General features: G+C 43.2%; 1 protein-coding gene across 5 annotated transcripts; it reads right to left on the reverse strand.

The window, feature by feature from the left end:
• Positions 1-9,649: 9,649 nt before the first annotated feature.
• Positions 9,650-52,221, reverse strand: MFAP3L (microfibril associated protein 3 like). 5 transcript variants are annotated; one of them, XM_008249776.4, is made up of 4 exons: positions 51,965-52,105; positions 27,582-27,619; positions 27,189-27,500; positions 9,650-15,294 (listed from the first exon to the last, which is right to left on the reverse strand). In XM_008249776.4, the coding sequence occupies exons 1-4, from the start codon at positions 52,009-52,011 to the stop codon at positions 14,363-14,365; spliced, it is 1,329 nt and encodes a 442-aa protein (XP_008247998.3). In that variant the 5' UTR covers positions 52,012-52,105; the 3' UTR covers positions 9,650-14,362. The 5 variants fall into 5 exon arrangements, with proteins under 5 accessions (XP_008247998.3, XP_051698527.2, XP_051698526.2 ...); XM_051842567.2 differs by lacking the exon at positions 51,965-52,105 and adding an exon at positions 28,234-28,826; XM_051842566.2 differs by lacking the exon at positions 51,965-52,105 and adding an exon at positions 27,955-28,826.
• Between the last annotated feature and the right edge of the window lie 19,868 nt (positions 52,222-72,089).

The following is a 72,089-nucleotide window of genomic DNA, read 5'->3' on the forward strand; positions in this document are numbered from 1 at the left end:
AAATAATACCTAGAGTCCAGCTTCTCGTGACTGTGCAAATGCTGTGGGGCAGGCTGATGTTACATAAGAGAGTAGCACTGGCAACTCTGCTGGATACCGGGTTGGAGAACAGCCCTGGGATCTAAGACCCTTCTCAGACTAATATAGCAGCAATTATAAGATTTGGCCATTAAGGAGAGTGTGACAGAGTGGCCTTAAATGGACTCCAGCAGAAATAAGTTGGGACTCTGTCTCGGTGTTCCATCCTCTCTTCCACCTCTAGAATGGGAAGGTCAAGTTAGAACCAAGACACAGATCCACTGTTTCTGTGGTGAGGGCATTTCTGTCTTCAGCGTGTGGTTACAGATATGGTTCCTGCTCTTGTAAGATAGGCTTTCTTGATTCTCCACACTCACTGTGGGAATGATCACGATGCATTACAACCCTGTTACTACTTCCTCCTTCTGCTGGCCTGTTCCTGGTGGCCAGTGGAGTGCTGGGTTGTGTGTAAGGTGTGTGAGTGTGAACATATGTGCACACATAAACTCCTGTGCAGGTGTGATGCAAAATAGGACACGTGGGTGCGTAAGAAGTTTGTCATAGGGGCAGGCATTTCACAAAACAGGTAAGATGTTGCTTGGGATGCCTATATCCCTTATCGGAGTGTCTGCTCCTCAGGTTTTAATCCAGCTTCCTACTGATGTGTACCCTGGGAGACATCAGGTGATGGCTGAGGTCCTTGAGTCCCTGTCACCCATGTGGGACATCTCAATGGAGTTCTATGTTCCTAGCTTCAGCCTAGTGCTTCCCCAGCTCTTGTGGGCATGTGGAGTGTGAACCAGTAGGTGGAAGATCTCTCTCTATTTGACTTTCAAATGAAGTAAAGATGAATAAATAAAAATTTGCAAGAGCAGTTGTCCCATAGGGATAGGGTTTGGTGCCCAAGAGCTCAAAGTCTCGAAGATGAATTTGTTCACTCTGAAGAACAAGGGCAAAGACTGGAGGTGGTGACAGTGCAGGGTGCAGGTCAGTGGAGGGTGGGCTCCAAAAGGGAGGATGAAATGAGCTTGTGAGGTGCAGAGTTTGGGACAGTGAGGAGAAGTCAGATTACTGGAGGTAAATAATTTTGAGAAAAAGAAACATAGCGCCAAGCCAGAGCACTCTGGACAGTTAATATGTTAACCTATAACTGGGCTGCATTTACCGTCCCTGCCTATTATCCGCCGTGCAGAAAAGGAGGTGATTTGTTCCTCTCAATTCTCCGGTGACTATAAAGTGCTTGCAGAGGACATGACACATCATGACATGGAAATCATTGCAGTGTCACAATTTATTCCTTCTGAATTCACCATGGATATCTAATTGTAGCAAATTGTCTCTGCATGACAGAATCAGAGTGGACAAAACCCTTTTCAACCACCCTTTCAAATATTGCATTAAAGTGGCAAGAAAATAAAATGGAAAAAAGTTTTAAGTAATTTTTGTTCTGGGGAAAAAAATCACCCAGAAAAACCACTGTCTTAGTCTGTTAGGGTGCCTATAACATAAATACCGTAAACCGAGTGGCTCATCCAGAACTTTATTTCTGCTGTGCTGGAGTCTTGGAAGTCCATGATGAAGGTGCTGTGCTGGCAGATAAGGTATCAGGAGAAGGCCTGCTTTCTCAGACAGCACCTTCCTGCTTTGTCTTTGTGTGGTGGACAGGGTGAACATGCTACCTTGGGGTCTCCTCTATGAGAAAACAGATTCCATGCATGCAGGCTTCATCCTCATGGCCTGATTACCTCCTAATGGCCACCCCTCTTAATACTCTCCCTTTGGGGTTTGGATCTTGACCTGTGCATTTGAGACTGGGGGAGAGGGGAGGGTGGGTTTTAAACATCCAGACCACAGCCACCACCCTGGGAAAGGGGGTGTGTGCCAGGATGGCTTAGGTTCAAAGTGATCCTCCAAGTATACCTTTTTACCCTTAGCTGGGCCCTAAGAATAAATGCATTTAATCCACCTCTGCTAAATCTTTATTAGCTGGGTGATATACCGCTTTCATTTATTCAAGCAAAGTTTCTTGAGAGCATTGTGGAGATAGAGATGCGATTCCTGTCTTTGTAGAACTCACAGTCTAACAGTGGCAAAATCTCTTCTGCACTTGCTATTGTGGTCTTGGGGTAATTACTTAACTTTTTTTTAAATAAAGATTTATTTATTTATTTGAAAGAGAAAGAGAGAGAGAGAGAAAACCATTCCCCAAATGGCTGCAATTTCCGGAGCTGGGCAGGTCAGGAGCCAGGAGCCAGGAGCCAGGAGCCAGGAGCCAGTAGCCAGGAGCCAGGAACTTCTCCCAGATCCCACACATTGGTGCAGGGGCCCAAGCATTTGGGCCATCTTCTGCTACTTTCCCAGATGCATTAGCAGGGAGCTGGATTGTAAGTAGAGCTGCCAGGATTTGAACTGTTGCCCATATGGGATGCTGGCATGACAGGTGGAGGCTTTACCCACTATGCCACAGTGCCAGACCCAACGTTTTTGTTTTTTAGAGCCTAGAAGCTTATGTTACTTGAACTAACCTGTGTGTAAGACAGGGAAGAAAAAAAGGGCAAGTAGTGCAATGAAGGGGAAGAGAATTAAAGGTTTATCTGGCTTTATCTAAATGTTCTTTGATACCAAAAAAGGAGGACAGAAAATATCAAAGCCCACTGTTGAAAAATGAGTATAAACAATTTTGAAAGTCTGAAATATATCACATGCAGAGCAAATACAGCAAAGCTTAGATTCAAAACAGAATAAAATTGAACGTCATAGTTGGGGTCTGGTAGATAGATTTTTGGGCATACTCCTGAATTTTGAGTGAAAATATAGAATAGCAATGCCGTGTGGCAATAATAATATTTTTGAGCCCAGTGGAAATAAAGTATCCTAATTAATCATATTCAAAAAAGAACAAGTATTTGAAAGATGATTTAATTTTGTTACTTGACTAAAATCTTCCCTCCACAATCAATGGAATTACTTTTTGGAAATGATTTGAAAACTTAATTTTTATAACAAGATACCAAGAACTTATGCCAAAACGGTTAAGCATTGAGGTTCCAGTGATTGAGGAGACAAGCACAATTTAGACTGAAGGGATTTCTTGGCTAGAAATTGGGCAGTGAATATCATCTTCTCTGATTTTAATGATCAGTTTACACAAGTTGATTCATATACTCTATGCTGTGTTTAAAAACTCATTGCTGGGGGCTGGCGCTGTGGTGTAGCAGGTAGGTACCGGCATCCCATATGGGCGCCGATTCAACTCCCAGCTGCTCCACTTCCGATCCAGCTCTCTATATGGACTGGGAAAGCTGTAGAAGATGGCCCAAGTCCTTGGATCCTTGCACCTGCGGGGGAGACCCGGAAGAATCTCCTGGCTTCGGGTCAGCACAGTTCCGGCCGTTGCAGCCAATTGGGGAGTGAACCAGTGGATGGAAGACCTCTCTCTCTCTCTCTTTTTCTCTCTCTCTCTGCCTCTCCTTCTCTTTGTGTAACTCTGACTTTCAAATAAATAAATCTTTATTTAAAAAAATAAATAATATATTAAAAAAAAAGTCATTGCTGTCTGGGCATGGCTGGTCCTGGGTAGCAGCATGAAGTCAAAGTTGCTTTTCACTTTTTTCATGCTTCCCTTTGGCAACTCTTATCTTAGGCTTCAAGAGACCAGCATTTCTTTTTTTTTTTTTTTTAAGGTATTTATTAATTAATTTTTTTTGACAGGCAGAGTGGACAGTGAGAGAGAGAGACAGAGAGAAAGGTCTTCCTTTTGCCGTTGGTTCACCCTCCAATGGCCACCTCGGCCGGCGCGCTGTGGCCGGCGCACCGCGCTGATCTGATGGCAGGAGCCAGGTGCTTCTCCTGGTCTCCCATGGGGTGCAGGGCCCAAGGCCATCCTCCACTGCACTACCTGGCCACAGCAGAGAGCTGGCCTGGAAGAGGGGCAACCGGGACAGAATCCGGCGCCCCGACTGGGACTAGAACCCGGTGTGCTGGCGCCGCAAGGCAGAGGATTAGCCTAGTGAGCCATGATGCTGGCTGGAGATCAGCATTTCTTATGCTTTCTGAGTACTCTAGACTTCCACATCCAAGGGCAGCTCTGCTGAAGTTTCCTTGGAGTCAATATCACTCTTGTTTGCTATTCTCTTCAACACTCTTTTTCTTTTTTCAGATTTATTTATTTTTATTTGAAAGGCAGAGTTCCAGAGAGGCAGAGGCAGAAAAAGGGAGAGAGAAGTTCCATTTGAGGGTTCACTCTGCAAATGGCCACAATGGCTGGAGCTGGGCCAATCCAAAGCCAGGAGCTAGGAGCTTCTTCTAGGTCTCCCACAGTGGTCAGGGGCCCAAGGACTTGGGCCATCTTCCATTGCTTTCCCAGGCTATCGCAGAGAGCTGGATCAGAAGTGGAACAGCTGGTGCCCATAAGGGATGAGCTTTGCAGGCAGTGGCTTTACCCTCTATGCCACAGCACTGGCCTCCAACACTCTTATCTCCTCAGTCACTCAGATTTTAGGGGATGAAGTTGCATGATAGGATTAAACCAATTCATACTATGGCTTAATAATTCCTTACAGGGAAATTATTTCTAGATATTTCTAGGTCTAGGGCTCTTGTGTAGTAAGAAAAATGTAACTTTAAAGGAATGGCTCTTTCCTGGTAGTGTTTCAGTTGCTATGAACAAGAACGTGGCAGAGTTACCAGGTTCAGTCGTCTACTTTCTGCATCTTCCTTTGAGCTGGTCTCAACATTGTGACAATGTTGTCACATTCCAATACTTGAGATGGTATTAGATTTTAACCAAGGCCCTTATATATTTTTAAAATAAAATCAGAATTGATAGATATTTCATTATCACCAAGGTACTGGACATTTAATACTAAATCCTGCCTTGTCCAAGGGAGGAAAATGCAAAGATAACAGACCACCAATGTTATGGAGGTTGTTTGAGACTTTACCCATGATTTTTTTTTTAAAGATTTATTTATTTATTTGAAAGTCAGAGTTACACAGAGAGAGGAAAGGAAGAGAGAGAGGGAGGGAGAGAGAGAGGTCTTCCATCCAATGGTTCACTCCCCAAATGGCCACAATGGCCCCTACCCATGATTTTCTACCTACAACTCTGGAGCCGTAGCATTGGGACTTGTGAATTTCAGACATTTTATGTACTAGAATACTCTTTCTTTCCTTACTTTCTTTCTTTTTCTTTTCCTCTCTTTTTCTTTTTCTTTTGACAGGCAGAGTTATACAGTGAGAGAGAGAGAGACAGAGAGAAAGGTCTTCCTTCCGTTGGTTCACACCTCCCCCCCCCAATGGCTGCGCTGATCCGAAGCCAGGAGCCAGGTGCTTCTTCCTGGTCTCCTATGCGGGCACAGGGCCCAAGCACTTGGGCCATCCTCCACTGCCCTTCCTGGCCACAGCAGTTTCTTACAACGACATGTGAAACCACAATAATCTCAAAACAAAAAGGCTAATTAAAAAATGTGTTCTATGTCCAAAGCTCAGGGAATTCAGAAAGATAAAACTCAACACAGGCAATACATAAGTGAACCTGCTCATTCACAATGGTAGTCAGGGCTTAGATGGTCACAATGAGTGTATATACAGTTTTGCAAGCAATTGGATGACCATTTTTGTTTTGGTAATAAGCTGGCTAAATCAGATATCATAAGAATAACCACCTTCCTTAGACCTTACACAAATGGGAAAACTATTACTATGTTAGCATTTTATATGCTGATTAGTATAAATGTTTAATGACAAAGGAAAATAGCCTGAAGGTTCATAATTTTGTGTGTATTGATGTTTATTTTTAGTTGTTTTAAAAAAATCTCGAATAATTTAAAAAGGCAAACCAAATCTATATATAAGGACTTGAAGGAAGGACATTGAATGTTTTATATATTCTTGAACTGTTTTCCACTCTACACCCTCTATGTAAGCATAGTATAATAACAATGTCTCATTTGTGTTATAGCAGAAAGCCTTCCCTTTTTAGCACCAGATAAACATTATAGATCATCCAGCTGCTGTGCTTTTATAATCCTACTGTAAATCTCTCATTGATTCAGAAGGATTGGGAGTGGAATATTTAATAAAGTAGCCTGTGAGTTTGTAAGCTTGCATGAAACACAGCAATTACCAATTTCAAAGGATTTACAGAAAGTAAAATGCGGTTAATTTAGTCACCCCCAATCTATTTTAGAATGAGAGAAGGTAACTTAAAATAGTCAACATGAAACAAGAATACAAAATACAAGTAGTTTAAATCTGGATTTTTTTCAGGTTCTGGAATTGTTCAGATATATCATTAATGCATTTTGGTTATTATTGTGAAGATAATTTAGGCTGATTTGATATTCTGCCTTTTAAAAAATATTGGTCATAGGTTCCCCTTATTAGTTGTCACTTTTCTCCTTCACATAGAATGGAGACCATGTAGTTAAATTTTCTGAGGTTTTAATGCTTTAAAATTTTTTTATTAGATGAATATATTTCTACATACATACTTCCAGGTCCTGGTTTTTATAGTGTTTCAAATAGTTGCAGACATAGCCAGCATTAAATTTGAGCTCTTTTATGTTGAACTTATGAGGTATCTATTACATGCAGATGAGCTTTCTGATAGAATACATTCCATAACTAAACATTTTAGCCCATGCATAATAACTTAATGTGCGCGCTGGACAGCTGATGCAATACCAGCAAGGAAGAGAATGGAAACACTGTAACAGTGAGGGTTATCTGGAATGCTGTTGCAGAATAATTTTACCTTCTTCAGACAAACTTGTTTTGTTTTTGCCCACGTTGTGGACAAACCTAGGCAGTTAGAATAATTTATCCTCTTAAAGGTCTGGGACTTTACTTATTTGGTAATCCTTCTGCAAACCAGAGGCAGTGATCACTCAAGGGTGCACCCAAGTCAGGAAGATTTTCAGGAAATAGATGCTGTACACTGAACAAGATAAAATTCTCCTATTTCTCTTGGAGTTCTGTGCCTAGGTGATTTTTCACATGGCTCATTGGTCTTCCCATTTCATGATGAACATTTAAAACATGAGCCAATGGTTAAACAGTCCCCTGTGTTCAGTTAGCTGCCTGCAAGTGCTCACCAAAATAATTTACTTTTTCAATGCACATTGGGCCAGAGGCTGAAAATATAGGGGTAGTAAGAAATTTGTTTGAAAAAATGTATATTGCATTATTAATTTCATTCTTTTTAAACTTATTTAATATTTGCTGATATCTGTCTTAAGAAAATTGTGATTTTACCCTTCATAAAGTTTGTAAAAATATGGAATTAAAAGATGCTTATTTTGGTTCAGACAACTTTTGTAATCCATGCTAGTATATTAATGCAATTCCTAGGAACTTTTTGAAGTACCATCAAATATACTTCTTTCAGGAGGTCAATTCTAGTATTCCTTCAGAAGCACTAATCTGCTGAGGCAACGAATCTGCTGGTTCCATTTTTTTTTCTAGTTTTGAGCAACACTTTATTTAATGAGTTTTAGTCTTAGGGTATCTCAAGGGATGGAGAGAGTACTTGATTTTGCTTTAACATACATGTTGATAGAAAATTTTCACTTGGAAGGATGTTTACCATGTGGCATAATTAATATAGTAGAACCCAGGGTACTTGTGCTTTTGTTGTAATCCTCTTTTTTATGAATATATTTATATATTTAGTTCTGAGTGCTGTGTTGACAGTAAAGGTGACAATTTTTAAAAAGTTTTTAAAACTTATTTAAAAGGCAGTAACTGAGAGAGAGGGCAAGGGAGTAAGAGAGCGAGAGAATCTTCCATTTGCTGGTTCATTCCCCGGATGGCTACAATGACCAGGACTGGGCCAGGCTGAAGCCAAGATCCAGGAGCCAGAAACTCCATCAGGGTCTCCCATGTGAGTCGAAGGGGCCCAAGTACTAGGACCATCATTTGCTGCTTTTCCAAGTGCATTAGCAGGCAGCTAGATTAGAAGTGGAGCAGCCAGGCTTGAATTAGCACTCAGATATGGGCTGCCAGTGTTATAGGCTTCACCACAACACTGGGTCCAAGAAGGCAATTTTATAGTGGCAGGGCTGACCCATGCTTCCAGGCACAGATGGCTCAAGAACCAGGAATATGACTTTTCAGATCTTTGACTCAGCAGTTAAAACCTATCAGTGACAGGGTATGACCATCAGCTCCCCAGTTACTAGAGGTTTGGAAACAGAGCTGAGCCATTTATTCATTGGTGACATTGTGGGGAAAAAATCAGGTAGCCTCACACCGATTTTCCAACTCGGTGAGTATGGTATACTTCTTTGAAAATCACTCATTAATACTAAACCTTACCTGTATCCTTTGCTTTAACCCCAAGCAGAACATGGCATCCCCAAACCTGCAAAAGTAGTTAGCAGCTGTTTGTTCTGGGTCTTGAAAATATTCACTAAAATTTCTCAGAACAAAATTTTCCTATTTTCTCTGCTATGGTAATGCTACTGTTAACTTTTTCATTAATGCCAGCATATTTTAAACATTTTTAAAATTTCATTTTATTTGAAAGAGATTTTCCACCTGCTGTTTCATGCCTCAGATGCCTGCCACAGCCAGGGTTGGGTGGGGCTGAAGCCAGGTGCCTGGAACTCTTAATATCAATATGGCTGGCAGGGGCCCAAGGTCTGGGCCATCATCTGCTGCCTCCCAGGATACGCATTATCAGGAAGCTGCATGGGAAGCAGAAAAGCTGGGGCTCACACTGGCCACTCTGATGTGGATTGTGGGCATTTCAAGGAGTGACTTAACCACTGTGCCAAATGCCTGCCCCCAAGCATATTTTTATTAAATTTTTTGAAGTTTGATTCTGAGTGGCTATATATACAGCTTGATAACTGAGTAAATTTTTTTTTTATTTGATAAGGAGAGAGACAGAGACTGAGAGCACTCCCGTTCACTGGTTCACTCTCCAAATACCTGCAGTCCCCAGCACTGGGTCAGGCTGAGGCAGGGAACTCAATCCAGGTGACCTAAGTGGGTGTCAGGGACCTAATTGCATGAACCATCACCTTCTGCCTCCCAGGGTGCACATTAGCAGGAAGCTAGAGTGGGGAAAGGAGCTGGGATTCAAATCCCAGTCATTCTGATGTGGAATATTTCATCTTAAAATACTGTCTTAACTGCAAGGCCAAACATCTACTCCTCTTCTTGGTTCTCTTACACATCCTGCAACTCACCTCATCTGAGAGGAGTTTAGCTTCTGGAGCTTACTGATTGTTACAGAATGTAGTGTGTTCTTGGCTTTGGCCTGGATTTTGTGTTGTCTAGGTGTTTTGTGGCAGTTTTGCCCTTAGGGCCTTCTCTCTGTGGAATTTCTGGGGATATGCTTGTCCTGGTCTTTTTGAATTCTGTATAGCAAAGCTTGATGTTAAGTGCTAAAAATTACTTCTTGATATAGATAAAAATAAATTGCTATAAAACTTGGATGTAGTTAAGTCTTCTGAATTTGGATAAGGTTTTGCATAATAATTATTTCATTTTTTACTTTTCCTGAGAAATGCTGCAGATGCAAAAGGTAGGGACAAGAACTGATGACAGGTTTCACATAATTGGAAATAGTAAATCAGGCCACAATTACATGCCCTTCAGGCAGGATACGACACACATTCCATAGACCTGTGCAAACCCTTTATTAAAGCAAAAATCAAATACAGAATGGGTAACATGGTTGTTTTTGCTACTGTAATATCAACCTATATATTAGTCATTTGTTTATCTCTTTAAAAATGTGAACATTTTATAGTTCACAAAATCACCAGATTAACATTTCTGCCCAGATAACATTTATTTTCTTTTCCCACTTAACCAACGACATCCAGAACTACTGTAATACAGCAAACCAAACACAAGTGCAGACATCTTTGATCCTAACTCAACTACAGCAGTTCTATGGTGTCTGAAAGATATATTCGGGGGCTTTTATTGTCAGTTAAAAATAATTTGTCAGAATATTCTTAGAACTTTCTATGTGTATATCTTCTTGCTTCAGTTATGATGCTGGTAGTGTTAGTACTAGCCCCTTTAGGAATTCCATCTCTAAAAAAATCTGAGTTAAAGATCATTAGCATCCTCGTATGATATTTTCTTGGATAATAGATAAATACTCAGTCCTTTGAAAAATACAATAAGCAAGGCTGTTTTATTTTTTCCACCCCTCACCCCCTCTACCGCACACTCTACAAATTGATTGGCTTAACCTAAACTCAGTTAATCACTGAAGAAACCCTAAAAAATCATTAGGAAAATTAACTTGGTTATCAACTGGAGGATTTTTAAGTGAATAGGTGAATATCAATATCTTGAAGATAACAGGTACTCAAAATATGTATGTGAATATAATGAAATTTCGTAGATCTTTAAAGAGTACCAATAAGTTAGTTTAAAAAGCAATAAGGGAAACGGGAATTAAAGGACTACCGAAGGACATGTGAAGGTGGGTAGAGGATGGCACTTTAACTGCACTGAGAAATTTGAGGCTCTGAAATACAAGCTTAACTGCTCCATTTTCAGACCAAATGAAAATCAGAAAGGAAATCCCAAGTTGACAGAACCACAGGGACTGCCACTCAAGGATTTCAGCAGAGCTACAACACCATATTTGGAATGGTATAACAAAAGGAGTCTGGTTTTTCAAAATATTTCTTTCAGGGGCTGGGATTGGTCAAGCTGATTTGTGTTGGCTGCACTGTTTCAAGTGTGCCTGTTCAAAACATGCAAATATTCTTTGCGCCTCACATTTTCTTCACATGCTAAATAGTCAAGCAGATCTTGGATCACTGGTAAATAACACCCCAAGCATTAGATTTGAAACATGTTATCTGTCTATTGAAAAATCATTTACACAGCCATAGTTAAATTCATTCATTCTTTTCCATTAAGTTGCTTTCTTGAGTTCTCACATTTGCTCTTCAAAAGGAAATGACAATGACTTATGCATTTAAAAATAAGACATACAATAAGAAAGAGAGGGAAGGGGATTCTAGAATCCATTGTAAGAGATATGTCAAGCCTTTGAGCCTTAATTGCAAAAAAGATATACAGATCCAAGACAAATCATTCTAGATCCAGTGACACAAGAATGCTTGGGATGGATGAGAACATTCAGATAGTTTTAGAGCCATTTCTACACATTATATAATCACACATATCACATTTGGTTCCTAGAGATTTTAGTCAAGTATTAGTATTTCTTTTTGCCAAGTATGATGTACAAAAAGATGAGAATAGTAGATGTGCCCTAAAGATATGAAAATATAATATATAAAACAAAACCATTATAAATTACATAGATTTTCCATATAAAATTCTATTTTCCCCATTTAGAATAAATACCATCCAAGTTTACAGATCATCTAAAGGAATTAAATATGCACACAGGTGTGAATCATTTTCAGAATGTCAAGAAAATTACTGCAAGATAGGTATGTGATCTGGATGACTCAAACCAGAAATGTTTGATTTTCAGAATGCCTACATAAGACGCTAAGGACAGGGCTCAGGACGTAGTGTTAAATCTTTAAAACTGCCCCAGTGCATCCAATGTGCATGAGAGTGCATGTGCACACATATTCATGCGCTCCTGTGAATTTTTATGAAGCTGAACAGCTCATTTGATCTTTGAAAAATCAGCAGGAAGTCATGAGGTCTGCATTTCATATTCTAGCAGGAGGTCTCTCTTCATAAAGAAGCTGTAAGATGGAGAGGAAGAATGTAGAATTTCTGGCAGGAGAAATTCTCATTATAAACCAACCTCCCTTTACAGTGGCTACTATTATTTGAAGAGCATGTTGATGCCTTAAAGAGGGAGAAAGTTTCGAAAATCTCTGAATCAACTGCGGACTAAAGAAGCAGAAACCAATCTGGAAAGATTCTTTGGTCACACATTTCTGCTCTTGCTTCATTAACAAATCTGCCCTATTGTAGCTTATTTTCCCTAGATGGAATAGATGCCTTCTCCTGTAGTTTCCATGTGAAAATCTTCACATGGGTTTAGAAGGAATGAGAACCGAACATAAGGGGGAAAATTTCACACAATATTAGAAAATGAGCTTCTCATATTGTTGTTGCTCTGAGGGTACAAAATCCATGGTAAGAATGTAACTTCACTAACAACTGGAAAAGTTTTATATTCTAAGAGCTGGAAATACAATATTTCTATAATCCAAACACACAAAAGCTTAGTTCAGGGGACCCAAACAGGAGTCATCATTTCTCTTGATTGCTTACGACTAATGTGGCCACTTCAGACACTTCTAACAAGATGTCAATAGTTCACTGCTTGAAAGAGATGTCTGATCAAACTCCATGTCTTGTCAGATTGCCTTCCATACCAGTGATTTATAAATAAACCCATTTAAGCTGCTGCTTCTGTAACTGCCCTGAGTTACAGAGCTGAGTTATGTTTGCTATAAAGTTTGATCAGCAAAAGGATCCAGTCTCAGGCATTTCATTTTTGCTCCAGTTTTGCTTATCCTGTGAAATGGAGCCTATCACAGATCACACATTTTCCTTAAAACTGTGTTGGAGCTGAAAGCAATTTTGTGGATCAAGTGCTGCTTACATAATTTATAGATGAGAACTAAACCACAGAGAGGAAGACTGCTGCCTATGGTCACTTCCCCAGGTGGTGACAGAATGAGGACTAAACATCTAGACATGCTCTCTCATGGCCAGTGTGGCCCATGGAACCTCCAACATCATAATCCTGTCACTTGACATGGTCATGGCCTTGTAACTGCTTGAAGGTTACTGCCTCCCTTACCTCTAAGTGATAACACTCATTCTCAACAGGATTAAATCTAAATTGTACAAGTGGTCCTAATGATTTGGGGGCTGGGGGAGACAATTCACAATTTGTTTAATATGCTATAATGTTTTAAAACCGATCCTCCTTCTTTAAGTAATGCAGCACAAAAAAGTTAGATGGACCCAGAGAAGAGGCAAAAACCCTTAAAGGAATTGTGGAAGAGAGCAAGGATGCTAACATATGTTTGGTTCTGTTAGAGTGAGACCACTGAAATGGTGCTCAGGGTTCGTCTGTTCTGCTCGCTCTTACAGATATGGAAACTGAGTCCCAGACTTTGCAAAGCAGGCAGCTGGTCATGGGCACAGTCAGGTATTGTACTTTTCAATGGCTAGTTTTGTCTTCTTTCCATAACATGATGCACCCTCATATGTAACTGCTTTCTTGTGTGACTGAACAATAATTGAACAATCTCTACAAGAAAGTTTATGCCATTATGCTAACTTTTCACTCCCTTGACCATCAACAAGTCAGCTATACATTTAAGAAAAGTAGATCTGGTTACACTAGTTCACAAATGTCAGATCAAGTGTTTGAATCAACCTATGGCATATGGTCCCTGAAAAGCCCTCCTGGAAAGCCAACCTACAGGAATTCAGCAAATGTATCTGTCTTTGTAAGTAACAGGTTTTCCAGGTAAAGAATCAGTCTTTGGAGGCTGATGTTGCTTAAGCATAAACAGAGGTGTCCATGGGTAATAAGGGTGTATTTAACCTGTTACAATTTCCCTCCAGTTGAGCTCACCAAAAGGCTCTCAGAATTGGATAAGTAAATACATTTTTATTTGACTATTAAAGTGCTATTCTGGGGGCAAAGTTTTTCTCAGTTTCATAACAGCAGCTTCACTGGAAACAAACAAAAAAAGCAATGCATGAAAATAGGCTTGGGGAACGAAAAAAAAAAAAAAAAGAGCCTAGAAAGCTAGTTTGAAACATTACAAATGACCTGTAGATATCAGCCCTGGTACTGATGACAGACACTGAAGCCTGTGAGGTAAACGTACGAGGGAAAAATAAGGACAAAAGTGGCAAAGAGGACTAACTACTCCATTATAAAGGAACAGGGAGAGTAAGTAAGTAAAACTGAGAAGAAAGTGCAACAAACCCAAGTACGTGCATTTGCTAGTGTAGCAGACCTATAATTTTTAAAAGGAAAAGCAATGCAGTATGCATTGGACAGGGCTCTTAACTCAGGATATCTTACAGTAGTGTACTCTTTGCCAAAAGGGCAACACCAATTAAAGGATTCGGCAGAGAATGGCCTCTGAAATTCACATCGTGTGGACAGACACCTTCTGTCCAACATGATCAGTTTGCACCCTGATGTTGCTTGCATCCTTTCCTACTGGGGAGATTCCAGTCGCATACACTGCACACGGGTGTTTCCCCTTTTAAAACGGCATCACTCCTACCTAAGGGATGAGAGTCTCCTGGTAAGGCTTGGCGGCAAGTGCGTACTACATCTGTATTACAAGGAGCAGCCCCTGATTTTCTTGATATGCATAGCTTTTCGGAGTTGATATTAGACATGGCTTTCGTAAATAATGCAGGTGTTTTTGTCATGTGTCACTGCTGGCTCTGCAGTCTCCGGGTGAGGTGGTGGCAGCCCTCGACCTGATACCTCAACAGGGGTCGGCTCTTCAGACGTTAGTTCCGTGGATGTTATATCTGTAGAAGGCTCTGCAGTGTCTGGGGAACGTTCGCCCGATGGTTCTGTCTCCTCTTCATCTTTGACTTCAGACTGTGCACCCTCTTGCTCGTCCACGTGATCCTTTTTGGACTGTGGGTGAATGGACACCTTGATGGCAATCTGCTGAGGCTGTTCGTGCAGGGACGAGGCATCTGAGTCGGCGGTGGGAGAGTCACTTCGCTTCAGAGAGTTGGGGATCGTGTAGACCTCGTCCCTGTCTGCAGCCTCCTGGCCTTCGGGAGTATGCCTCACAAAGTTCTGCCCCTGCTCCTCCAGCCCCACCACTTCCATGATCTCCTCCATAATCGTCCTGCAGTTCATGATGAGAGGAGGCAGAGGCACGCTCCTGGCAAGCTCTTCAATATAGCGGGCAAACTCCATGGTTTTGAACTGGGTGACTTTGGCAAGCTCTAGAGTTTTGGCTGAGGTGATGATGGGGATCCGCTTGGCGATCTCAAATGCCTTCTGCAGCTTCTCTGCACCTTCTGTCCTAAAGAACTCGTTGATGGCTTTCTCAGTCTTCTTCAGGTGGCTGCTCATCATGCACAGGCGGGTGATGTTGAGGACCATGACGATGGTGAAGGCCACGAGGCAGACAACCATGTAGTAGACGCCCATGTCCCCAGAGGTAAAGATGACTCTCAGGGTCACCGTGTTGTTCACACTGCCATAGATGTTGGAAGCCACACACGTGTATCTACCTCGGTCTGAGAAAGACACCTTGGTGATGTTCAGGAGGCCACTGTCATGCATTTGCCATTTTCCTGTTGGAGGGGAGAGAAGAGAATTCAACCAAGAACAGAATTCAGTGCAGTTCCCATGAAGACACACTGACACATTTCTAGAAACATCTCCTGCTACTCACAGTGATGAACTTGGCATGCTTACTGTGTGCTGGTGATACGCATTTACTCATTTAATCTTCACAACTCTATGAGGTGTGTACTAATACTGGCCCCACTCTACAAGAGGAGGAAACTGAGGCACAGGCAGATTAAACAGCCTTCCCAAGGTCATCAGTTTGGGAACAGAACTAGAAGATGAGGGGCCGGCGCCGTGGCACAGTAGGTTAATCCTCTGCCTGTAGTGCCAGCATCCCATATGGGTGCTAGTTCTAGTCCCAGCTGCTCCTCTTCCAACCCAGCTCTCTGCTGTGGCCTGGGAAAGCAGTAGAAGATGGCCCAAGCACTTGGGCCCCTGCACCCGCATGGGATACCGGGAAGAAGCACCTGGCTCCTGGCTTCGGATCAGCACAGCTCCAGCTGTTGTAGCCATTTGGAGAGCAAACCAAGGGACGGAAGACCTTTCTCTCTGTCTCTCCCTCTCACTGTCTGTAACTCTACCTCTCAAATAAATAAAAAAAAAAAAATCTTAAAAAAAAAAAAAAACTAGAAGATGAATTGAACTCAAATGGCTATACATTTAATCACCAAACTCCATGTTATATAACTCCACATCCTAGTGAAAAATGAGAGAAATAAGCAATCTGGAGAATACTGTATTCTTATTCAAGAACTCCTATCTGTAGCATCTGGTTTTCTAACCTGCTCAGTCAGCATGGCTGTACTGAATCTATGTTCACTGGGAAGTTTAATGCCTCTCAGAATACAAAGTGGTTGAGATTCAACAAAAGATCTGCAGTAAATCAATTAAATTATACTGTTTTCCTGGGTTTCTCTTAAGATTGGAGTTATCCCTATATGACCTCAGTTAATTAAACATAAATTATGACATGAATTTTGAGGATCTGTAATGAATTGTTTCTATGCTTAAAGTTACAAGCTAACTGTGAAGATTGAGAGACAGGGTATGCACTAATATCAATTTCCTTTGGCCTTGTAAAAAAAAAATTACAGACCCATCAAGTTGAAAATAACCCTGACTCAGAGGAGAGCAGGTGCTGAGCAACGCAACTCCTCATCCCCCTCCCTGGAAAGGACAGCCCTGGGATTGGAGTTCTGCGTCCCGTGCAACTCTGCAGTTTGGATGAATTCTTAGCCCACACACCCGCTGCTCAGAGGACCACTGTGAAACATGATACTGGGTTTGGCCTCAGGGTCTAGGGTCCAAGCCCTTCTGAAATACCACCCTCCCTGACTTGCCCATTAAACAATCAGGTTGCAGGCAAGGCCTCTGGGAATTCTAAGGAGCAGGCAGAATTTCTCCATGAAAGCACTTTAGTTCCTGAAGCCAACCAGAGAAACCTCTCCAGAGAGCTGGGACAATTTACCATGGAGTTTCCTTTCAAGTATCTATTATCACATTATGTATTACTTGTTTCTTCCCTTTAGAGCAGTGACTTTTACTTCTAATTAAAAGCCTGATGTTTTCCAAAAGGAATATGCTGGTTTTTTATTCAATCTCATAAACACAGAAGTACCCAGGGGCTGGATGGACCGTGGAAGGAGGCAACAGAGGGCCTGTTGTATGACAGTGTCCTCTCCTCCAAAAACATTCGTAAGCCAGATGGAGCAAGGAGGTACCTCGTGGGGGCCCCCAGTTCCTCCCTGTTGCCAGCCTTGGTGAATCTGGCTGGAGGCTCTCTATAGATGCTGTCACATTGCTTTGCTTTCTGAAAAGAACATCTGTGAAGAGCAGTTCCTGGCGTCCCTGTGTAACCCTCTTCTGACAATTCAGCCAGTGTATATCCCCTAAGAGTAGCAACACTGGCTTGGAAAACCTAGTGAAGTTTCAGTTTCTTATGAATGTGCATCAACTGACAAACCTGGCACCCCGTCTGTGAAATTCTCACTCATTCAGATGGGGCATGAACAAGGTTTCCATCCTTTCATTCCCTGAACATGAATTTTTATTCTTCAGCAGCAAATTCATCCAAATATATAATGACCTGAGGCCAAGGAAATTACTTTAGCAGTTCATTCTTATAATTTGCATATTTCATAAAAGTAAACCACTGTCAACAAAGGGAAAAAACTCCAGCCTATTGCGGAAAGCTATGGATGGTATTGGACTACCTTCTCTTGTTGGAAAATATAGCAGAAAAAAGGGTGGGGAGGGTAAGAAGGGGAATGCTTAGGATCCACTTGTTTATCTCCTCCTCCTACCTGTGCCCCTTTTGTGGGGAAATTATCTGTATCTGACAGAGTAGTTCAAATTTGGATGTAAAGGAAGAAAAGCAGGAGAGAATACCAAACTAGGAGGATAAGCATCTGGTGGTATTATAGTTTTCTCCCCACACTGAAATAGCCATTTTACTGATGATTGATTCTGGTCATTCTAGAAAAATAAAGTGTAGAAATATATACCAGTGATAACATGCAAATACTTTTCTCTAGTGAATAGTTTTAAATGTTCCTGAACTTGAACTTGATAGCTATTTTCAGTGCTTATAATTGTCTACTGACATGTACTTATCTAACCTGGAACCAAGTAATTAAATTCAGACAACTGGTAGATACTTCAAAGGTTTCTTGTCACTTTGTTAAAAAGGCATAGTTTGGAATGAAATACAATCCAATTAGGTGATACATGTGGTTCATATTGGGGCAAAGTGTGAGATATCTAGCAGATAAATTATTACTTAGGAGTGTCTTCTGATTTTCAGCCCATGACAGTGGGTCCTTAGAGTACCCTCTTTTATATACTTTACCCAGCGTTTAATCTTATCTGCTCTTAGTTTGAGAAGCTCAGCCAAGTATGTGTAAAGTTATTGTTTTGCCTTAACTACAACCTATGACTAATATGAATACATATATTAAGATCCTAAAACAGTTATCACTAACACCTAGGTAAATAAGATTTCCTACTTCCAATCTAGGACAGAGACACTGAAACATCTCTTGAGTTTTCAGTTCTTTACTGCACGCCTCTTGAAAAAAACATTTATTTTATGGATTAAGGTGATATTAATGCCACTTGGGATTCTGCTCAGGTGTGATTTGGTAAAATGAATATGTGACCTGGATTAAACACTCTTATTACCAGACCACAAAGCAAGTTCAAGTGTACTGAAGCCTAAACATACACACAACACACACACATGCACTTCCAAGGACTGTAACGTCAGGAGAACTAAAGCTCTGACCTCAAAGGTTACATATGTCTCTTTCTCTTTCTCCTTTTTAAAGCCTGATACATTCATTTTTTTCCTGAGAACTATGATCCCGAATATCTCCTCTAAGCCTCTTCTCCTTTAATTAACTGAAAAATAGGTTTCTGCATAGTTTAGTATTACCTACAGCTCTGAAAACTATGAAGATGGCACAAATTGTGTTTTAGGGGTCTTCCCACATCAGCTGGGTCCAGGATCAAGAAGAATCTCATGTGGCCAGTCGGGAACATCTTGAGAGCAGTCTCTGTGCTGCACATTACCATTCAGCCTGCTCTACTGACGCCTTGCCCTGCAACTCATTCTGGAAAGGGTCCTAACATTCACTGCCAGGAGTTAAAAAAAAAAAAAATCCCCTCAATGACCATCACAAGAAATCTCCCATGCTACAGGCATGAAGCAGGTACACATGGTATTGTCGCATGTGTATTTTAAACCAAGTGGAAAAGCCAAACTAATGCGCTGAATTCTCATGAAGCTGCTTCACTTCAGCACAAATAAAAACCTAAAATGTCAGCAATGGATGCCAAGTCAGTCAGTTCTCCATGCAATGGTTCTGGAGGAAATAAAAGAGAGCAGATGTTTTAACATTCCATTCTGAAAATAATACAAAAAGTCATGCATAAAGTGTTTCCTTAACACCCTTCACGCTGGTTCCCTCGTTCCTTTTCTGTGTTTTGCTCAGCTTGTGGCTCCCCCCGGGAAATCCCTCTCTCCATCCTCTCTTCTCACTGCTGTCCTATCGGGTGGTATATACATGTGAGGCTTTCGTCTGAAATAATAACACGCGCAGGAGAAGGGCTGCTGCAGGTCTGCTGGAGACAGGAGTGCCCAGAAACCTGCCGCTGTCTTCCCCAGGAAGCTCCAGACACGAGAATCCTAAGTGAAAACCTTCATGTGAGGCCGAGGACGGTAGTGATAGAACAACTGTCGTTTCTTAGCTGTACTGCAGCGCGTGTGCTGCGCTGCACAACAAAGCTGACATTTTTAGAAGGGCAGGGACCTTTTTGATCTTGTTCACTCATTCAGTGAACAAATACCCTTGAACAAACTGTCTTTGCACCAGGTGCCATGCTAGACGATGAGAATACAAAGATGAGTACGGCAGGAAGCTGACTGCAAAAAAACATCCAGTCCCGACAGAGGGACAGACTGTCAGACAGCTACAGTGTCCTGTGGCAAGTGTGACGGCACGTGGTGCGGGTGGGGAGACAGCAAGGAAGGGTTTCCTAGAGAAGCAGGGTACAAAACCAGGTCAGTTTGTCTGTTATGGAAGGGCCTCAACATTCACAAAAGCTTCCTGTACATCCCATGGGAGGCTGAGAGGCCCCTCCTCGCTCAGAATCTCATTTTGCATGACAGACTTGCCTTACTTCACTTCTTACGCCACAGGACCTCTCCCTATGCTTCCCCTCTGTCTGGAAGGCCTTCCTTCCTCCCCACTCAGCACTTCCTTAGCCCACTTCAGACACCAGCCTTCCATCCCACTCATGGACCCCTGATTAAATCAGCAGAACTGAGCGTAGGGGTTTTAAAAATGAGGAAGACAGCATTTCACATCAGTGGTGGGGAAAGACTCCTGGGATAATTGATTAGATACCTGATGGAGAATAAAGTAATATCCTACTTTATATAATACATAGAAATAAATTCCAAGTACTCTGAAGATCTAAATGTAAAAGTATAAAATTAATAGAGGCTACAAAAATATTTTTATAATCTTGAAAGAGGAAAGCCTTTTAAAAACATTTCAAGAATCTGAAAGGCTGTGAAGGAGTGTAGTTGTTCCGTGTAGCAGTTAAGACACCTCTAGGGACATCTGCATCCCATATTAGATGCCTGAGTTCATGTCCCAGCTCTGGTACTTATTCCAGCTTTCTGCTAATGCATACCCTGGGAGGCAGCAAGTGATGGCACAAGTACTTGAGCTCTGCCACTCACATGGGAGACTGAACTGAGTTCTGGGGAGTGAGCCAGTAGATGGGAGATCTCTTTGTCTCTCAGGTCTTTAAATAAAATGAAAATAAAAATATTTGAAGAATTAGGGTTCCCCCAAGAAATACTATACATCAAGCAAGTCAAGACAAGCAACCCAAAAGAAAAAATGGATAAAAGAGAGGCTGGTATTGTGGTATAGAGGGTTAAGCTGCTGCCTGCAATGCTGGCATCCCATATGGGCATCCATTTGAATCCCACTCTGCTCCACTTCTGATCAAACTCCCTGCTAATGTGCCTGGGAAAGCAGCAGAAGATGGCTCCAATGCTTGGGCCCCTTCACTCATGAGACCAGGAAGAAGCTCCTGGCTTTGGCTCGGCCCCACTCCAGCCATCTGAGGAATGAACCAGCAGATGGAAGATCTCTTTCTCTCTGTAACTCTGACTTCCAAATAAAGAAATAAATAAACATTTTTTAAAAATGGAAAAAGGATGCGACTAGGTGATTCATAGAAATGAATAAAAAATATAAAAGAAATCAGGATTAAATTACAATTTGATGTAAGGAGACTGAATTAATTTTTAGGGATGTAGCATTTTCACCTTTCAGACAGGCAAAATACATGGAGGGGAGGGTGGAGTACTGAGTATATGTTATATTGCTGAGAAGGTGGGGAAAAGGAAACTCCCCCACATTCCACGTGGGAGTTGGGTTGAGACCAACTTAAATAAAATATTCAGGTGGTAGAGTCCCAACAAATGTTGATTCAGACACCAATGAAGTACAACATTCACTTGAATGAGTATCACATTGAATTGGGACTTTAGAAATAAGCATAAAATTGTGTGTGTGTGTGTGTGTGTGTGTGTATGTGTGTGTGTATGAATGTAGTGCAGATTTTCTACTATTTGAAATATAGGCTACTAGAGAGAAAGGATCCATGCCTTTTTACAATACAAAATTGAAAACAAATTTAGCACTGCAAGGTGCACCTGTTAGGAGGCCTCTGCAGTAGAGATGGGTCCCTGAAGCTATTGCAAAGAGTCAGTTTATCCTCATAGAATGTCAGATGTCCTAAATAGCACTCTGGCCTCAGAATCAGCCCTTAAAGCATTTGGATCTGGCTGAAGAGCCCATGAGAGTATTTTAGGCATGGAAAACCAAGACACCCTGGAAAGAAAAAAAAAAAAAAAAGAAGACCTAAATGGAATAAATGGAAGATCTCTGTGAGTGAGATCCCAGTGGAAAGAATGGGACCATCAAAGAAGGAGGTACCTTTCTCTGAAGGGAGGAGAGAACTTCCACTTTGACTATGACCCTGTTGGAATAAGATCGAAGTTGGCAAACTCAAAAGGCTTCCATAGCCTTGGCAACTCATGACTAGAGCCTAGGGAGATTACTGACACCATACACAAGAGTGTCAAATTATTAAGTCAACAACAGGAGTCACTATGTACTTACTTCTCATGTGGGATCTGTCCTTAGTGTGTTGTCCAATGTGAAGCAATGCTATAACTAATACTGAAACAGTATTTTACACTTTGTGTTTCTGTGTGGGTGCAAACTGATGAAATCTTTACTTAATATACACTGAATTGATCTTTTGTATATAAAGATAATTGAAAATGAATCTTGATGTGAATGGAAAGGGAGAGGGAGCGGGAAATGGGAGGGGTACGAGTGGGAGGGAAATTATGGGGGGGGGGAAGCCATGTAATCCATTAACTGTACTTTGAAAATTTATATTTACTAAATAAAAAATTAAAAAAAAGAGGCAGTTTATCAGCACCACAAGCCGCAAGCGCTCCTGTGCTGCCCCTCACCCTCTAAGCCTCCCAAGAGACCTCCTTCAGTGATTATAAGGGCAGCTTTAACAAGTTATTTCCTACACCATGTGGAGCAAAGGTGGCCTGGGATAACACAGGCTCAGCTCAGCTTTCAGCTCAGGAAGGTAGAGGTGGACAGAATTTGTTGTTCAGAATCTGCAGTTCTGTTTCAAGGTATTCATATCTGAAGGGAACCCACTGTCTTTTTATATCCCAGAAAAAGAAACATCTCATCCTCTGGCTGGTAATCTTCATTAAAAAACAAAAACAAAAACAAAAACAAAAAACACAAGCAAGTAATTCCATGCAGGCTACCAACAGTCATGCTGAGTGGCTAGGTCTTCTAAAACAAGAGCCCCCTATATGCAGATCCTACAAGGAACTTCCATTTTGGGAATCCCAGTGTCATCCTTATCTGAGACAGATCTGCAGGGGTCTTTTCACCAGTAAGACTAAAGTTATCTGGGTTCATATCCCACTGGTGCACCAAACTCACTAAAGAAACAAACAAATGGTGATTACCAGGGTGGCCCATGATACAGCTCAGTGGTGAACCTAAGTACCATAAATCAAACCCCTTTTATGGGAAAATGCATCATGTGTTCAAATACCTGACTCAGGAATGATCTTCAGTTGGCCATAGAACAGAGCTTCTCAGATTTGGCACTACAGACATTTGGGATGGACAGTTCTTTGTGATAGGACCTGTTTTGTGCACTATTTAGCTATTTAGCATCCTCTACTCACTAGATGCCAACAGCATAACTCCCTCCTCTCTCACCCACACTCCCTCCCCCTGTCCTGTTATCACAATTGAAGATCCCTTCCCCATGCCCTGTTATCACAATGGAAAAGGTCTCCAGACTTTGCCACATGTTCTCTAGGAAGAAAATGGCCCCCGCTTGAGACTCACTGGGTTAGGCAAATGTGCAGTTCATCCTGTGCATAATGTATTTTGTGATTTCTGCATGCATTGCTTTTTCAGAGGTAGAATCACACTGGGCATCAAAGATCCCTTTGTACACAAAAGTGATACTTTTGAGAAAGGTAGACCTTTGATGGAGGGCAGAATTCCAAACTGCAATCATAGCAGTCATATGAGTATTTTGAAATTTCAAACAACATTTAAGGGATATAAGCTTTTCTGTATTTACTGAATTTTTTAAAGGTTGAGAAACTGGAATAGAGAATTACAAATCATTCTGAAACCATTTCCTTCTGTTCAATAACACACTACCTAAAGAAACAGGGATTTAAGCATTTGGAATCTATTGCTGTGAGCATATAGGACAGTATTAACAACAATAATAGCAGTTGCCATTTATTTGAGACTTTGGTGTATTCCAGGTCCTCTGGTAAATATTTAATACATAACAGTTTATTCAAGACGCACAACTCCACTCAGTGGGAAAAAAGGATTTTCTCCATTTTACAGATGAGAAATACACCGGATAATTAGTACCTGAAATAACTGGGACTTTTTCATAGTACATCCTGGCAACTCTACATTTCTACTCAATGAAACCTGAAAATGGCACATTTCTTGGTAATTTGTGGTTATTTGTGTTATTCGAATTCTGAGTTATTTCTGTAATATGGTTAGTAGACTACCTTAAGCAGGTGCTTTGGTGAACTTCCAAAAGAAATCTCCCAGATATATATATTACACATTAGCCTCTCTTGGTCCTGAGGAATTGGAGTGACAAGCATTAGGAAAGCCAAGGAAACCAGCTGTGGTTCCTGCCAAGGACAAGAAAGCACCCTATTCATTCTAGGATTGGTGGGGCTGGCATGAATAATAGTTATCTCACTTTTTCAGCAGAGACAAAAAATGAAATTGTTCCTTTTCTAGATAATCACAAAGCAGATGACAGACTACAGCCAGAACAGCTCATGATGATTCTGAATACATCTGTGTATATGAAATGCCATGTCCACACACGTCCACACACATACACAATTATAGCACAGAACCCAACGCTCTTTGTCTTTGCTGTTGGGGCCACGTGCCTCTTCCATCCAGGAATTCTTCCTACATTCTCAGGATGCTCTTCAGCATTTTTCACCTACCAAGACCCAATCAATTTGCATAGACTCTCTGGGCTCCCTGGGCCTGGCAGGACACTAAAGATCAGCTGGCCACACTCTGGTTTCGTAACATCCTCTCCAATCACCTTGTTTCTCTTCTGTAACCATGAGGATTAATCATCTCATTGCCATGCTTATTATGGAAATTAGAAATTAGTTGCCTGGTACAGGTGCTTAGTAAGTGGCAGTAGTTGTTAATTATCTTAATTTTGTTAGTTTGATTTTAATAATGGTCCTGGTGTATCTCGGTAAAGTTCTTGGATATTAGCACCATTTTTCAACTACATTCAGTCACTTCCCTTTAGTTATAAATAAAACACTGCTTCATTTAAACTTCTAGCTTATCAGCCTGAAAATGAAATCGATGTCCATGTTGTGAGCATTTTCCCCATTAGAAATGAAAAGTTAAGAACTCTGGGTTCTCTAAAAAGCCACTGCAGCACAAAAATTCTAATCTTTTATGATGATGAATCTCTCATTTCTGCTATTTTCTGTGTAGGGCCTGGTTGTTAGGTATAATGCTTTGTATATTATCCCATGTTATTTGCTCCCTGAAATTACTATTATTATGCATTGTAATTACAGAGGCTGAGCTGGAACATCAAGTACTAGTATCATGAGTTCTTTTTAAAAATCTAAAGTGCATCTTCCTTATGAGATTTAAAATAGCTGATTTATCAGCGAGGCTACTGGCTGCAAATAAAATGAGAGTGCTACATTCTGATGAGCCATTTTCTGTGCTTTCCTCCCACTCACTAGGGTTTACTGATAGGCTGCTTCTACAGACCACCTAAGCACCCAAACCAAAACTGATCCAAATGTGACTCCCATCTATCAACTCCTTCAATACACAGATAAAGAAGGTACAGAGTCCACTCGCCTAGATTGAGTCATTAGTTACAAGGGTCTTTTCAATTAAGACATCACCTATTATCTCTGAAGGTACCACTTTGGGACAATACTCAAAATGCTGGTACTGAGATTCAAGCCTCAACGCTATGCTGTAGCGTTTTTTCCTCCCTAGGAATCAAAGGTTCAGTGCCCCAGCCCCAACTCTAATATTCAGGGGTAACCCGCATTTCAGAATCCTTGTGAAAGCGAGGTTCAGGTCTGGCATCATTCTCCTCAGTTCGGCCACCCTGACCCCCTAGCAGTTGGCCCAACCCTGTAGAAAGAATGATAAGGTACTGGGGCCCGAGTGTGTATATGTTACCATGGTTACTAGTCCCTTCACAAGAGTGATGTCCTTTCCTTTTGACTTGAAGTGTGGAAGAAGCGGCTGCAGGAATGGAAACCTGCCCATGGGCTAGGGATGGTGATCCCTCATCTTTCCACAGTCAGCATGAAGGTTCTAGTCACTGCCACTTAGTAACAGCAGAAACTTGGGCCAATGTCAGTAAAAAGGTATTTGGGCCATAATGTTTCTATGATGCCTTCTAATTTAAAATTTCTATGGTTTTACAACTTTACTTGGTGGGAAAGGAGTTTCACCCTCCCAGGTTAAACATGCAGATGATTGATAATGGATAACATTTTGAATTATAGGAAGAAGTTTTATTCTGCTGTGCAACCTTGAATGGCTGACCAAAAGGCACCTAAGTGATAGCACCATAGTGAAACGGCACATTCAAGGTCAGCTGGACTTCCAGCAGCCTGACCATTAGGAATACAGCTGTGAACCAGAAAGATGTAACTGCACTAAAATTTCACTCACTTAGTTCCAGAGGAAGATTTAAGGCATTAGCCTCTATTCTTTTTCAAAGCAATTAAGATAAAATGAAGGAAAGAGATTAAAAATGTAGGTTTTCCTGGAGCAGAAAGTCTTCTGGGGACTGTTCATTGGTTAAAGGGTCATAGAATGGGGAGTGCAACATGAATGAAAGAAATTAATAAGCTTCCACCTCAGAACAGTAGTCTGTTTTGCTCCCCCACAGCCAGTCCCCACTTCATCACCACGTACATGCTGAGAAAGTAGATTAACTCCTGCAGGCCAATCAGATCAGCCTTGGGTTTTCAGACAATTACTTCTCTCATCTAAAATAAAAAGCCTACTGATTCCCAGTGACCCAATCCTGTCTCTGGCTGGAGTCATCCCTGAAGTAAATGCACTGCTTATAAAGGTGATTCACACTGTTTGTCAGAAACTCATTCATTAAAAACCGAGCTTTCTCCTACTGCCGTGTGCCATCTCTGATTGTTGCATCCACTCTCCCTCTTAGCCTTAGTCTAGAGACTGCAGCCAGGTCTCCAGGAGCACAGAATGATCCCAGCCAGGAGTTTAGAGCTTGGGTAGACCTCTTTTAACAAGTGTGGTCTTTAAATTCACGGTCAATGAATTCAACTGACATCTTCCAACAACTGCTATATTGTTTATTTGAGCCATCTCCATGAAAGAAAACAAAACTGCCTCATAAATGGAACATATACTTAAGGAAAATCCATTTTGCATATGTCTCTATAAAGATTTGAATATGCATTACATTGTAAATTTCCAAGAGGCCTTTTAAAAGAATTCAGCATTTGGCCTTTGTCTTCTGATTCAATGAGTGGAAAAAAAAAAAATAAAAAATAAAACAACGAATTAATACTTTGAGCCTTGAAAGTTTAGTCTGTCTTCTGCCTTTGTAAAACAGAGACAAAATGAGATCACTAGATGACCTGCATAAGAACAACTAACATGGTGAGTACTGACTCTAAAGCCTGTGTTTCCATTTTATGACAGTCGACGTTAAGACCTACCTCCTCCTCTTTCCTTCTCATCTTCTTCTTCTTTCAGCAGCTTGCCCATGGAATTATACCACTTGAATTGTGGGTCAGGGACGCCATAAACGCTACAGTTAATCAAGGCACTGTTCCCTTCCTTGACTATGATATGGTCAGTTCTGGCCATGATTACAGGCACAGAGCCCAAGACCATGTCAGTGCCATTTAAAGTGCTGTTTGTCACACTCCTAGCAGTGGCTAGAGTGGATACTAAGATTAAAAAGGGCACAGAAGGTAGAAAGCACACTTTCAGATGGCTCTTCAATCGACCCATCTTCTTAGCTTGCTCTGTAAGGCAATAGAGAGATGGTTTGCCAATGGAATCTTCTACTAGAAAACACACTGTTCAGAGCAGGCCATGGGACGAACCTGTCCTGGATCCACAGAGCTGGTACTTGATTAAGAATCTGTTAAAAAAGAAAAGCCATACATACATAAATATTAGCATTCATACTTTTAAAAATACTACTCATATTCACAAAGTTAGCAATCCAGGTAAAATATAAACCTATATAATTTTCAAACACACATTCAGAAGATGTTCCAAAGGTTAAATTATGTTTTTTACAGAAGTCATAACAATGTAATTTTGTTATTTTTGCTATTAGAACATAGGACTCTTAGTGGGAACAAATACATTTCTTAGCCTGAATTTATTTCACATCACATTACTTCACTGAGTTAAAAAATCATTTCAGGCTTCTTTCCTTTAGTATCACAAGGACTCTTTCCACCCCCTCACCTGTTTTCACTGGAAATGACCCGACTGTTCACCTCATGTGTTCCTTAACCACTTTTATTCCAGTAAATATGACCTCCCATTTATTCCAGTGGTCAGAGCTTGGGCTCTGCCAGCGTTTGGAAGGATTTCATCAGAGTCATGCTGGCATTCTTGTAACTCCACTAAGGCTTCTGGGACACTCCTTCCCCCTTATGCCAGTGCCTGTGCTCCTTTGAGCTCCACCCCATCTTGCTGTCTGCACTCTGTGTAACTGGCATCTACTGATTCTTGATCACTCACTGAATGCCCTGGGTTCAGTCTTCATCTAACTCCCAGAGGCTGGAGAGAAAAGATCAGTAGGTATGGGGTAGCAGAGAGGTGGCTTTACTTCCATGTTCAAAGGTCTAACCTTCATCTATCCTTCTACCCTCCATTTCACCCACTAATCCTTGGCTACAACAAGGGCCTTTCACTTCTCTAAATTCTAAATTCTAAAGTTCCAAGCAATTGTGCAGTTCTAAACAAACCATCTTTTAACTTCTACTAACCATTCTTCCAGCTCTCGATCTCTTACTCCCCTCACTGGGATTTTTAGCTCTTCTACATCTTTCAATCTGCCTATATCCCCCACTACTGCTGACCTGCAAACTTTATTTCTAAGTCGAGACCCAGACATGCAGACTTAAAACCACAATAACTTCATCCCTTGTCTATGCCACAATTACTCTGCCAATATACAAACTTGATCATGCTAATCCTTTGTCATCCTGGCCCCTATACCCAGGATACAGGAGTACTACTATGGAAATGATAACAATTGTGCAGTTCTTGCCAAAATAAACAAATGATCTCCAATCCTTGCCAGGCCATCAGTGACATCTGACAGTCTGTTTTATCAGGGCTTAGAATGTTCAGTATCCTCTTCCCACAATACTTATAGACATCTTCAGCTTTATTTTTTTTTTAAGATTTATTTTATTTATTTGAAAGACAGAGTTACAGAGAGGTAGAGGGGGGAGGGGGAGAGGGAGAGGGAGAGGAAGAGAGAGAGAGAGAGGTCTTCCATGCATTGATTCACTCTCCAAATGGCCACAATGGCCAGAGCTAAGCCAATCCAAAGCCAGGAGCCAGGAGCTTTTTCCGAGTCTCCCACATGAGTGCAGGGGTCCAGGGACTTGGACCATCCTCTGCTGCTTTCCCAGGCATAATAGCACAAAGTTGAATCAGAAGTGGAGCAGCCAGCACTTTGAACTGGCACCCGTATGGGATGCTGGCACTGCAGGTCGGGGCTTTAACCCACTGTGCCACAGCGACAGCGCCCATCTTGAGCTTTCAAGCCAACCATTTTGGCCCTGTAGTATCCTACCTTCTCAAAAGCAAAACAAAAGCCAACATTCATCTACTAAGGCTTGTAGGCATGAATTCCTTCTATACATCTTCCTACCTTGAGAAAAGCAACCTACACTTTTTCCTCAATTCCTCAAACAGCTACATTTTGAATTTGATTTGCTCCTTCCTGGAATAGCTCTTGCTCAAGGAACCAGTTCTCCTAGTTGCCAAGTTTTTAGTCTTTTACCAAATCTCTATGATAATGGCTACTATTGGCATTCTTTCTCAAAATTCTCCATAGCTTCCCAACTTGGTTCCTCCTAATTGCTTTCATTATTCCTTAGTAACTCCTCTTTTGCTTTCTACTCCTTAAAAGTTAGTTAACTGCTGGGGAGTCAATATTGGCCCTCTTGTCTTCTAACACACAGTTCTACTGCCATGGCTTTATTGCCACCATACCTAATAACTCTCAAACCCATGTCCTCAGTCCTGACTCTTTCCTGAAATGTCCACTGGACATTTTTACCTGGATTTTTTACAAGTAACTCAAATTTTACATTTTATTTATTTATTTGAGAGGCAGAAAGACAGAAGTAGATAGATAGAGTTCATACCCTGGTTCATTCCCCAGATGCTTGCAATGGCCAGAGCTGGGACAGGCCATTGCTAGCAGTTGGGAACTTATCCAGATCTCCTACCTGGGTGGTAGGAACCCAATGAGTTGAGCCATCACTACTGCCTCCCAGAGTCTGCACTGGCAGAAAACTGAAGTCTGGAGCAGAGCTGGGAATTGAACACAGGTACTGCAGTATGGCATGCAGGGATCTTAACTGCTTGTTTCCAGTAACTCAAATTTAACATTCCCAAGCCCGACTCATTTTCTTATCTGCTAAACATGTAGCATTTCTCAGAGCATTTAGTTCAGTTCAGAGCAGCACCTTTCTCAATCCAACTATTGCCCTCATGCCCTCAAAACACCAAGAATTACATGTTGTTGACTACAAACAACTCCACTCTTAAACACTGCTTGGCGCTACTCCATCCTGCTGTCTTCTCTCAATGAGTCTCAGTTTGGATCTCCCTATCTTCTTACTAGAAATCATGTGGTAGATTCCACACGATTGCCTGCCTTCAGTCTTACTCCAGTTCCAGACACCACTGGTAGAGCTTTCCATTCTACAACTCAAATTATGCAGCGCCATTCCTTTACTTAGCAACCTTCAATGTCTCTACTGCCTACGTTATAAGATATGAATTCCTCACCTTTTAATCATTCAAAAATATCTAGTGAATATCTCTTATTGGATAGACATTATTCTGAATCCTAGAGATACAGAATCTTTAATGTTATGTGGAATTTATGTTCTCAAAGGCACGAGCACACAATAAATAACTACATGTATAAATACGAATTTCAGTAGTGATGATGCTATAGGGGATGTCGTTGTGGTGTGGTGGTTAAAGCCACTGCCTGTGACCCCAACATCCCATATGGATATTGGCTCAAGTCCCGTCTGCTCCACTCCCAACCCAGCTCCCTGATAATGGCCTGGGACAAACAGAAGATAAGGCCCAAGTGTCTGGGCCCCTGCCACACATGTGTGAGACCTGGATAGAGTTCTTGGCTCAGTCCTGACCACTGCAGTCACTTGGAGAATGAACCAGCAGATGAAAGACCTCTCTCTTTCTCTCTCTCTCTCTAACTCTTGCAGATAAATAAATCTTTTAAAAATACATATTGAAAATACACACCATAATGTGCTCATTACTGAGTTATGCAGTCAGGGAGGACTTCGGTCCTCCTTCAGTGCTCAAGGCCCTAAGCTACGTGACAGCTGAAAGAAGAGTACTCTAGGAAACCAAAAGCAAACCACCCCACAAATGCCCACCAGGGCAAGAAAGTAAGGGTAGAGGAATTATAGGATGGGCCAGAGATGCAAGCCCAAGTCACCTAGGGTTTGTAGACTAGAGTAAGGAGTTTGTACCTTAATCTAATGTTCATTTGACGTTTTTTTAACATTTATTTATTTTTATTTGAAAGAGTTACACAGAAAGAGAAGGAAAGGCAGAGAGAGAGGTCTTCCATCCACTAGTTCATCTCCCAGTTGGCCACAATGGCTGGAGCTGCGCTGATCCAAAGCCAGGAGCTTCTTCTGGGTCTCTCCCGCAGGTGCAGGGGCCCAAGGACTTGGGCCATCCTCTACTGCTTTCCCAGGCCACAGCAGAGAGCTGGATCAGAAGTGGAGCAGCCGGGACTTGGCACCCATATGGGATGCCGGCACTGCAGGCGGCGGCTTTACCCACTATGCCACAGCGCCAGCCCCCATTTGACATTTTTAAGCAAGGAAGTGACAGAATATAATTTCCTTTTAAAAACTGACTTTCTGTGGTATAATTTACACACAATAAAATAAAATGTGCCCATTATAGGTACACATGTTTGTGAGTTTTGACAAGTCTATACACCTGTGGAACTACCACAATAAACAAGATACGCAAGATATCCATTGCTACCAAGAGTTTCCCTGTACTCCTTCCCAGTTTCAGTTTTCACACTGACCCATTCCAGTTATTTTTGTGTATACAAAAGGGTGAAGGTCCAATCCTCATATATATGTCCAGGGGATTCAGCACCCTCTGTAAGAAAAATCATCTTTTCTCCAATGGATGACTTTCTTGAAAACAATCGCATGTGTGTGGGGCTATGTCTAAACTGTTTTATTCTGTTCCACGGCCCTATTATGCCTGTCCTTACACCAGTACCACAGTGACCACACTGTCTGCCTCATTTATCTTTGTATCTGCAGTGTCTGAAGTTGCCCCTGACATGTTAGATGCTCAATGAATTTGTCTGCTGGATGAATGAAGAATCTCTCCAAAGGCAGAAATTAGTATTCCAATTCTGTACAGTAAAACTGAAGAGGTACCTGGTGGTGATTAATTAGCCTCAGGGCATATATTTCTTCAGCACGGTGCTGTAGATTTCCACATGCCCCTTAGGGCTGGAGGGCCTTCCTGCCCTGGAGAGGCCAGCACACTGCTCTGCCAGCCAAACCCCTGTGGCTAGGAGCAGTGCGGCTGCAGCGCGTGACTGATGCCCTCCTGTGACTTTGCAACTGCCTTTCTTTCCTTGAATACCCTTGTGGTTCCTTTTATCAGGGTGGTTGTAAAACTCCTACGTTCAATAAAAAATAGTTGTTAAGAGCATGGGCTTGGGTTTTAGACAGACTGGGCCAAGACCCCAGTTCTAACCCCATTAAGTTGGCTGTTTTGGCTAAATACTCACTAAGCACAGTACAAGTGTAAGGGTTCACAATCACATGTACACCAAGCTCTTACCTATTGCTTGTCTTGGTGATCAAGAATTAGCATAACGGATAAAATACCCTTGATTCAAACTGGGCTTCTTGAGTATATTTTAAGTTACGCGTTTTAAGAGACATATTTGGAGGCCAGCAATTGTGGTGCACTGGGTTAAACTGCTGCCTGCCAACACCATATGAGACTGGTTTGAGTGCTGGCAACTCTGTTTCCAATGCAGCTCTCTGCTATTATACATGCGAAGGTAGCAGATGTGGATCCAAGTGCTTAGCCCCCTGCCACCCACGTGAGGTACTCAGATGGAGTTCTTGGCTCCTGGCTTCAGCCTGACCCAACCCTGTCCACTGTGGCCATTTGAAGAATAAACCAGTAAATCAAAAGATATCCCTCTTTCTCTTTTTCTTTCTCTCTCTCTCTCTTTTTGGCTCTGCCTTTCAAATAAATAAATCTTAAAAAACAGAAATCCTTGGCTGTGGTTTCGTTTAATACATTATGGACTGCCATGCCATCACCAGAAGTCATTACAAGTGACTCTCAGCACAGGGATCCTTTGCAGGAACCCTGGTCCAAGAAGGCACAAGCTGCCCATCTAGGCATTTGCTGCAGTGAGTATCTGAGGGTAGGAACTGGAGTCATTCGTCTTAGACTCCCTGATGCCCACGTCAGAGCAGACGCCCTACTAAATATCTTGGGAGAGTCAGAGTAAAGACAGTAAGAGGGGCCAGTGCTGTGGCATAACAGGTAAAGCCACCACTTGCAGTGCCAGCATCCCATATGGGTGCTGTTTCGAGACCTGGCCTGCTCCACTTCTGATCCAGCTCTCTGCTATGGCCTGGGAAAGCAGTAGAAGATGGCCCAAGTCCTTGGGCCCCTGTACCCCTGTGAGAGACCTGGAAGAAGCTCCTGGCTCCTGGCTTCGGATTAGCACAGCTCCGGCCGTTGCAGCCAACTGGGGAGTGAACCAGTGGATGGAAGATCTCTCTCTCTCTCTCTCTCTCTCTCTCTCTCTCTCTCCCCCCCTCCCTCCTTCCCTCCCTCCTCCCCGCCCTCCCTATCTCCCTCTCTCCCCCCTTCTCTCTCTGTGTAACTCTGTCTTTAAAATAAAAAAATAAGTAAATAAATGACACACTAGGAGACAGGTTCTAATAAATATACATAGTAAATATACTATAACTCCCCCCTCCAACAGTTACAGCGAATGCAACAAATGGAAGATCAAACTGAATTTTCAAATGTGTTACCTCCAGAGCTGTTTCCAAACAGAGGCCAGTCACATTGGTTTCTACTTTCAAACATATTGTTTGTGGCAGCAAGAATAAAGAAGGGGAGACAGCTGTGCTATTATATTTTAATAGTGTCAGCAGGCACTTTGGGCCAGAAATATTGCAACTGTTCTGAAACTGCATCCAGCTCCCTTAGAGCCCTGCGGATACACAGAGGCAGGGACTTTTGTTTTAATGCAGGAATTTCAGTCAGCAAACTGACTTCCTCCTCTTCTCCATTCTCACTCCCATCCTTTCCCAGTCCGAAAAGTTACTAAGGTGCAGAAAACGTGATATACAATTCACAGGTTATTGACATCAGAGTGCTTTTACCCTGAAACTCTATGAAAACTTATTTCTGAAAATAAATGAACTTGTGAACACTAATAAATTAGTGGTTTTAGTAAGGATTCACTGTGTCTCATACCATGTTCTTTCCATTCAGTTTTTTTAAAATGTATTTATTATGTGTTGGGCACACTGCCAGGGATTCAAGAAATGGGGAATTCTACAAAGCTCTACAAATCACAGGCCAGGAGTGGGTGTTTGGCTGAAGAGTTAAGAGAGGGCTTGGGATGTTCACATCTCATATCAGAGTGCCTGGGTTGGAGTCCTGGCTCCACTCCCAAATCCATCTTCCTGCTAATGTGTACCCTGGAAGGCAGCAGGTGATGGCTCAGGAGGTTGGGTCCCTGTCACCCATGTAGGAGATCTGGATTGAGGTCCCAGTTCCCTGCTTTAACCTGGCCCAGCACTGGCCTTGTGGGCACTTAGAGGGTAAACGAGGGGAAGATATCTGTTTGCTTCTTTGATAAAAACCAAAGCAAATAATCAATCAAACAACAACAAAAAACAAATAAAAAAAATGCAGGCCATGTCCATTCACTGTATGGTTGGGAAGAGAGAGACAGTTAATTTCAGTATGATCTCTGGGTGCTATGGACTTGGGGGTTGATAGTGGGAGGGGCCTAGGTGTTGCAGACAGTGTTTGTTGCATGCCTACCCAGCATCCATCCCATTGCTGTGAGTTCCAGGGCTCATCAAGGTTCTAGGTCTTCCAACCTTCCCCTAATTCCTGCAGCTTGTACCAAACTTCTCACTCTTCTCCATGGCATATGATCCTTGCACTTTCCTGTTCTATGTTGAGGAAACAACTTTCCAATTCTCAGGAGTGCTCCTGGGGGTCAGAAACCCTCACATATAGTTCTGTTGGGTTTGCTTAACACTGGGCACCCATAATCTTATATACTTGCTATATGAAGCTACACTTAGAACCACTGGTCACTGTTTAAGAGTAATTACCTCAAGAACACAAGACATCGTGTAACTGAATCTTGGGAATGTAGATAAATGCAGCTTTTTTAGCATGTTAGACAAGGATCTTTTAGACAGCAATACAAAAAGTTTAGTTAATAGCACTCTAACATTGTGAAAGACATTTTAGCTACTAAAGAGTAGGCCATAAGTACTATAATCCAGCAGCTTAAAAATGCAGTCCTTCAGAATACAAGAACAAAGACCACAGATTTCAAAACCAGGCTTTAACACAAAAGCTACAATGAACAAATTGTGCAGTTTCAAGTGTTTGCACACGGCCTTTGGGAAAACTTTCATAAAATACTTTACCTTCTATAAATAGAACAAAAGAAAATATTTAGCAAACACCAAATGTATCTTCTTTAATGGTTCCCTGTACCTACCTCCCAACAATTGTATTTTACCTAGAAATGTTTAATAAAACACTTTTTTGAGTCTTATTTCTTGTTTCTCTTCCTATCATCAACAAGACTATTTTGTCCATGCATTTCTGGAACTGGGAGGAAAAGGCCCTCTTGTTTAAGGGTGTTTTGAACTGGATGAAGACATGTTATTGTTTTTTTTCTTGGCAGTGTTAGTGCTGGCATTTTCCCACCCATTATGATGAGAAATTTGTATAGTCACACAAGGAGATTTTATCACAGCATCTACTTAAGATGCATCACTATTTTGATCTGTGCACAAATGATACCAAAGGCACAAAAGCTGCCTCTGATTGAGAATAGATTTCTACTCATGAAACAAGAAGTGGAAAATTAAATTCATATGAGTTGGAAAGAGAATAACATTCACTAAATCATTAACACTATCTCTTTAAGGCTGGTAGCACATTGAAGCCATGTCAGTTATGGACACATTCTGCAACTTCCTTTCCCATATTTAAAATTAAATAAAATCCATACAGTGTTTATTAAAAACATATTTTAAAAGTGGTTTTAAGCCATTTTAGAGAAAAATTATAACATTAAAATTCTCAATCACCCATTCTGACTCACCTAATTTCTTCATGATCAGCATATACTAAACTTTTTTTAAAGATTTATTTTATTTATTTGAAAGACAGAATTACAGAGAGAGATAGATACAGAGAGAGAAAGAGGTCTTCCATCTACTGGTTCACTCTCCAAATGGTCACAGTGGCCAGAACTGAGCCGATCCAAAGTCAGGAGCCAGGAGCCTCTTCTGGGTCTCCCACGCAGGTGCAGGAGCCCAAGCACCTGGGCCATCTTCTACTGCTTTCCCAGGCCATCAATAGGGAGTTGGACTGGAAGTGGAGCAGCCAGGACTCAAACCAGTGTCCATATGGGATGCTGGCACTGCAGGCTGGGGCTTTAACTCACTGAGCCACAGTACCGAACCCAGCATATTCTACAGTTTCAGGGAGCTAAGGTGGTCTCTGAATCTGGTTAATGACCAAGAAATTTGTAGGACAGGTATGTTTCTATAGCAGTTACTGTAGCCTGGAATCAAATCATTTAACCAATAAATCCATTAAGTTTTGTCTCAGTGGCCAAAGTCATATCTCAGAAAGAGATGTGCCCTCCTTCCTTCTACATGTTCTAGAGTCTATATGTGTACACAGATCCTTGATGCCTCTGATTAGACAAAGGTAATATGCGAATCAGACAGCAAATGCTATCACATCAAAGTATGGAATGGCCTCACATCTGGGGCACTTTTAGAAGCATCCAGGGGAGGTCAATTCAAATCAATATACAATAACTGAGAAATTACCCTTCAAGGCACACTAGGGACTAGAAAGGTAAGACACAATCTTTACTCTTGGTCTTCCAAGAATCTCGGTGGAAGATATAGAACCACAAGTCCACAATTACATGTCAATGTGACAGCTGTCCAGCAAAGGGGTATCAAGGATCCGCTGGGATAAGGAGAAGACCACATGGTCTGGAAGAGCCAGGAATTTTCTGGAAGAAGTGAATGCTTGGTTTAATTTTAATGGAGTCACCAAATGGAGCAGAGGAGAGATGTTGACCCCAAAAAAGGAACAACAAATTCAAAGAAATAGTGATTAAAGAGAACCTGACACAGCTGAGGAAATGTATATGACTATGGATGTATTCTGCAGCTTCCTTTCCCACATAATTAAATGCCAAGGATAGGCATATGGCTGGTTCTGTGTTTAGAAAGATGGCATTGAAGCTGGCATTGTGGTGCTACAGGTTACACTGGCATCCCAGCTGCTCTGTTTCCAATCTAGCTTCCTGCTAATGCACCTGAGAAGGCAGTGGAAGACTGTGGGGAGCAACCCGGACTAGACTAAGTTACTGGAATTAAGACTTATTCTATGCATCTGCTCTCCCACAATATGGCGCTGAGAAGGGAGAAACAGCTTCTACACAGCTGCCTCCAGTTCAACCAATAAACTGTAGGACCTGCTCCTGATTGGAGGAGAGCAGCGTACTCGGCATGTGGGTAGCAGAGTTGGGATTGGTGGAAGAGGACTATAAAGGAGGAGAGAGACAACATGCACGAGGAACATCTAAGGGGAACATCTATCTGAAGGAACACCTGTGCAGCCCCCGAGAGAGCCGGCTGGCGGTGTGCCACTCTCCTGCGGAAGTGGGGAAAGTGGCTAGGGGGAACCGCCCTTCCACAGAGGTGGAAGGGACGGTAGCCAACCCGGGAAGAACCAGCAGCAAACCTGGGGAGGGCCGAGCAGACAAAAGAACAGCGCAGGGTCCTGTGTCGTTCCTCCACGAAGAGGGGGAGCGACAGAAGACGGCCCAAGTGCTTGGGCCCTGTTACCTACACGGGAGACCCAGATGGAGTATCTTTTCCTGGCTTGTAGCCTGGCTCAGTCCCATTTTGGGAGTGAACCAGTGGATGGAAGATTTTTCTCTCTCTCCCCTCTCTGTAACCCTACCTTTAAAATAAATAACATTTTTTAAAAGAAAAAAAAAAAAAAGATGGCCTTGACCTTAGCGTGGCTGCTGATGAAGAGGTGGCCTAGACTATTTTAGCATCCAAGAAGGAAAGAACAAACAGGGGCCTGAACTAAACGCAGTGGGCAAGATTCAAACAGGCAAAGGAATTGGAACATACAGAATATAATGACTATTTTGTTGCAGGTTAAAGCAACACCAGCGATGTCTACAATTATAGCAACAACTCTCTTAGGGAAGGAGCATCTCATTTGCCAAAAACTGATGTCTGGCACTGCCAGTGGAATGTACATAAATTAAGAATTTCAACTAACAGTCTCTTGGGCAGCACTCTGTTGCTGCAGCATTTGGAGGAAGGCCTGTCTGCCAGCATAGCCTAGGAGACGCCATGGTAGCTCCTTCCTGATCCCTTCACCTCTCCTCCTGGCTTCACTGTCTCTCTGAACACCTGACTGATGGAGGGTGTTACAATGACAGGCAACAGGGATGACATTCAAAGGTATAAACTGTCACAAACTGAGAGCTGTATGGCAGCTTATGACTGTATTTTCAATAGTGCACAGTAGTAAGAAACTATTCTTGCATCTTCATCACACTTTTTTCTACATGGTATTTTTTTCTGATTGAAAGAAAGAATTATACGAAGTACAGCTTTAAGAAGTGGAATGTTTAAATTACCCTGGGTCATCAAATCATTAAAAATGTAACTTTAATATGCAAGTGAGATACTGATATCCTACTAAACACAAGAGTTGGTTTAACTTGATCACCAAAAGGGATGTCCTCATGGGATTCACTACTGCAGAGGAACTGAAAATCAAACTCTTACAAAGCAGGGAGAGAAAAAAATTCTACTAAAGGCTTTTTATCTACAGGTGTAATATAACAAGATGAAAATAAGGTCTATCATACATATTTGTTCACAGAACTAGAACATTAGACCTAGGAAATTTTAGATGTCTTCATAAAGGTTTTTCCTTTATACAAAATGAGAAAGGGAAGCCCAGAGAAGATAAATGATTGCCCAGGGTCACACAATTAACTTAGTGACTTAAAACCAGAATAAAAAGCCCATGGCTGCTCACATCCAAATGGGGCCTGGGATTCACGTGGGGCCAGAGATTATGGAGATTATGTTAAAATCTCTTGGTTCTATAAAGGTAATTTTTAAATGTCAGCAACTAAGACATGAAACAAAGGCCATTCTAATTACAGGTGTATCTTTTAGAAGAGCTTATTGATGTTTCATCACGGACTTGTTGTCAACAAAGTCTCATTGTAAATGAGTTGACTAAAACAGTTTTAGATCCAGTAAAGGTAAGTCTGTAATTGATCAGAGACATCTCCTCACATATCTGATGAGCCAGGGAATAAATCAAACTTAGGAACTGAATACAAACAGGACAGATGCACTGGTCGATGGTTGATGGTACCTTTATACTGTCAGGAGAGTCCCCAAAACTGATTGTGATGCAGATAAAAGGGTCACCATGCTGTGTCAGCATCAACACCAATCTTAGCAGGTTCCTGACTCAACCTGTTATTGGTTCAGAAGCACCCGTCCTTCCCAACATATTTCTGTTGGGATTTTTTTTCCCCTCAACACTACCCTCTGTCCTTTAAAAATAATGACCTTTCAACACATTCTCCTGATGTATTTGGAATGCATACATAGGAAGATTTAATTTTTCATTCTAGTCCAATGAATTTGCTATGTCACTTGATAATCTATAGCCCTAATCCTGCCAACTTGGGATTCTTGTTTTCATTTGCTCCCAAGTCCATTTCTCCATTTCTCAAGAAGCTCTGGGAGTATTTAATATATTAAATCCTATATTCAGAGTGAAGTCCTGTAGGAGCTGATGGCTATCTGGAAGCTTGGACACCACGAGCCACAATATTTTCTAGCCACCCCCCCCCCAAAAAAAAAAAAAAAAGCTAGAGGAACTCATGGATCAGAAAGAGGTTTTATTGAAGTGCTAACCCCTAGCTACCTGCCCATAAGTTCAGGTTGACAGAGCCCTGCCAGGATGGAGGAGGCAAACCCATGTCCCCTGGGAAGCCTTCGGAGCACAATGGCTACAAAGCAGAGAGCAATATTCTTAATACGCTTTCTTCAATATTGGCCTGAAGCCAATGTGAGCTTATATTTTCTTGCAGATTCTAGATACCTGGTAAACTCTTAAGGTACTGTTAGCGGAAGTGTTTTTCTCACTTCTTCCCCCCACCCCCACCCCCATGTGGAAGACCTGGATTGAGTTCCAGCATCCTGGCTTCAGCTGTGGTCCAGCCCTAGCTGTTGCAGGCAGTTGGAGGAGTGAACCAGCAGATAGAACCTCCTTCTCTCTCTCTCAAATAAACAAAAATTTGAAAAAAGAGAACACTAAGACTCATGAGTTACTGCAATGTACATTCCCCAGCTGTGCTCCATTCAGGGTAGGAGCCAGAGAAGGCCTTCCTGTGGCCTGAGGGGAGGCTCCTGGCTTTTGCACAATTTGCATTTTCAACCTCTGTCCCCCTGGCACACTCCCCACCAGCTGCCAGCCTCACTGGGCTCTGCTAATCCTGGAATGTGCCAGGCACACCAGAACACTTGCACTTACTATTGCCTCTGTCTGGAACCAGTTGTGGATGCCTCTTTTCTGCTCTTTAGGCCTCCGCTCAATGCCACCTTACTAACAAGGTCCTCCCTGGTCATCTATGCAAAACTAGTGTCCATCCCATCACTCTCTACCTTGGCTCTGCCTTTGTCTGCACAGCATTAGCTGCTGTATATGAGGATACTTCAAAATGCTCTGAGAAAAAAATGGAATTAAAGGCTAAGTCTATTTTGGTGCAAAAAAATTGAAATCCATGCTTTTTTTGTAATATGAATTTTCCATGAACTTTTCAAAGACTCCCCTTCTATATATTTATTTAGTAAAGATTTTTTTTTTTTTACTTGAAAGGCAGAGTTAGAGAAAGTGGGGGGGGGGGGAGAGAAAGTCTTCCATCCACTGGTTCACTCCCTCCAGGGCCACAATGGCCAGGGATGAGTCAGAATGAAGCCAGGAGCCAGGAGCCTCCTCCAGAACTCCCCCATGGGTGCAGGGGCCCAAGCACTTGGGCCATCCTCCGTTGCTTTCCCAGGGACACCAGCAGGGAGCTGGATCGGAAGTGGAGCAGCTGGGTGTCAAACTGGTGCCCACATGGGACACCCGCACTGCAGGTGACAGCTTTGCCCACTATATCACAATGCTGGCCCCCTTCTATATATTTATATGCTATTTCTGCCCCCATTAAGATGTGAGCTTCTGGAGAACTGGGCTTCTATCACTGATGTCATTCACTACTGTGTCCCCAGGGTCTCAAAACATGCTTCTTTCGCAGCAAGGATGTGAATACATGTTGAGTGAATTTATTCTACTTTTAGGCCCTTTAAATTCCATCTAGTACTAACTTACTGGTCATCTCCATTGACTCTACATTTCCTACAAATTTCACCCATTGCTTGGATATTTTATGTAAATATGTCTATTTTTTTACCAAAAAACTAACTTGAAAATATAGACCAGTATTTTTTTCAAAGTCAGTTTCAGAGATGCATCCTTTTTTTTCCCTGTGAAACTGAAGAGGGTCGTGTACTCCAAAGGAGGCTCTGGGTGCAGAGGTCCTGAGTCACCTGGAAGAGGAGGCAGAGGCTGCAAAAGGGTGAGTTTGTGGGGGCTACTTTCTTTTTTCTTTTTTTTGACAGGCAGAGTGGACAGTGAGAGAGAGAGACAGAGAGAAAGGTCTTCCTTTTGCCGTTGGTTCACCCTCCAATGGCCGCCATGGCTGGCGCACTGCGGCTGGTGCACCGCGCTGATCCTAAGGCAGGAGCCAGGTGCTTCTCCTGGTCTCCCATGGGGTGCAGGGCCCAAGCACTTGGGCCATCCTCCACTGCACTCCCTGGCCACAGCAGAGAGCTGGCCTGGAAGAGGGGCAACCGGGACAGAACCCGGCGCCCCGACCGGGACTAGAACCCGGTGTGCCGGTGCCGCTAAGTGGAGGATTAGCCTAGTGAGCCATGGCTCCGGCCGGGCTACTTTCCATGACTGAAATATATGCCCTTATTGTTGAAATGAAAAGCAATTGCCTACTTAACCTGCATTTCAAAATACGGAACCAGCCTCACTCCTGTATCTCTAGTTTTTTGAGTAAGGTCACTTGGATTCACGACTCAGAAAGGGATCACCTAGGGTTTCTTCTTTCATCGGAATAAAACTTCATCTATTTGCTTCTCGCTGAGAGGGCAGTTAAATAGCTTTTCCGCCTTTACCAGCCTAGGATCACAAAGCAGAATTGCATAATGAGCATTCCTCCCAGTCCTGCAAGTGAAGTGTTTTTATAGTTTCTTTCACTAAGAACTGGCTCTCAGGGAAACACAGAGGGGATCCTGTAATTCAAACTCTCCTTGATGTAACTCTTAAGAGCACAGTAGCTTCCTTTACATTTGCCCAGTATTTACATTTACAACCCCCTCCCCCCAAGTTGTTACCCCACCCCAACCTCACCACCTCTTTAAGTGAGGGCAGATCTGCACTTTTCTGCCCACATGACAGTGTGAGAAGCAGGGGCCAAGTCCCCAAGCCATGAACAGAGAGCACTCACAGAGCCCACATTTTCTGACTCAGTGCAGTACAATTGTGCCCTGTCCACCGTGACCAACGACTGAATACATAGCCTGGGCTGATGTCCAATCTGTCATGCATGTCCAGATAGTTACTTTAAAACTTTGTGCATAAAACAATCCTTTGTAGGATTTGTTTGGATCTGAAAAATTGTCTACCAGTCTTGTCAGAGACATCCCCAAATCATGTGCAATTGACAAATTGATATTATATTGATATGACAATATGGCAAATGATCATAAAGAGAACAAAGTAGAAAATAGGCATTCAATGGTCTCCACACAGAATTTTTGAAGGGAGGAACTTTGCTTTTCTCTCACTTTGATGGGCAAAGTCCCTGATAGGCTGAGCACATTTTGCATGTGTTCTCAATGATCTGTCAGCTGGCCAGCCAGCTTTATCTAAGTGATAAAAACAATCAGCAGCCAGTCATATCAATTACACAAAACTCAAAGTATTTATAAGACTGTATTAGCAGCTGAATACCAATTGCTGTAGGGATTAAAAAACACTTAAGACCAGGTCTTTACACAAAAGGTGCTTTGGAGTCTTGGAGACATCTGAATATAAAGCAATTATTATGCACTAGAAAAATTATACACTTAACTATGTATTAGAAATACAGAGAAATTCAGAGGACAAGCTAGAAAGGTGAGATTGCTCCCTGGGGTTGGAATAAAAGAGAGAGGACAGTTCCCCCAACAGGAGTAATGGCTTAGTTGAGACAAGTAGGGGTTAGAAATAAACCCGGCCTGCCAAGGAATAAAAGTCCACGATACAGAATGTTTTCCCCAGGGCCATGCAGAGCGTGTGCTGTGCACGCTTGTCTTGAGAATCCTGGGAGTTTAGGGCCCTCCTCCAGAAATGCTATTTCATAAGGAGGGGAAATGCTAATGAGGGCTTTGGAACAGATGACCCATTCCTTAGGACACAAACACTGACGCCCTGAGAAGGGAGAAGAGGCAGCCATGTTGAGGATGAGAAGCCCCACAAGGGCAGGAGGGACTCAAAGTCCTCCGTAGGTCCTGGGCACTGAGGAGAAAGGCTAAGCAAGGTGAAGCACTGGTGACAGTCCACAGTTTCCTGGGAGTGAGTTTCAAGTCCCTTGAAATTATTTTGAAATAGAGAAAACCAGGTTATCTTCAGAAAGTCTAATAGCCCAGATGTGGGGAAAACAAACAAACAAACAAACAAAACAAAAAAAAAAAACAAAAAAACTCTTCCCTCTTGGGACTGGCAGCAGAAACAGCATAAAGACAGGCAAGCAGTAAGCAGAGCAGCAGCCAGGTTGGGCCAGCAGCCGGGTAGTGCAGCTCATGCCCACTTCTGTTACTGAAAGTTTAAGCCATTGCCTCCTGGCGACACCTGGAAGAGAGCCCTGGGTAAAGCCTGGAGTCGAACACTAGCACAGTCTTCATTCAAATACCTTCCCCTGCTGAGGGCCAGGGAGAGTGGGCTTTGCAGCTTTCCATGCGGTTGCTCTATACTAACTGCCAGCCAGGGGAGTCTGGCCTTTGGGCAAGAAAGGAGGTGGCTGGTCTCCTTGACATGGGCCCTATTGCTGCAAACATAGAGCCTGCACTGATTTCAAGAAGGGACAGAAAGTACGGCCCTGGGGAATATACACCTCCTTTCTTGTCTACGACAGGCACAGCTGTAACGTGCCAATGGGAGTGATCTGGATTAGCCCTGAGTTTGTGCCTGCCAGCCCTGTCTGAAATCGGTTGGCCCTATCATTGGATACTTCTAGAGCCCTTTGCTCAAACCTTTTAATTTTTTCAATAAAGAACAAACCCTTCCCTTAAGTTATTCCTCGCACCATAAGCAAACTCAAATATTCAATGGAAGGCAAGTTTAGGATTGTATTTAAGTATCTGCTCAGCAAGCTTCCCATTCCCACTGATTACAAAGAAGTCAATTTGGGCCCAGCTCTGAATGAGCTGCTGTCTCAGTCCAGAACTAGGCAAATCCACCCACACCAATGTTCTTTTGGTCCCATCAGCAAGCCCCCAGTGCTCTGCCCAGAAGCCGGGGAACTGGGGGCAGTGGTAGCATCAGGGATGCCTCTCTTATAAGTGCTGTACCACGTGCTGAGAAATGATTCTGGTGCTGCCAGCCTCGCCCTGTAGGTGAGCCCTCACAACCGCTCTCAGCCCCTCATCTCTCAAGACAGGTGTGCCTGCCTCCTCTCCGCAGCACCTGGCTAAGATACTCTAATTAATTACATGGGAGTTGTGTAAAATGCCTCCTTTCTGGTCCTGCCCAGACATACAAATCAATCACTGCATCTCAGAGATTCTCAGTCCTGTTTCTGGCTACCACCTCCCTTGGCTTTTCCCTGGTGTACTTGTCATCTCTTACGGGCACCACTGAACTAGACTCCTTCCTTGAAGTCCTGTCTCTAGTCTGGCCTGCCTCCAATCCATGTGCCCTGTTGCTCTGAAAGTCAGTCTGAAAAAAGAGCTGATTTACAACACAGTCCACGTTTTCATTTGTCAGTAGTGTAAGACTCAAGTTCTAAGACTTGATCCTTCACACCTGATTCCCATCTACCTCTTTAACTTCTTCTCTGGAGCAGCCCCTTTTCCCACCTGCCATCACCCCCACCCCATCACAGACCCTTTCCTGAGCTCCTAGTAGTTCCCCATAACAGCTCTGTGTCCCCAGTCATGCTGCATTCTTTACCTTGCATATCTGTCAAAGCCCTCCAGTACTCCCCAAAGTAGCCCCAGCCTTTATCCACAAATTTATATTTCACTCTCATGTCTTTTTGCACACCTGTCCCTGGGATGAAAAAACCTCAGGTTCTCAATATTGAATAAATCAATAACTTAGTAAATGGATTGAACATGAACTTGAGAGAGGCTAGATTGAAATAAAGATGTGGAGACACTGGTATGTGGATTACTGATGCAGTCATGAGGAAAAATAAATCACCCAGAAAAGAACACATTGGGCCACAGATGAGAAGACCAAGGTAAAGGTCCAGTGAATGCAGAAAAGAAACCCTTGGAGAAAGGGCAATAAAAAAAAAAAATCATAGGAATAGCTAAGGGTGCAGTATCCCAAAGATCAAGGCAGAGAAGATCCAAGAAATAGAGTGCTTTATACTGAGCTGGTACTCTGTAGTGGAGAATGAGTATGGCATCAGGTCCAGCTCTGTGGCATAACAGGTAAAGCTGCCACCTACAGTGCCGGGATCCCATACAGGCACCAGTTCAGGTACTGGCTGCTCCACTTTCAATCCAGCTCTCTACTATGGCCTGGGAAGGTAGTGGAGGATGGCCCAAATCCTTGGGCTCCTGCCCCTGCATGGGAGACCCGGAAGAAGCTCCCGGCTCCTGGCTTCGGATAGGTGCAGCTTTGGGCATTGCAGCCATCTGGGGAGTGAACCAGTGGATAGAAGACCTCTCTCTCTCTCTCTCTCTCTCTCTCTCTCTCTGCCTGTCTGTAATTCTGTCTTTCAAATAAATAAATAAATCTTAGAGAGAGAAAGAGAGAGACAAAGTATGGCATCATTACATAAGGATGTCTGAGTAAAATATCTTGTGAAATTATGCAGATGGAAGCTGCACAATGTAAAGTATGGTCTTGTTTTTATTAAGATAAATTTTAATCAACTTTTACTGTTGTTTCTACTATCAGATATTGCTAGTTTAGGGTAATAGCACATTGTCTGAAAATAAGTTGCTCTCTTACCAAGTTTTTCTTATATGTAATTTGGTTTTGAATAAGTTATTCTGTAACAGCAAGGTGGAAGATTGCTTCATTTAGGTTTTCCAGACACAGAGTAGTCAACTCAACCAGACCATAAACTTTTACAGGGCAGATATTGAGGCCTTGTACATAAAAGAGACTGGCTGAATGTTTGGAAAGAATGACTGGATTACTTATATTTAAACAGAGAAGCTAGGTCATCCAGTATTAGAGCTGTCACCCATCCCCTGCCAAATATGGAGCCCATGGCAAACACTGCTAATTGATTGTGGCAATTTTCCAGCTGAGCCAGGACAGGCGCGGGGCATTACAAGCTGCTATTACTGACTGGTCAGGGTTAACCCATGCAAAATCTGGTCATTCTCAAATTAATTTTGTTAAACTTGAGCTTTCATGGCTGCCTGCTCATATGTGCATAGTTTGTAGACAGCAGAACAGCAGACCACTGTTGAGTACAATGAGAAGAAGCAAAGTAACTGAAATAGGACTTGCCCCTTCTGCTTTACTTCCTAGGCCTTTCTTCTATTAAGAATTGTGAATAGAACTCTTCATAAAGTATTAGCTTACACACACACACACACACACAGTCATTTTGAATCAACTCATAGATCTGACTTATAACACACTGGTTCCAGATCCCTATGGGCCACTGGCCACCTCTAGTTAGACACCTTTTACTACACTGCCCTGTGAAACTGGGGTTTAGCTCTACGCATTGCTTTTGTAGGAGAAGCAAGCTGGCAGCAGTCTGTTCATTTCATGTTGCTATTTAGAAAACCTTAGCTGGGTTCCCATTATTTATCTATAATGGGATAAAATCCAAACTTCCTTGCATCACATTGGCGCATCACAACAAAAGGAGCACTTCATCCCTTCCTCCTGTCCCTGCCCATTTTCCCAACATACCAACCCTCTCTTTGTATATGGTTCTGCTAGTTTTCCATGGCTCTAGGAACAGATCACTGCCAATATGGTGACTTAAAACAAATATATTATCTTGAAGTCTTGTGGCTTGCAAGTTTAACATGGGTCTTAATGGGCTAAGATAAAAAAGTTGACAGGGCTCTGTCCCTCCTGGAGACTCTGGGGGAGAATCTGTTTCCATGCCTTTGCCTGCTTCTCGAGGCTGCCTGCATTCTGTGTTTCATGGTCCCCTTCTATCTTCAAAGCCAAGTCAAGTCTTTCTCATATGGCATCGCTCTATTGCTTACCTCTTGTGATTATACTGGGCTCACCTGGATAATCTAGAATAGTATCCCTATCTCAAAATCCCCAACTTAACTATATATCTGCAAAATCCAAAGCTCGATATTTGGGGGTGCCATTATTCTGCCTACCATAATGGTGGTCTTTCTGCCTGAAGTGTCTACTCCCCTGCTTAGAAGACTCTTAGCAATTCCTAAGGCACTCAGTAAGGTCCTATGGAAATGTCACCACCTCCTTGAGGCCCTCCTCATCTCCAGTCCAAGGAACTCATCCCTCTCGGTCTCCCCAGTCCCATGTGCATTCCTCTCCTGGAGCACTTATCTCATACTGCAATTTATTCATCCTCAAGCATCTCTCTCCAATTAGATGGTGAGTCACCACGTCTTATTCATTTCTGCAGCCTCAAGGCCTAACTATAAAAGTCTGTAGGAAGGAAAAATTAATGTGATATTTTAATGAGTAAAGATTTCAAGTGGAGGCAGAGTCAAGACCAATAAATTTACAGGGCTTCTGTTTGGAGGATAACATATAAACCAAATGAACCAAACCCTTTAATCTTTTAACCATTCCAGGAAGGTATAGTCAATTTAAACCAGTGGTACCTTAAAGCTATCCATAACTTTTTTTAGATTAATTAATTAATTTATTTATTAGAAAGGCAGAATTAGAGAGAAGGAGGGGGAGAGACAGAGAGAGAGAGAGATCAATCTTTCACCCACTGATTCACTCCCCAAATGGCCACAACAGCAGAAGCTGAGCTGATCCGAGCCAGGAGCTTCTTCCAGGGATCCCAGTACCTGGGCCACTTTCCACTGCTTTCCCAGGCCTTTTGCAGGGAGCTTGATCAGAAGTAGAGCAGCCAGTGTTAGTAAAACGGCACAGCCCTGGGGCCGGCACGTTGGCCTGAAGCGCCGGTATCCCATATAGGCGCCTGTTTGAGACCCAGCTGCTCCACTTCCGATCCAGCTCTCTGCTGTGGCCTGGGAAGTGAATGCAGTGGAGGATGGCTCAAGTCCTTGGGCCCCTGCACGCACATGGGAGACCTGGAAGAAGCTCTGATCGGCACAGCTCTGGCCGTTGCAGCCAGTTTGACTCCGGAGTGAACCATCAGATGGAAGACCTTTTACTCTCTCTCTGCCTCTCCTCTCTCTGTGTAACTCTTTCAAATAAATAAATAAATAAATCTTTAAAAAAAAATAATGGCACAGTCTTATCTATGGTACGATTTACAGCCTGAACACCATTATAGGCTCTAGCTCCCACCACCGTTGCTGGAAGCCAGGAGACCCCATGGCCCAACCACCAGTGTTGAACTCATGGCCTCTCTCTCTCTCTCTCTGTCTCTTGATGTCTCTCACTCTCTCTCTTACACTCTCCTTCTCCCTCTTTTCCTTCTTCTCCCCTTCCCTCCCGTCTGTCGGGTTTCCCCCAATAAACCCTTTCCCTTACTCTGGGTTTGGTGTTTTGTGGTAGCCTTACAGCCAGGACTTGAACTGGCACCTTTATGGAATGCTAGCACCGGCCCCGATTCCTAACTTTAATGTGACTGACCATGGAATACAAAATACTGTCCAAGTTTTACAGGTCCTCCTGGGCTAAGCTGGACGAGGTTAGTCACATTCCAAGTGCTGGGTTAGAGGCTGAGTTAGAAGTGATATTCCAAAAAAAAAAAAAAAAAAAAAAAAAAAAAAAAAAGCCAAAAACCATCCCACTTGCCTAAGAAATTGGCTTGAGCTGTGTTAAACACAACTTGGCTAGAATATTTATTTGGTATTTCAGTATCTCACTTTAGAAACAGAATAAGAATCCACAGCAAGTCAAATTTAAATAGACTCAAGTATTTAAATTGCAAGCCAAAGAATTTGAATATATATTACATATTATATATATATATATATATATATGGGGGAAGATCTACTTTTAAAGGCAATAGTTTGCCATGAATAGCTGATATGACAACATCATATCAAAGTACCTAAGATGGAAACAAAACTAAAAATTATGTCCCTAGCAGCTGAGCTGCAAGAACCCAATAGTTTAGTACAAAAGATAAACAATTATCACCTGTTTTGTAACTTAAATACAAATTCTACTTTGTTACTTTTCCTTCATGAGCAATAACAGACTCCCTCTTCAACCTAACCCCTGTTGGTTTTTGTTAGTTTTAGGTTAGGAGAACGTAGAAGTTTTGAAGTTAAGGGCAGTGTGTATAAGCCTTTGGTTGAATTTCATGGCTTGGGATTTTTAGATCAGGAAAAGGGCCCATTGATCTGTCTTAAACCTCTTCTTCACAAAAGGTAAATAAGGCCTAGCTGCTTCCTCTATGTCTGAAAAAACCCAAGGCTAAGGTTGTTTCCATTTGGGAATGCAATCTGAGAATGAGACCCGCATAGGAGGGTATGTCAAAAATTTCACGGAAAATAGAATTAAAAGTTTGTTTTGGTGCAAAAAAATTTTTAAATCCATTCATACCAGGGAGTCTTTAGAAAGTTCATAGAAAATGCATATTAGGAAACAAACCATGCAGATTTTAAACCTGATGCATTTTTAAAGAAAAAGGAAGCACAAAGCTAGCTACCTGATTTGATCATTACACTTTATATACATATATCAAAGTATCACGTTGTAGCCTATAAATATGGACAATTATTATGTGTCAACAAAAAATTTAAATCAATTCAGTATCTGTGTCTGAGTTTTTTAAACTTCTCAATTTTGCTAAAAGTCCTTAGAAATACATTTAGAAGCAATGAATATCTCCAACCAAACTATGTAGCTAAAATGAGAAGTGAAGGTCTAACTTTCACAAATAGTAATCCTGCTGCTGCTACTGCTGTTCCAATAGCTCAAGGCTTTCCTGATATTAAATCTCAGTTGTGTACAAGTACAGCACACAGCCAATCTGGGAAAATCACCCAAATATCTGGAATTAGAGCTGGAGCCATCTCCGGCTTATAAGCAAGCCCCTACTTTTGAAGACTATTCACAACCCAATGAAAAGTCAATACCCTCTTAAAGTCTATTAAAGTCTATTAAAAATGCAAACAAGAAGTTTTACAACAAACTTAACAAATAAAACAATTGAACCCATTAAGCAATACTTATGGAAACAGGCTTGAGAATCTAGCTGTGGTTAGAGGCAGAACTTGTTCTTGCTAGAACAAGGATTGTCTACCGTACTCCTATTAGATGCAGGTAATTCTTATAGCTGCAGTACTAAATGTTCTAGGAAGAAACTGCAAAAACTGCAGTGGGGCACACAAAGTGCATTTTTCTGTAATATGTAAAATATCACTAGAGCTACATTGTTTTAAAAGACATCTTTTTCCATCTTGGATTTCATACTGAAATTTTACTATGTTTCAACATAGTAGCAACTGAAAAAATGTGTTTCACTTAGAAACAAAAGTGAGAAAATCTCAAAAAACATTGCTCTTCTGCAATGCTATGTTTCCAAGATAAGGCAAAATAGACTGCTACAGTAACCAGACTCTTCTGCTAACAAGTATTCTTAAATAACAATGCAACCATAACAGTATTTTTTACATTATGAGCACATAATAGACCTGCAAAGATTCTTCTTGCTTTTTTGCTAGCTCGCTTTATGCATCTTGGAATTTGCAAGTCAAGTAATTTTTTTGGAAGAGGTAATGGTGTTAAATATTAGGCTTAAAATAAATCAGTTCTGCAATTACTTTATTTCCTAAGCCCACTGAAGCACGTTTCCCCACTTTAAGCCAACAAACAATTCGCTGTCAACTTGCTGTGGTGTCAAATGCGACAAACTCCGAGAGCTCCGGCCGAGAGGCGGCGGCTCGTGGCACTCGGAGCTCCCAGCACTCCTGCGGCAGGAGGACGCGGCGCCCTCCGGTTCCCGATGGGGAGCCCGCACTCAAGACCTTAGGCGCCGCGGCCAGGGCAGCCTCGTGCCTATGCGGGGTAAACTGAGGCACGGGGCTCCAAGCGACCCCGGATGGGCGAAGGCCCCCACCCCCCACCCCCGCCACTGCTTGGCGTCCTTTTCTCCTCCGGAGACGCGGGAGGCTCCCCGAAGGAGCGCAGGGGACACCGGAGCTTTCGCCCTCGGAAGGTGAGGGCGCGACCCCGGGACGCGGCTGTCCCCTGCCCGCCAGCCCCCGCCCGGGACGGATCTCCCAAGCATCCTGCGACCCTCCGCAGCCAGCTGCTGCTGTCTTCCCGCGCGCAGCCTTCGCTGCGGGCTCCGCCAGCCCAGGCACCCGAAAGTTCCGCGGCCCCGGCCGCCGATCGGGTACGGCTCCCTCCCGCCGAGCCCCGCCGCGCCGTTTCGAGGGACGCCCCGGCTAACCTGACACCGCTGCGCCACTCAGGGGGTCGCCGCGCACCCCTCGCCATGGCCAGCCGCACCGCTGCCGCCGCGCCCCCGGCTCTGCGCCCGACGCCTGACAGCGCCTGCTGCGGGCGAGCCGCCTCCTCCGGCGCCTGGCAGCGATGCGGGCTGCACGGCGGGCGGCCGCGAGTGCGGAGCCTCCCACCTCCCGGAGCCGGAGCCGGCCGGCGCCGAGCATGCCCAGTGCGGCCCGCCGGGCGGTGCGGAGGCGCGGAGCCGAGCGGGCGTCGCCGCCGGGTTTTGGCGGCGGCCGCGGGCGGGGGCGGGGCGCGGGCGAGCGTGCGGGAGCGGTGGGAGCTTCCCTCGCAGGAGGTCGGCGGCGGCGGCCCGCGGGCCCGGGGTCGGCTCGGCCAGCCGAGGCTTAGTAGATCTCTTTCCGACGCCGCGGGGCTCGCACCGCAACTCTCCGGTGTCGCGTGGCACGAGTGCTGAGGAGGCGCCTGGCGGGGGCCGCATGCCGGGCCGGGAGCGGGAGCCACGCAGCCCACGCGACGGCGTGAGGCCGGCTGCCGTGCAGCTGAACGTGTCAGAGCGCAGCGCGGCGCGGGAGGCCGGCGGGGCGCTCGCTGCTGCTGCGGGGTAGTGGGGTTCGGGGTTACTTTTAAATTAATTTTCTGTATTTTTTTAATTTATAGTTTCTACGTTTTCTCTAATGAGAAATGGATCTTAATAATAATAATAATAAAAGACTGTCCTAAATTAGTTTATTTTTTAACACCCGCAATAGTTTCCCCGCATGATCCTGCAGCGTAGACTTTTTTTCCAGACTTCACAGAGACCGCCGCTCGCCCGGGTCCGGGCCAGGCCCCGCCCCCTCTTCTGTGCCCGCCCCCTTCGGCCACGCCTCCCCGCGCCTGCTACTCGGCTCCGCCCTCTTCTGCTCCGGCGGCTAAGAAAACCCGGAGAGGTGGACTTTCCGAACTGACGCTCCCGGTGGCGCCTGCAGCCGACCCGGGCTGTTCGCCGCCGGGTCAGGAATCAATGTCTGGGAGAGGAGGCTGTCAGCGGCTCGCCGTCTCTAGGCTTTTCTCGGATTCTGGCAGCGCCTTCACCACGCTCGCCGACCTGCGACGGGCAGAAGTGGGTCAGGACCCGACTGAGCATGCTCGGGACGGCGCATGTGGTCGTCCCAGGTGGCTGCGGCTGCGGCTGCGGCTGCTGTAGCTCCTCACGACACCGGCGCTCGGGACGCGGCGGATGGGGGGCTCCAGACGGGCGCGACGGCCTGGGTACGCGGACGGGACACCCGCGCCGAGGGCCTCGTGCGGTGCCGGAGCGCCGTGTCCGGCTTGGGAAGCAACCGAAGCCTGCTTTTTCCCCTGCAAGATTGAAATGATCCTGTGTTGGTATTACTTTTATAGTGTCTCCAGTAACAATTTTATTTATTTCACTATTACGTCTTATATCAATGAACTTTCTTCCAATAAACCGACATCTAAGTGCTTAATAACCATAATTTACAATTGCACCACAGAGCTGAATTTTCACTTGTTGATGAATATTTAACCCGTGTCCCCACTTTCAAATAATTCCGCAGCGGTGTTCTCAGGCATTTCTGCATTGCCTATCTCCTCCCTTCACCCTTGTCTTCTAAAATCTCAGAAAAGCTGCAAAATGCTCTCCTGTTATCTTAACAAATACTTGAGGTGGGTGTGGGAACTTGCCCTTAATCCCCATGCACAGAAGAAAGACCGACACTTGGAAAAAGATTACAAGGGAAAGGTTTTGCAGACTTGAAATTAGTAACTTCCAGAACCCAGTGAAAACTTTTCTTTGAGACCAAGGAGGGGAACGGGGTTGGTTGTCAGTGTTCTGTCTGAGGAGGGAGAAGACGGACAGGTGGATCAGCTGCCCGGTGGAGTGTGGTGTGACAATGGAAAATGACCTCAGCGGGAGCTGACCTTTGTTTTGTCTCAGCCTCACCCAGCCCCAGATCAGCTTCCGCCTGGTTGGAGACATCTTCTTAGTGGAAGGTCACTCCAGGAAGAACACGTTCACTTCGGTGCTGCCCACTCAAGTCCTAACCTGTGCTGATACCGCCCTCATGTGCCTCCTGAGCTTTGAGATCCCATTATTGTTGGTACAGCCCACGCCCTGCTCTTGAACTTGGTAGAGATGCACACCACAAGTAGTCTAGCCTGAGTAAGGATGGGCAAGGTGTCTGACAGTCTATACGCCATTCCCACTTGTGTGAACTTTCTGCTCCCCCAGGCTTTCATGATGTGACCCTTCCTTTCTGTTCCTTCTCATCCTGCTCCTCCAGGTCCTCCTCTGTTGTACCTCCCAACTGACGGAGGTTGGGGTTGGGGGGTGGTTTTGTGACCTTTATCTTCCTGCCCTCATCTTTGATGATTGCCGTTGTCCAGGGGCTGTTGAGGACGGTTGTCCCTGTGGCCATGCCAGTGGTTCATTCCTATGCTTGTGTATTTCAGGCATGCTCAGGTGTGAGCCTCAGGAAACTTGGATCCCTGTGTCCCCAACAGGACCTGTGAACTGCAGCTGTTCTGCTTGTATTTCCTAGTTTGATTGCTGGCACTCCCAGTTTTTCAGCCATGCACATCATAAATCTGTATTATCCTAGATGTGTTCATCTACCTCTCCCTTGTTAGCCAGCTGGTCACCTGGCACAGTCCACCCTGCTAGGCAGGGCTGAAGCTGGGAGCTGGAAATGCAATCCAGGTCTGCCACAAGGGTGGCAAAAAAACAATTACCTGAGCCATCGCTGTTGCCTCACAAGGTCTGAATTAGCAGGAAGCTTGAGTCAGGAGCCCGAGCTGGGAATTGCATCCAGGCACTCGGATATGGAACTCTGTCATCTTAACCATTTGGCTAAACACCCACTCCATACTTTTCTTTTTAAGCAAATTATATTATAATTGTCTGCTAAAAATCCACAAATGAATCATAGTACCCTCAGGATAAGATCCCAGTTTTGAGTATGAACGGGTCCCTGCTTTTCTCTTGAGGTTAGAAGTCTCTAGCCAGTGTCCTCTAGTATCCCATGTCTTAGCCAATCTGAATTAGATCATATGACTTCCACATACCTGTTAGTTGTTCTGTCTCTCCTGTCCTTTTGTTCACCTGGGAAACTTACGTCTTCAGGACTGAGTTCGGGCTGAATGTCCTCTGAGCTCCCAAGGTGACTTCCTCATGAATGCTTCAGCTGCGTCTCCACTTGGACACCTAACGTTGATTCATTTTCCCTCATCGCCTCCAGTACACTGTAGGAATCTTGAGAGCAAGGACAATGTCTCAATGGCCTTTGTTTTCAGTCCTCAATAGAATTCTGCTTAATAAATGAAAGACAAACATATGCATCCATGTAATATTTAAAGGTTATGATTTTTAAAAAACTCTTTTTGAGAGTTGTAAATAGATTACAAAGAAAAAATACCTGAACAAAGTCATATCACATACAACCTGTGGAGTGGGTATGCACCTTTAAGTAATACGATTGAGATTGCAGGTTTGACTGCCTTAAACCCAGTGAACTTTCTTCAACTTTAAAAACTGGGAGGTTTTGTGAACCACTCTGCTGTGCTTGTTTTATTGGTCTGTAACTGCATGAAGCACAGCACTCTGCTGCTTATTAAGCCACAAATTCCATTGTTCTCTATCACCGCACTTTGTTCCTTGGTGTAGCTTCTAAGTACGTGTTTACTCCTCAGAATAGATTTTTGTTTATTTTTTCTCTGGCATCCCAGAGGGCACATGAACTCTTTAGGAATTAACTAATTTTCGCAGCTCTAACAGCTCATATTATCTGCTGAAAACACCTAGAACTAAGTATAGAGGACAGACCACCTTCATCCTCCCCAGGTTGGTGATGAACGCATTCCAGACTTGCTGGATAGACTGGTCCAAAGGCAGTGCTTTTTAGCAAGCTTCCCAGATGCTTCTGTGTAGTACATTTGAGAAACAGTTCCAAATCTTATAGATTAAATGGAAAATAATCACTGCTGGTCTAAAACTTCATGGAGCCCCTATATTTTTTTTTAATTTTATTCATTTATTTAAAAGGCAGAGTTACAGAAAGAGAGAGGGAAAGACAGAGAGAGAGAGAGAGAGAGAGAGAGCAAGTGTGCCACAATGCTGGCCACTTGTATTGGATTTCTTTGGCAGAAAGATACGTGTGAATGGGAGGGCTATTATCAGTCCATTAAAAAACAGCATTATATATGTTCATACTTGCTGAACAGTCCTACCTTATATTTGAGAGGTTGGAAAATGTAGAAGACTAAGCTAATGAAGTAGCCGCCTGTTTTTCCATTTGTTGAGCTACATAGGGGTTTTGCTTGGGTACCAACCAGTGGAGGACAGATGCCACTCTCCTGCACCTCTGTCCTAAATCTGCCTCCCTGGGCATACAATGAGTGGGGCACTGGAAGTTTTTATCTCATACCCTTCCAGGAAGAGGACTAAAAGTTGTATTTGAGTTGAAATACCATTTCCTTCTCCTTATAAGTTTGAAAGAACACACTAAAGAAGACAGTTGGTGGAAAAATAAAAGGAAGCAAATATTTCTCTCTATATCTTGTGACTCGCTGGCCCAGGAGAATAAGAAGGCTGAGTCAGCATTAGGAAAATGTTCCCTTCCTCTTTCTGAAATTAGAGCGTGGATGTTGGTCCTTTGGAGATATGCATGGTCTGGTCGTGTGTGGTCTGTCTGAGCAGCTCTCCAGCTGGAAAGAGCAGACAATTAAAGGATCAAACGGCACGCCTGCAACTCCCGTGGGGCAAAAGATCCACACCCTTCCTGGACCACTCTCCAAGACCACACCAGAATCCTCCCTCCTGCACAGTTTGCCAGCCAGGGACACTAATGGTCATGACACTAATGAGACTTCACCCTCCAGAGCTTCATTCTAGACAGTGACTCAGATTTACAGACATAAAATATTGGTCAGAGAAAGGATGAACCAGAATTCTGCCTCCTGTGTGCAGCGATGGGGATTTCCTGAGCAGTGAGTGAGTGTTTGCATGGGGAGGTTAGAGGGAAGCTGTACGTGAGAGAGGCATAAAATAGCTCTGGACATGCTGACTAGGGAGGTGGTTGAGCTCCAGAGGGGACTCTTTGTAAAGAACTTGACGGCAGGTGATTTGTCCTTGGATTCTGGAAGATTCAAGTCTTATATATATACACTTTCACTAGGAAGGAGTGAGGCCAAGCTTCCCCATTCCTACTGTATGAGGTTGGAGTTAGGGGATCCAAATCATCAAATGAGCAGGCAAGCAGACATCACTGGCTGACAAACATCTGAAGAAGTCAACATCTGTGTTTTCTCCGGGAGTGTGGCCCGCAGGTGAATCCTTTGGCCCCAGAGACCACTTTGCTCAGAATTAGGATTCTCAAGGCCCACAGAAGGTTTTGGCGACTTCATTGTGACCTCAGCTGGAATAACTGAGCCTTTGCTTCTGCTTGATGAGAAATTCATAGTAAACTCAGCAAGTTGATTTCTGATTTTGTGTGTGAGTGGTTTTCATGGCCCTGTCTATTTTGAATAGTACTTTACTAGAATTAAGGAGGAAGGAAAGCAAATTCTGTTTTTTATCTTTTGGGTAAATGTGGAACCAAAAGTCTGGGTGTGGACACAAGCTCCTACCAGGGCAAGGGCTGAGGCGAAACCTTGAAATGTGGCACAGGCAGGGAGAGAAAAGACAGAGATGAATGGAAGGGGGGGATCACAAAAGTCTTTTGGGATACCAGGGTCCTCACAGAGGCAAAAATGGGGAGAATAACACATTGGCCAGGCAGTTGGTAGGTAGAGAACATTGGCTTTCCTGTGGAAGGATTTGGAGGACACTTCTAGGCCAAAAAGCCTTGCTTTAAATGGGCATATGGCTTCTTTTCTGAGGACTTTCTCCTCTGCTCTGTGAGGTTTCCATAAAGCAGGAAGCCAGCTGTGCAAAGCCCAGGCCCCACCCTGACAGGCCCTACCAGAGAGGAGCTAAAGCCCCAGGACATCTACAAGTGAGTAGTTACAAAAGGAAAGCAAGGTTGGCACTAAAATTTACTTTGGATGATGTCATAATTTTGAAATCCAACCCTACACAGAAATGAAGTTTCCTGACCAATTGAAACTTTTTTCTTTCCCACAAAGGCACAGTCCAAGTGTGATTTTCTTTCTTCCTTTCTTTTCTTTTTTTTCTTTTTTCCATCTGAAAGGCAGAGACAGAGATGGACAGGCAGAGGTCTTCTGTCATTGAATTCACTTCCCAAATGCTCACCTGCAGGGATGGGCCAGGCCGAAGCCAGGATTCTGGAACTCAATCTGGGGCTCCCATATAGAGGGCAGGGATTCTACTATTGGAGCTATCACCTGCCGCCTCCTAGGGTGTGCATTGGCAGTGAAGTGAAAATTGGGAATGGAGCCAGGACTCAAACCAGACACTCTGACATGGGGTGTGGGTGTCTCAAGCATGTCTTAACTGCTGTGCCAAACGCCCACCCTTGAGATGCTTGCTCTCCCCCGCCCCCAGGTAAATACAGTTTGTACTCAATTCCAGGAGTGATTGCTTTGTTCATTTTGATCTCTATCAAGTATGAGTCTGCTTATGACTAGTTTTCCTTTATTGAGGAATTGTGTGGAGGTTGTGTTTTAACTGCAATTACCCACCTGAGGAAATAGTCCTCCTTATTTGGACTGCATTTGATTTTCAGGCATATACTTATCTCAGCTCTGCAGCTTCTCTTTAGGAGTCTTTTCAGTCCAATCCAGCATGATTTCTGGCACAGAACAGATGCCTTGTTGACTTATAGAGTGTAACTGGTGTTAGAGCCACTTGTTAGAATGTCTTGCAGGTGGACATTTTAAAATACAGATACTGTCAGTCCCCTTGGTTGGTCAGGAATGCCATTAAGACTTTGGTCTCACGTCCATATGCTATTGATCCTGCTTTTCTTTTTGTTGAGATATTTCAGATCTATTACCAATATAATTCTCCTGGATTTGGGTCAGGCAGCAAAAAGACTAATATACTAATATGTTCAGATGAATGTCTGGCCAAGTATATGAACAACTTGGGATGAACAACCTAACTGAAAAATAGTGGTTATTTTTTCAGTATCATGGTCCATAGGTTATTTGACTAGCTTAGCATTTCTGCTATTATTTTCTCTTTTTTTAAAGATTTATTTATCTATTTGAAAGTCAGAGTTACACAGAGAGAGGAGAGGCAGAGACAGGTCTTCCATCCAATGGTTCACTCCCCAGTTGGCTGCAACGGCCGGAGCTGCACCAATCCGAAGCCAGAAGCTAGGAGCTTCTTCCAGGTCTGCCACATGGTTGCAGAGACCCAAGGACTTGGGCCATCTTCTACTGCTTTCCCAGGCCACAGCAGAGAGCTGGATCGGAAGAGGAGCAACTGGGTCTTGAATCGGCGCCCATATAGGATGCCGGCACTTCAGGCCAGGGCATTAATCCGCTGTGCCACAGCGCCGGCCCCTCTGCTATTATTTTCAATAAGCCTTCTTTACTGCTTTAATAGGAATTTTAAAGACATGTTTAACTTAACTGTCCCTAAAATTGAGGATTGTTGTGATTGTATGTAAGAACGAAATGGGGGCCAGCGCCGCAGCTCACTAGGCTAATCCTCCGCCTTGCGGCGCCGGCACACCGGGTTCTAGTCCCAGTTGGGGCGCCGGATTCTGTCCCGGTTGCCCCTCTTCCAGGCCAGCTCTCTGCTGTGGCCAGGGAGTGCAGTGGAGGATGGCCCAAGTTCTTGGGCCCTGCACCCCATGGGAGACCAGGATAAGCACCTGGCTCCTGCCTTTGGATCAGTGCGGTGCGCTGGCTGCGGCGGCCATTGGAGGGTGAACCAATGGCAAAGGAAGACCTTTCTCTCTGTCTCTCTCTCTCACTGTCCACTCTGCCTGTCAAAAAATAAATAAATAAATAAAAGAAAAAAAAATAAAAAATAAAAAAATAAAGAATGAAATGGGGAGTTTTCTTAAACTGAATAGAAATTATGACTTCCTGCTCACAGAAAGGAGTGTATGGGATAAGAAGTGCAGCTAAGAATTACTAATAAATGTAATGACATTGGCTGGCAATGACAGGGAGAGAACAGAGCAGAGTATAAAAGGACCCTGCAGATCTCTTCGACGTGATTGATTTCAGTGATTAATAGTGCCATGTGTATGCTTTTGCCTTCAGTTCTAATTACTGAAAATGGATTCAGCTTAAAAGGGGAATACCTAGCCTTCTTCAGAATCTTTGACTGTTGCATGAATATTAGATTTAATTATGTTAAAAGTCCACTATTGCTTATTGCCCATAAGAGACACAGTGGGTAATGAGTTCACTTGGAGCAAAACTGCCCGTTATCTCTTAGCTATTTACCAACCTCTAATCCTCCCAGCGCTGGACCCACATTCTGAGGTCACCAGGGACAGCTTGGAAGGTGTTAATCTTATAAAAGGATCCCAAAGTAGTCACTTATAGGAAAGCCACACCCCTTCACTCTGGCTTCCATTCTTTTCACAGCTTGGAGTTGTTTTTATTTTGAGTTTGTACTCCTTTTGGCACTTGGCTGCTTTGAGTTCTAAAGGTCTTAACCCAATTTTCTGTCTCTTGTTTTCACTCATACTCAAGCTATTTATTTTTCTTGAGAGTTCGCTTTCCTTTCATAATGTTGTGTGATGACTCAGGAGAACGCTGATGGGGAAATGAGGAGCTGGAAGGATTTTAGACACTTGTCAGATCCAAGCCAAGCTATCGCCCTCTGATAGCATTCCTTCTTGGCCTTTCAGTACAGTTTTCAAAGGCCAAGTCTTTTTATTTTTTAAAGATTTATTCTTTATTTATTTGAAAGGTAGAGTGAACAAGAGAGGGAGAGACACAGAGAGAAAGAGATCTTCCATCCACTGTTTGACTCCTCAAATGGGTACAACAGACAGGGCTGAGCCAGGCTGAATCTAGGAGCCCAGAACTCCATCCACGTCTCCCTTGTGGGTGGTAGGGGCCCAAGTACTTGGGCCTTCTTCCGCTGTTTTCCCAGGCCATAGCAGGGAGCTGGATGGATGCAGAGCAACCAGGACTTGAACCAGCACTCCAGTAGGGGGTGCTGGTGTCACAAGCAGAAGCTTCACCAGCTGTACCACAATGCAGGCTCCAAGACAACGTTATTAAGTAGTTGATTATTTCTTAGAAGATTCTGGCTCAGGCATAGATTTCCTTTAAATAATACTTGTGTCAAACAAGTTATTAAAAGCATGATGGAATATGACAGGTACATCAGAAACATGGGAGATACCTTGTTGCAGTTGTTTCATTCTGAGAGGAGGAGCGTGGTGGGAGCAAGAGGCCAGAGTCACCACACAGACCCCGGGAGTCAGGTGAAAGCAGGCCAGAGGCGAGCAGCCCGCAGACTCGTTTATTTCAGTTGGTACAGCAGCTTAAATAGCCAAGGCAGCCAATCCGGTCAAGGGGCAATTTATGCCCTAACCAATCACAGCCTGTTGCCAGGCAGGCTCCGTTGTCAGGTGGGTTTTGAAGCCATTCCTGAGTAACTGACACTCGCTTGCCAGTGGCCATCTTGGCATGGCCTTCTCATTCCACCACAATACCTGATTCATGGACTTCTGCCTTTTTGACTCACAGTGAATACACCTTTTCATATTTATAAGATCTGCTTACAGAACACAGGGAACTAATAAGAAATCATGTTAAGCAGCATTGCCAGCTTTGATGAGGCCATCGTGTTACTATCTGCTCTTTGAAGTTCTTCTGTTCAACTTCCCTGGCTTCCCAAGAGTGGCTCTGCCCCGGCTCTGTCAGGGTTTCGCCTCTCGTAGGAGAAGGTGATGGTCTACACATACTTTTACACGGGCAGTGCCTGGAGCCAGGGACAGCAAGATGAAAACACAGGGTGATGGGGACCTTTTGTCGGAGGGATCCTGTCCTGCTTCAGGCTTCAGCTGCTTCCTGGCCCCTGTCCCATGTCACTGGGGTTGTGGTGATGGACGAATGTGGTGGTCATTTGCCATTGATCTTAACTACAACCTCCCAGCCCCTCATGGTGGCATTAGAGGTTGAAGCCTGTGTTGGGGCTGAAAGGACTCCCCACTGTCCTCTGACTGTACTGCTGCACCAAGCATGGCTGATGGCCTTCCGGTTTGCAGTGCTGAGGTACTGTTATACCTTACCTTATCCTGTTTAAGGGCCTGGGGGGCCGGGGATTTCCTCAGAGTCTTTCCAAATCCCACCAGCTTCCCAGAGCTGGAGCTTTTTCTGGAGTTGCAGTTGGGGCAGTAAGTTCAGTAAGAGTAGCTTAGGGCAGGAACCACAGAATGACAGAACCTAGAAAATTAAGAAGTGGTGTGGGTATGTCTTCAGTTCAAATTCTCATCCATGGAGTGCAGCTTTTTAACAGAATCAGTATCTTTAGGATAAATAAATGCATACTGACAGTTTTAGGGAGAGAATATTTTCATTTGTTGCATTAATGCTCAGATAAGCTGAGAGTTAAACTAAACACTAAGCTAAAGTTAAGCTAAACATTAAGCTGACTATAGATCACCACCATGTCTATGAAGTGGTAAGTTGGGTAATGTTATATGAGCATCTGTGTGATTTGCTCTTAATGTTATCACAAGAAGTGAACTCTATAACTGATGAACTTTTAGAATGGATTAGATACAAAATTTTGGATCAATGAAACTAATACTGTGAATAAGTGGGAAAATCAAGTATAATGTATACATTTTAATTTATTATAAAATACATATTCCAGATTTGTGTAATCATTTAGGTTCCTAGCATAATTTATAGTGACAGTTCATTTACAAAAGAGCTAGGATGTCTTACTTTTTTAGCCATAAAACAAATTGGAGAGTGATGCTCATCCCATGATTTATTTATGATGGAAGATTAATAAAAACACTAAGCATGATGAATGCATTTTCAGTGACATAATTACAGCAAGAAAAAATGCCAGCAACCTTAAAAATGAATTTTACATTTTTAATAAGTACCAAGAGTTTTGATAAGCAGCAAATTAAATGATTTTATTTGTATCTGCACAATATTAAAACTGGTTCATTATGTAAACTACATTTAATGTACATGCCTCATGTTCTTGTGGCTTCTGCATCCAGGTAATATCCTGGATATTACACAGAGGTACTGGCTGAATGTCTACGATGACAATAGAAACTCAGTGGTGATTTATATAGTTTTCAAATAAACTGGTATACTTTGGGAAAGGAGGTATATGACATAAAAAGCAATGACTTCATTTTGAATAGTTGCCTAAAATAAAACTGACTTTTTTTTTTATTAAAAGCAACTGATATTTGAGGAGATGGCTTTTCATGCAGGATGAGCTTCTAAAGTTATAATGTATTAAAGATTAACCTAGAAAATCACTTACATTGACCATAAAATTTAACAAACCTGTTTGAGTGTATTATCCATATGGTAGTTCTCTTTTAAAATTTATTTATTTATATTTAATTATTTAAAAGGCAGAGAGAGAGAAATATCTGCTGGTTCACTGCCCAAATGTCTGCAAAATCCAGGCTGGAGGCCAAAACCAGGAGACCGGAACTCCATCTGGGTCTGCCACAGGGTGCTAGGGACCCAAGTACTTGAGTCATCACTGTCTTTATCCTAGGGTGCACATTAGCAGGAAGCTGGATCAGGAGCACTGCACTGGTGTACTCAATCCCAGGCACTCTGTTATGGGATGTGGCATTCCACGTGATGGCTTAACTCACGGTGCCACGATGCCTGCTGTTATCCAGTAGTTCTTATGCGCACAGAATTTCCAAAGAGAGGGATGACAGGAACGTCTCTATGCAGATGTCTGGGTGGCAGTCACAGTGGTTGCCTGGAAGGTGTCTACCTGATGACCAGGTGATAGAGGCTGGGGAGACATTTGGGCTTCCTGTGTGTCCCCAGGATTTACTCCATTTTGCTTTAATATTAAACTCATATAACCTTTTTTTTTTTTTTTTTGGACAGGCAGAATTAGACAGTGAGAGAGAGAGGGAGACAGAGAGAAAGGTCTTCCTTTTTCTGTTGGTTCACCCCACAAGTGGCCGCTACAGTTGCGGCCGGCGCGCTGCGCTGATCCGAAGCCAGGAGTCAGTTGCTTCTCCTGGTCTCCCATGCGAGTGTAGGGCCCAAGTACTTGGGCCATCCTCCACTGCACTCCCTGGCCACAGCAGAGAGCTGGCCTGGAAGAGGGGCAACCGGGACAGAATCCGGCGCCCCGACCGGGACTAGAACCTGGGGTTCCGGTGCTGCAGGCAGAGGATTAGCCTAGTGAGCCATGGTGCCAGCCTAAACTCATATAACTTTAATACACATCACTTTGAGGATTAACATAGGAAAGAGTCACATTTTCTGTATCTTATTTGGGAAGGGCCAGAAATGGAAGTCATGCAATCTAGTTCCCTTTATCTTATAAATATGGCTTCACCTGATGTGAAGCGAAGCTGTAAGTCCATGAGAATTTCTGATTCACTGAAATTGTTTCAGAGTTGATGTGGCTCCATGCTTTAAGCATCCTGGAGTGGAGTTTTCCCAGACAGGTGTTTTTTTTTTTTTTTTTTTTTTTTTTTACAGGCAGAGTGGACAGTGAGAGACAGAGAGAAAGGTCTTCCTTCCATTGGTTCACCCCCCAGATGGTCACTACGGCCAGCGCACTATGCCGATCCGAAGCCAGGAGCCAGGTGCTTCCTCCTGGTCTCCTATGTGGGTGCAGGAGCCCAAGCACTTGGGCCATCCTCCACTGCCCTCATGGGCCACAGCAGAGAGCTGGACTGGAAGAGGAGCAGCCGGGACTAGAACCCAGCACCCATATGGGATGCCGGCGCTGCAGGTGGAGGATTAACCAAGTGAGCCACGGTGCCGGCCCCAGCCCAGAAAGGTTTTGATTCAGCAAAGAATTGCTTGATGAAGTCATGTTTGGCTAGTTATCGCTCTCAGCTTACAATATATTGCCTCTTGACAGCAAATCCAAGATATCATTTATGTTTGCAATTTACCTTCCTTCGTTCTGGGTCTTAGAAGGACTCTTTATAAGCATATTTTTTTAAAGATTTATTTATTTATTTGAAAGAGTTACACACAGAGAGAAGGAGAGGCAGAGAGAGAGAGAGAGAGGTCTTCCATCTGCTGGTTCACTCCCCAATTGGCCTCAACAGCTGGAGCTGAGCTGATCCAAAGCCAGGAACCAGGAGCCTCCTCTGGGTCTCCCATGTGAGTGCAGGGGCCCAGGAACTTGGGCCATCTTCTACTGCTATCCCAGGCCATAGCAGAGGGCTGGATCAGAAGTGGAGCAGCCGGAGCTTGAACTAGCACCCATTTGGGATGTTGGCACTGCCACTGCAGGTGGAGGTTTTACCTGCTACACCACAGTGCCAACCCTTCTAACCATCTTAAGGTGGTCACAAGGCAGATTGCATATGGCATAGTATATAGTGCAGCTTGTCACCTTTATAAGGAAAAACACGCAAAATCTGGAGGGCAGCTGATTATATTTTTATTTCTGAAGTTCATTATTAATAATGCTTTTGGAAAAATGTGTAATATTTCTGTTCCATTTGTGTGTGTTCACTGTATGTATCTAAGCCTTTCTTTTAATGATATCCTTATTAATCTAAGTGTCATCCAGGGTCCTAGTTTTACCTGCTTAAGGGACCTGAATTGTCAAAGCTGGTGCAACTTTTATCCCCAAACAACTTGACAGTTTAGATACCAGGAATATTGACTGAAGTTTAGGTTCCAAATATCAGTGATCATGATAGCCTAATTTCACAGAGATTATTCCTGAATATTCTATGGAGAACTTCAGCTTTGGAATGGTTTTCTGTTACTTGCCATATTGTTGATCAGAAACTGAATGATAGAGTGTGGGTTCTGTGGGCTCCATGAAGTTTTCTGCGCTTTGCACTTGATTATACTTAATACTTCTAACCCAGAGTACAGTACAAAAAAATCCCTTTTCCTGTTGGCCTGGCCTTATATGATGGCAAAGTAGCTGGACCTCCAAACTTCGAGTTACTTGGGAGGGAGTCTTACTCACTGTGTATTCTGCAGCATCTTCTGGCCAGCTGCCACAAACGTTTTCCCGCAGTTGTGTAGCCCCGCTACTGGAGTTGCATTTCATTTTGAAAATGGGGATAAGACTCCCACCTTCAAGTGTTTGTGATCTCATATACAAAGGTGCAAGGGAATTCTGTGTTTGAATGTTCACTGCTATGCTCTACACAAAAATAAACCATTGCTGTCATGGTGTCCTGCACAGCATCATCTTAGCCAAGGTGGAGACTCAAAATCCACTGGGTTGAGTCCTGCTGGGTTTATGAGCTGGGCTCATATGAGTAACAGAAAAACAACTCATCTAGAACATAGTGTCGCCCTTTGTTAGTCTTACCCTGACTCACATCTCCCAGGATGGAGGAGTCAGCTTACAGCAGGACAACTGGTTGGCAGCCTAAGAAGTGGCCAACTCCAGTGCAATGTTAGTGCAACACTGGGTGTGTGTGTGTGTGTTTGCTTATTTGGGAATACTTTAGAAAAATTTAGATCTCTAAGAGAAAATGCCTATGGTCATTTTGCTGTTGCTAATATACATTTTTAGGCTCTGATTTATTCTTTCAAAGTTTAAAAAATTAATTTGTAAAAAATGTATATGTTGTAGATATTTGCTCACTCTACCCCCTTTTCTTTTTTCATTTTTTAAAGATTTATTTATTTATCTGAAAGGTGCCATTAAAGAAAGAGAGAAGGAGAGACAGAGAGCTCTCCCCTTTGCTGGTTCATTCCCCAAATGGCTGCAATGGCTAGGGCTGGGCCAGACTGAAGCCTGGAGCCATAAGTTTCATCTGGGTCTTCCATAGGGGTGCAGGGGCCCCAGCACTTGGGCAATCTTCCGCTGCTTTCCCAGGTGCATTAGCATGGAGCTGGATAGGAAGTGGAGCAACTGGGATGCTGGTGTTGAAGACAGCGGCTTTACCCAATATACCACAACGTTGCTGCCCTACCTTTTTTCTTAAATTATATTTCTCTGTGAGAAAAACTTTTCAGGATTTGTAGTGCTTGGAGAGTTATTTTTTAGAAAAGATTATTCACTTATTTCATTAATTACACTCTGTGGTTTCCTGTCATATTGTTTGGTTCTCTATCTAATAGGCAGCTTTTCGTTACTTCAATGAAATCACTGAGACAGGCTACTTTTGCAGTAAAGAGAGGTTTACTGAACTCACAGTTTTGGAGACTCAAAGTTCAAACAACCTGGTCCTGGCGCCAGCTCTGGTGAGGGGCCCAGGATAGTGCATGGTGGGGCCGGTGTGGAGGAAGGATCACATGCAAGCCAGAAGCGGAAGAGAGAGTGGGTGGGGCCAAACTTAGGCTCCTATAACAATCCTCTTGGCAGAGTGTAAGAGGTTTCCAGGAGAACTGCCTCTCAGGGCAAGGCCCCCAGTGGCCCAAGGAGTTCTCACTCGGAACTCCTCCTGAAGGTGCCAACACCTCCCAACACCACCACCATGGGAACCAGGCCTTTAACACATGGGCTACTGTGGGATACTCAGCATCCAAAACTGTGACAAGCTCTCGTCTTAGTTTTTTTCTATCTTTTTTATCTTTTAGAAATTGTCACCTTCAGAATATATAGACAAGCAAATTAAAAACACAAAAATCCCAACACTCTGCACATAAGGAGTTACATTGTGTTACTGAGTTTGCTATGGGGAAATACATAGATGGTACCTTGAAAATACAAACGAGAAGTGAGTACTTTTTTCTTCTTTTCCTTGTCATTTATACTGCTGGATTTTTCTTTGATTACCTGCTTGCATGTAAAGGGAAATTCACGGCAGATAAAACTTATTTCAGTCATTGAAAGCGCAGGTTGTTCCAATATCACAGAAGAAACACATATTTCCGCTGGGCGTCTGAGCCGACCTTGCAGTCCTGATAGAATGTGTAGCCATGCCGTCCATTTCAGGCTGTACCACTTATAATGGGATTCTAGGGATGGTCACCTCAGTTCCTTTTTGGAAATAGGGAAGTTAATTAAATAAGTGCACCAAATACACAGGGAGAGATGGAGAGTTTTTCTTCAGAATCAGTGCGGTGCGTACACTGAAGATGGATGGGCACAGGTCTGAGGGTCAGGCTCAGGAGCCTCTTGGATCATCTTTCAGGTTTGCAGTCAGAGCTAAAGCCCAGCTCCCCCATACCAGGTGGAACATGTGCCAACCAGTGCACTGTTTGAGCAAAGAAAGCAATTCAGAGGGTGTGTTGGGGGGGGGGCAGTGTGAACACCTAAAGCCAGGATGATGTTCCTAGTGAGCTGACATGTATACATCATTGGTGCAGGCAGCCTTCCATATGCTGCAGGGCCAGGAGAGGAGCCTCAGCTGGCCTCTTTTGCTATTTTTTTCACTACCCTCCACTACTAGCCACATTGAATTATACATTGGCAAAAGATTTACCCAGTCTTTGAATTTATACAGTGTCTGCATGAAACACCACGCCCCCATCTGCAATTCTAATGGGTTGACTCTATCTTAATCCTGATTTCACTGCATGTGTTCATGCATACAAATATTGAACTAAAGGTAGTGCATTTTGGTTGATGTGTGTTATTAGTTTGCTGTACCAAAGTACCACAAACCTAGTGGCTTAAACAACAGAAATTTGTTATTGACTCAAAGTTCTGGAATCAAGAAGTCTGAGAGGATGCTGTTTACAGGACCATGAGTGTGAGGTAGGATCTGATTCAGGCCTTTCTCTGCTTCTGGCAGTTCCACGTCTTGCAGCAGCATAACTCCAGTCTTTATACGGCATTCTCCGTGTGTGCATGTCTGAGTCCAAATTTCCCCCTTTTTATAGGAATACCAGCCTTATTGGATTCGGGCCCACCTGACCCCGTATGACCCCATCTTAATTTATTACATCTGCAACAACCTCATTTCCAAATAAGGCCACATTCTGAGACACTCGTGCTTGGGATTTCCACATATCCATTTTTGGGGAGCACACAATTCACTCCTAATAGTGTGATTGGCACGAGGATAATTTATAGAGGATTAACACCAGTCAGCTTCTGGTACAAGCCTTATTTTGCACCCAATGTCACTGGCTAGTAAACAGCATGTTATTTTAAAAATTCAGCACAGAGTCTTCCCAATGTTCCCTAATAAGGCTCTTTTGTGTTTTCTCATGCCTTCCTCCCAATCCTAATGGCTCTTCTCTCTCTCTGAGTCACCCCACCACCCCAATTATAGGTCACCTTCATTGCCATCAAGAAATCTTTGACTGCTATGGCCAGAGACCTTCCCCAGCTTGGCACCAGTAATCTGCATTACCAACCTTTAATAATTTGGTTTGTTCTCTCTCCTGGTTTTTCTGGCACTTGAAACACATTTCACCTTACATGATCAATCATGCCATGCATTTACCAGACACCTGGCATCCATAGATTGAATATTTTCCGGGTCTATCATTGAAAGGAATCCTGATACTTAGGCACATGAGCTTTTCTGAGATGAAAGTTTTAAACACCTTAATTTTGAAAAGTAGATTAATCAACTATTAACTATGAAGAGGTTGAAGAGTGAGGTGGCAATGAGTGACTGAATTCTTTGAGAGTACCCAACTGAGTATTTGATGCAAAAATCAAACCAGCTTTGATAATGTACACATGTTGTTGGGAGTGTACATGCAGGCACGTATTTAGGGATTTGAGAAAGTTTCCAGAGGTATGAAATCCACCGGGCCATCTCTGTAACAAGATCATGTTCTCTTTGAAGACAAGAACGTTTGCTCTTGCTTCTCAGTGCCCAGCATACTGCTAGGGGCAGAGCATGCTTGTTAACTTATTACACTACTAGTGAGGCCAGAGATTTCCTCAATGCAAATAAGGTCAGTAAGAAAAAAATGTGATATCATGCTGTCATGGGCTCAGTAAAGACAAATCTGCTGTGAATTAACAAATGGAGCTTGCCATTTTAATTTTGAATAGTATGTGAAATATACTTTTTAATACTTTAGAAATTGCAACTATATATTAACCACTCTAAAAATTGAAAATAGATTTTCATACTTCTTCAGAATGAATGAGAACACTTTTTAAAATAGTATCTTTTGGCTTATGTAATAGAAAATTACACAGGCCTCACATGGGAAGGCAAAAGTATTAAATATCAGTGCTTAAATATATTACCTTCACTATGACTTAGGATGGTTTGGACATTGTAATTTTTATTAATACAGATATACGTCTCCACGATTCACTTGATGCCTACTTGTATTATCTTGCATTCTTGCAGTTAATTGGATGAACAGGTTTAGTCAACGTTAGTCATAAAACTTCAGGCCACGGTATGATTACATAATATTATATTAATAATTTCTTCTAAATATGTGTTATATCTGGATTTCTAGAACTATATTCAGAATCAAAAATTTAATGGAATCTTCTGCAAGCTTTTAGGCTGCATCATGAGGCGAGGCAGCCACCTGCTGGTCAATGTTTGTTACTTCACTTTACATTTCAAATAAATGGCATTTTTTTCACTATTGCTTAGAATGTGAAACAATTTGAAGCAGCCCTACATACAGGCTTCTGAGATCTCCTAGACTGTCACAAATGACTGAAACCTGGGTGTTCCAAAAGCTGTAATTCCCACCAGCTTTTGGTACTCATTTTTCTCTCGATGACAGCCAATAACAAATCTATGGCTGCATATTTCTGAGTCTTTGATTCAGGGAGTGGGTTCAATTCAGTCTCCTTTCTCTTGAGCAATTATGAGTCAACATCTGTCTGGAGTGAGAGGTCCCTATGTGTTGCTGAATCTGCTGAATAATTTTATTTTTCTATCTCTTCTTCTGACCACTGCTTCACAAACATGTTGGTAATGCTATTTGCTCCTCTTCTGAGACAGTAACCTGAGGCTGGCTCCTCCGCCTCTGACCAGGGGCCATCCATCACTTAGCACATCCCTAAGGTGGCAGAGGTTTGCACTGCGACTCTGTGGACAGAGAGTCTGAGTTTGAAGGCCTGTGCTTCCCCTAACCACTTATGTGGCAACCTCCCAGAACCTCATATTCCTCATTTATAAAGTGGGACTGATAATTCTGCTTCCAGTTTTCTGGGGGCATTAAATTAAGTAATGCATGAAAAGAACTTGGCTTCACTGTTGTTACTTCTGAGCCTTATAAGATGCTATTATGCATGTCTATCATCAATCGTTAGAAGATTCACCAAGATGTGACAGTGTGATTATTCCTGTCATCTATATTGACAAATCCATTTTTTATCCTTGTTTTCCCCACTCATGTACTCGGAAGACCCTCTTATCAGCAGATACTTCTCCAGAATACTATCCCGAGGACTAGGGAACATAGTGCATCACCAGTAGTGTGACGGAAGTCACAGGGAGTCCAGGGAGACGGCCTCCCGCCTCCACCCTGTTTGCAGCATCTCCAGCTTTATCTGTCTGCTTCTCAGTCTGTACTCATTAAATCTAACTTTGCAGTTGCTGGAGAGAGGAGATAATGGTTATGACTTTTCCAGTAAACAAGAGCAAGTAAGACGATTAGTTCAATAAACGTTAATTAAATGCTATGTGCAGCTACTGTGAGAGGTACTGGCAATACAAGATCAGGAAACGAGTGCCTGTACGAAACTACAAAAAAAAATTAACTGATTTAATCCCAATAAGAGGGTAATATTCATAGATATTACACAATGTCACATTTTTGATTTTGCAAGTTGTTTTTAAACATCTTTTTTTTTAAAATATTTTATGTATTTGAAAAGGGTTATCGAGAGAGGGAGAATGAGGGAGAGCAAGATCTTTTTTTTTTTAAAGATTTATTTATTTTTACTTGAAAGTCAGAGTTACACAGAGAGAGGAGAGGCAGAGAGAGAGAGAGAGAGAGAGGTCTTCCATCGATGTTTCAGTCCCCAATTGGCCACAATGGCCAGAGCTGCGCCAATCTGAAGCCAGGAGCCAGGTCCTCCGGATCTCCCACATGGGTGCAGAGGCCCAAGGACTTGGGCCATCTTCTACTGCTTTCCCAGGCCATGGCAGAGAGCTGGATTGGAAGTGGAGCATCCG

The sequence above is a fragment of the Oryctolagus cuniculus genome, chromosome 2 (assembly GCF_964237555.1).
Source record: "Oryctolagus cuniculus chromosome 2, mOryCun1.1, whole genome shotgun sequence".
In the NCBI taxonomy this organism is placed as follows: domain Eukaryota; kingdom Metazoa; phylum Chordata; class Mammalia; order Lagomorpha; family Leporidae; genus Oryctolagus; species Oryctolagus cuniculus.

Coding starts and splice junctions, on each gene's coding strand:
- MFAP3L (XM_008249776.4), bottom strand. CDS start 52,011: ATGGCGAGGGGTGCGCGGCGACCCCCTGAGTGGCGCAGCGGTGTCAG. Junction 27,620..51,964: donor GAGTGGCGCAGCGGTGTCAG/GTTAGCCGGGGC, acceptor CTTTTTTAACAG/ATTCTTAATCAAGTACCAGC. Junction 15,295..27,188: donor TGAGAAGGAAAGAGGAGGAG/GTAGGTCTTAAC, acceptor CCCCTCCAACAG/GAAAATGGCAAATGCATGAC.